The sequence below is a fragment of the Centroberyx affinis genome, unplaced genomic scaffold, assembly GCF_046629955.1.
Source record: "Centroberyx affinis isolate AG114_WGS23_722 - 3 ecotype Tasmania unplaced genomic scaffold, CSIRO-AGI_Caff_v1 ptg000156l_1, whole genome shotgun sequence".
Lineage (NCBI taxonomy): Eukaryota > Metazoa > Chordata > Actinopteri > Beryciformes > Berycidae > Centroberyx > Centroberyx affinis.
In genome coordinates this window covers 63,590-135,678 of record NW_027278853.1, presented here as the reverse complement: position 1 = coordinate 135,678, position 72,089 = coordinate 63,590, and the positions used below count along the sequence as shown (strand labels likewise).

At 40.6% G+C, this 72,089-nt stretch overlaps 2 protein-coding genes across 4 annotated transcripts in view; both read left to right on the top strand.

Moving 5' to 3' along the window:
- Nucleotides 1-14,042, top strand: part of LOC139655481 (ubiquitin carboxyl-terminal hydrolase 2-like) — a 17,934-nt gene extending 3,892 nt beyond the window's left edge. The window contains exons 2-12 of one of the 3 annotated variants that reach the window (XM_071532906.1): nt 5,903-5,950; nt 6,157-6,280; nt 7,306-7,417; nt 7,714-7,824; nt 8,591-8,655; nt 8,762-8,865; nt 9,024-9,104; nt 9,226-9,304; nt 10,799-10,906; nt 11,065-11,185; nt 12,423-14,042. In XM_071532906.1, the coding sequence (XP_071389007.1) occupies nt 5,903-5,950; nt 6,157-6,280; nt 7,306-7,417; nt 7,714-7,824; nt 8,591-8,655; nt 8,762-8,865; nt 9,024-9,104; nt 9,226-9,304; nt 10,799-10,906; nt 11,065-11,185; nt 12,423-12,528 (1,059 nt within the window). In that variant the 3' untranslated portion in view covers nt 12,529-14,042. Of the gene's footprint in view, nt 1-5,899; nt 5,951-6,156; nt 6,281-7,305; nt 7,418-7,713; nt 7,825-8,590; nt 8,656-8,761; nt 8,866-9,023; nt 9,105-9,225; nt 9,305-10,798; nt 10,907-11,064; nt 11,186-12,422 lie in introns of all 3 variants that reach the window. The other 2 variants (XM_071532925.1, XM_071532914.1) reach the window with 2 other exon arrangements.
- Nucleotides 14,043-32,450: 18,408 nt separating this feature from the next.
- tlcd3a (TLC domain containing 3A) lies at nt 32,451-67,499 on the top strand. Its single transcript, XM_071532882.1, has 7 exons — nt 32,451-32,572; nt 46,134-46,220; nt 52,925-53,144; nt 58,991-59,086; nt 63,333-63,607; nt 65,508-65,548; nt 67,312-67,499. The coding sequence occupies exons 1-7, from the start codon at nt 32,451-32,453 to the stop codon at nt 67,497-67,499; spliced, it is 1,029 nt and encodes a 342-aa protein (XP_071388983.1).
- Nucleotides 67,500-72,089: the final 4,590 nt, after the last annotated feature.

The following is a 72,089-nucleotide window of genomic DNA, read 5'->3' as shown; positions in this document are numbered from 1 at the left end:
AAAGCCCCCGAGCCGCACGCTGAGGGAGCCTGAGATTCAGACTCGCACCATATGGTCAGCTTCAAATACTACGCCCAAAAAGGGTAAAACACAAAGAGATCAGAACATAAAGAAATTAGGATTCAACCGGCATGGGTTTTTGAAGGCTCGAAACCAGTATCGATATTTTTTTGTACTGAAGCTGACAATAGCTGATAACTGTGTGCCAATATTTGACCGTTTTCATGCAAAAATAACTAAATAAATAAATAAAACATTGCAGGCGTTCATGTTTCCTCCAGAATTGTATTCTTGTCAGGGTGGAAAAGCCACTGAAACTGCATTTAGACCTGCATCACTCAACTTTTTTCATATCAAGGACCACTAATTTAGTCCACGGACCCCCATTTGATGAGATTTTGTCTCTTGGACCCAAATCTGAGAATATTTTTTATTGTCAGATATGATTTTGTCCAGAATTCCATGACTATCTGTACTGTAGGTAGAGAGATAACAGTGAAACTATGATCAAAACAGTCATTCTTCTACATTCTCTATTTGTGTTAATTTCTTGTAAATGAAATAATACTGAAGTTTAACAATTCATCAATTTGCTGGGAGCCCCCTGGAACCCTCTAAAGGACCCCTGGTGGTCCCCGGACCCCACATTGAGAACCACTGATTTAGACCATCATGGGACACTAAAACTCATTCACTCTCATTAAAATCAGTATAGGTTAAGGGCTTCCTATAGACAACCAGTGCACTGTTGATCATTTATACAATAAATATGTAATCAAACAAACTACATCATATCCATCATAACAGAGGTGGACGACACTGACTGGACCATATCCCATTTTTAATAAAAGAACAATATCGCAGCGATAAAGTATATCGATATATATCTTATAGAAACACTATTTTAACTATTGGAATACTGTTTATTGCTCTAAGGAGTAGGAATAGAGTATGTTTGCTCTTTTTTTTTTAGCTTTGAGTTCTTACAATACACAACAGGGTGTAACACCACTTGAAGTCCATTGCAAGATATTTCAAGTGCACTAAGCTTATAAACTTTCCTTATGTATATTATAACCACAACAGAATATTACATGCAGTACATGCAGCTGAATGCATCATGGCACACAGTATAATAGATAAGGAATCTGGTGTGACGAGGTCAGGATAATTTCATGAACTATGACTACCCATAAAGTATTCTCTCCCTGGAGCTGTTGCACACTTTATAATATACTGCTCTGATTATAATGATTATAATGCCTGCTGATAATGTGTTTGGAATGCCTTTTAATGCCTTCAAATAACGTGTTATCCAAAGACATAGTTTCTGGATAGCTCTGTACTGCCAGTCACACCTCGTCTCCAACAGATACGAGGCATTTAGGTGCTTGTTGGAACGTGAGAAGTGGCATGAGAGAAGTACACAGTGCACCACAAGGGAAAAGATGCCCGCTCTTCTCTCTATGTTCCTGGATATCTATTTACCCGCCACCTTTTTCAGCTTTTCAGCATCTTTTCATCAGGGTGTGAAAAGCAAATGTGAGCTATTTCTGAAAAAAACAAAAAAAAACATAACTTTTGGGGGATTTCCACCATTACAATAAGTGAAGAAACCTGGTGGTTGAATTCTGTAAAAAGCTTGATTTTCCCTTGTCCGTTAACAAGAGTGAGTCTTGTTACTGTAATTGAGCAGCTTTTCATGTACTTATATTTTTGAGTGTTTTTGAAGTCAATTTCTTATTGTTTCTTTTTACGTATGTATTTTACTTCACTACATTTTGACTCGCATCCATTACAGAGTACAAATTTAGCAGACTCTCCATTAGCATTGCTTAAGAAACTGGACAGTTGGAAATTGCATTTGCATCAAACCTGCACAAGTATGCACAGGAAACATTATGGTAACCAACATTAAATATGTTGGATAGCTAACAGCAAAAGAAACTTCAATAGAGTAACTTTTATTTTGAGTTAGAGCTAGGGCAATATGGTTGAAATCAATATCATGATAATCATAAGGATTTTTCTCAATATCAATATATATCACGATATGGTTCATGTATGCAAAATCACGTTAAATAATCAAATGAATGTTCATCTCATTGAACCAAATGGTAATGTTAGGTGTGGTGTCAAACAAAGCTGAAATTTTCAAATAATATTCCTACCATACCTCATTTTATGAGAGTTTTTAAGTAAAATTTGCTTGTCATCATCAATTTAGACAGCAGAAATGTGTCACGATATTAAAATATCTTCATATCATCACGATATGATTCCACTGAAAGACGATAAACGATAATATTGAATCATCGCCCAGCCCTATTCTGAGTAAATTTTTAAGGAGCTACTTTTTTTTACTTATGCTTAAGTAGACTTTTGCACCAGTAATTTTTATTCGTAAAACTTTAGCAAAATAACATACTTAAGTGTAATATTTTGGTACTGTTCTGGTACCCTGCCCATTAAGTCTGTACCATGCTGGATGTGTGCTGCGATTGCTCATAGTACAGTATGAAATTCTGTGGAACAGGAAACAGCCATGAATAATAAGTGACATTGTTGCTCAATTTTAAAGTGTGAGTTGACAGTTTCATGGTAATATGCGTGCGTATGTGTGTGTGTGTGCCTTCAATCCTGCTTACGTTCGTGTGATGCTACCCTGACGCTCTTATTTCCGCCTGCATCTCCTCACCCGTCAGCAGAGGCATTGATGAGTAACGACACCGACCTGGCCCGTGTCATCAGGTTACACTGTTACCGTGTTCCCTAATCTAATTTGTTCAGGCCGAGGCTGCAGGTCCTACAGCAATATGTAACCTGTAAATACTGGAAACCGTCTCTGGGATCCCTAGACATGCAGTTATTAGTGGTACGGAAAGACATCCATTCACCATGAGGCTAGTTTATTATTCAGCTCAGTGTTCAGGGAGAACCATGTTGAGCCCAGTAGACTCTAGGTGGCTCTGTTTAGACTTAGGTTTTTTCCTGCTTTTTCTGAAGCTTGTGGCATCAAAATTCCAGGGTTAGAACAATGTACTGGTTTTCCAGGCCAATAGTAGAAAATTAAATAGTGGAATAGTAGAGTTTCCCTACCATTGAATACTGTGGTGGACTGGGTTACCCTGCCTTAAAGAACTGCTAACCCTAAAATAATTTAATTAGTCTGCGTTTCAATGGAGAGTTTTAGCATCCCATGATGTTTCTAAATGTTGTTTCAGAGGCTTTTCCACCTTGACAAGAATACAATTCTGTGGGAAACAATGGATATTTGTCATTTTATGGAAAATCTTGGGAACAGAAATGGTAAAATGTAAAGTTATCGAGTATCAGCAGTTTCAGTCCAGTATTGGTCTAAGCTGACAGATGATTAACATTACCATTGGCACCAGCAAAATCTGCTCTAAACTGGTTGATTCTTCACTTCCTAAGCAGATCTTTCCCCTATTCTAACACCATGTTACATTCTGCAAATTCTCAGAAGAGCCGTTCTATTTGGTAAGCATCACATGCCTCGCTGCTGTCACCATGGTGTCAGTGGTGGCTGGAGTCAGAACAGACGGTGGTATTTTGCGGAAAGATGATATATATTGCATGTCGGGTACATGCTGCCGACAATGTGACGAATGGTATGCGTAGGTGTATTTTTTCCACACAGCCCTTCGAGGCTCACATACACACGAGGAATGTAGCAGATCCTACGTGAGGCTATCATAGTTTCACCATATATAGGCTGTGTGCAGGCTGTACTCAGCACTGGTCCTCTGTTGGGATGTACAGTAGGCCTATGGAGAAAAAACACAGAATATCTGCAGTCAAACACTTTGCTCTTCTCTCCCTGGTCTGGGGTTGATTTATACTGCATGGATTTCATGGCAAAAAGATTCTCTTATTTGACTAATCTACTTGCCTCACCACCTCCTTACTCTCTACATCAGTGATTCTCAACCTTTTTCATATCAAGGACCTCTAGTTTAGTCCACATTAGAGCCACGGACCCCCATTTGATGAGATTTTGTCTCCTGGACCCGAATCTGAGAATATTTGTATTGTTAGATATGATTTTGTCCAGATTTCCACCATGACCATCTGTAGAGACATAAGAGTGAAACTATGATGATGATCAAAACAGTCATTCTTCTACATTCTCAAATTGTGTTAACTTCTTGTAAATTAAATGCTTAAGTTTAACAATTCATACATTTGCTGGGGACCCCCTGGAACCCCCTCAAGGACCCCTGGTGGTCCCCGCACCCCAGGTTGAGAACCACTGCTCTACATCAACATCACCTCCAAAAGCTATATTTAAAGGTGCTACTTGTAGCATTTTAACATCAATACATCATTAGCACATTAAAGATGAGACATTAGTAAACAAACAAGACCATCACAGAGAAGACTGGCAGCTTCTACCGGCTTCTACACTGCATTTTACATTGTGTGCCACCAGGTCAGATTTGGTGGGATATCGGCGGGATTGTTTTACAGCATAAAAGGGAGGTTGCTTTATGGCACAAACCAGGAAGAGAGCACTGTTTTCCTGCACAAACAGAGCAAGTAGCAACATCCAGCAATGGTGGTTTATAGGAAATGTGGTCTTAATTTTGAGAAGCATTAGCATTGATGTGCAATTGAAGGCTGATTCCACTCTACTGTCAAAGCCAAAGGTGTTGCTCACGAATTCCATTTCACTTACTCTCATCAGGTAATCTTGTCATTTTTATTCCAGTTTTGATCTGAACTTCAGGTCGATAATTTTCTTTTTTTTATCTTTTGTTTGTTTGTTTCCTGTACCCTGACTGTCAAACATCCTTAAGTCATCCCCTGCTACCTGACTTAATGATATTAGTTTCTATTTTTGTCAGTGCCTTTCGTACTGTGCAAGATATACTACACATGTGTTCAAATGGGTTTTGGCACTCCATTTCAAGGACAGCATTGATACAAAATCCTTAAGTGATAGTGTTGTTCCCAAGTAATTAACACTGCGCCCAGTGGAGGTCACATGACTTTAATGGCTTTAGGGGGCAGTATATTGGAGCCCCAAATGAAACTAGAGACTCCAAGGACTCCATTGATGCCAAACCCGTCATGTTAGCACACCATGGGGTAAACACATCTGTAAATTCAAAGGAATTTTTGAGTTGTTCCAAAGTGAAGATCCCCTTGATATATCACTCATTATAAACGTGCAATACCTGACACATTATCATGACACATTATCTTCATTGCTGATTGATATCAGTGTCAAGTATCAGGCATTGACTTATATTGCACATAATTATGTTTTACCTTTGAACTTCACTAATACTTGCAATGCTGCAAGTATCTGTACAAAAGTATCTATGGCCTCGACTTCATTTCAGTTTTAGTTTAAGGTTGTAAACTCGAAACTCTTGTGGTTCCAATAATCCCATTTATATTCATAAGTAATGATGTGAGTGGTCTGAGCATTTTTTTTTTGTAATTAAAAACGCTAGTATGCAGTTTTATCTAACTGTCTACAGTGAGCTATTATGACCTCTTGGATAATTACAGCCTCATGAAAGTTTACACCCAGAAACTAGAGACATGGGCCATTCTGAGAATGTAAGACTGGGCTATTAGTGATAAATGAACCTAACCCAAGGTCTTGGGGGTATTCAGCTAGTCTTCCTGAGGGATTTTTGAGCATTTTTGTCAATCAACTGGTCAAAAATGGCATGAGATTTTAGTAAAACTATGTAACCCTTTGTATCAATCCAAAACTGTCCATATAATGTCCTAAATCCTTCTACACATAGTCAAGCTGCCTGTCACATGAATCTTCAGGGTCTTTGTTATGCTGTATAACACTTGTATGTCATTCCTTAACAAATGGATAAGTGAACTAGAATCTCCTTACTCTCTCTCTGAGCAGAACAAGAGTCCTCAAGGCCTGGTGGGACTGCGGAACCTGGGCAACACTGTAAGTATCCTTTACTTAATGATATACAATAGACTGAACTTTTGTAGTTCAACATTTCATGTTCATGTCTGGCCCACCAAAACCGCTGAGTCCCAAATACCTGTCATCACCAAAACACCATCCATCTCCATTAGAATTGTTTGTTCAAGCCTTCTCTCCTCCTCCTTTTTTAATGTTTTATGGTTCTTTCCTTCTGTGTTTACAAGTGTTTCATGAACTCCATCCTGCAATGTCTGAGTAACACCCCGGAGCTGAGGGATTACTGCCTGAGAAACACACATCGCACAGATCTCAACAACAACTGCAGGGCTAAGGCTGATCTCATGGAGGGTAAGACACTAACATTGAGACCCAAATGCAAAAACACACCGGCCTCTAAGCTGTTAAACATTTACAGTTGCTCATACTGTACCCATTGCCACCTGATTGAGGAATACTGTGGATCTGGGCATTGTCTTGTGAATCTTATGGGCCGCTAGTAATTAAATGTTGTCCCACCCTAACATTTTATAGATACTTCATACTTGATAGCCTTTGTACTTTATACTGTACATTATACAGTGCTCCACTAAAACAGCGATAAACATTTGAATTCATTTCCAAAACAATCACTAAGGTTTGTGCAGGGAAGAGTGTTCTATATCACCAACATGACCAAATCAGAAAGCCATGCTGTTCACTGTCCCTTCGCTATAAGTGGAACAGCTGCCTAATAGCGCTGGTCAAAAAATAAAACCTCTTTGTCCTTCTCATGGTCATGCATACAGTATGTAAATTATATGTAAATCTAATCTTATGTCCCACATATTTATTTGTAAGCGAGAATATGCAAAGCGATACTGCACCCAATTCCCAAACTCTTTGTATCCCCAACTCCCCCAAATTATTGTAGTGCATGTAAGAAGCTTGTCCATTCTGAATGGTTGCTATCATTGTTGCAAGACGCAGCATCATCACCAGGGAGTCAGACCAGCAAGGCAAGGGGTTTTCCATCCTAGAATCTCAGATCAGATCAGAAAACTCCAATTATAAAGAGACTCAGGGAGTCTTACAACTGAAGGTATTTGCGTGGCAATTGGTGATGAATGGGCTATTGCTAATGCTAATGCTATTGCTATTTAATAAAAAACTCTTCACCCTTAGCTCAAGCAACTGAGGCAAAAAATGTGTGAATTGCCCTCGCAACACACTCTTATTGGACCTAAATTTCCATTTGGGAAAAGAAACGTGTATTTCAAAAGATGCTTATACTAGTTTTGTTCTCATTTTGGAACAAAACTCATTACCGACCTTGTCCGTCCTATTCATGGTGTTATTTTCTTCCTTCCTTCTTTCACCCACTCTCTCTCTGTCAGAGTTCGCTAAGCTCACTCAGACCCTGTGGACGTCTGTGAACACTGAGGCCGTCAGTCCCTCAGATTTCAAGACCCAGATCCAGAGATATGCTCCAAAATTTGTAGGCTACAAGTAAGTCTTCCTTCCTTGTGTTTATGTGCCTCTACCCTTATCTCTACACCATCCATTCTTTTCTCTCGTGTGCTTATCCTTTTTTTTTGCCATCTTGGAAACGTAATTGCTTTTTCTGAGTGGCTGGCATGAGTGTTAGACCGATATATGGGGCTGGTATTGTTTTTTTTATTTAAAATCAGCCAGTCAGTGTCATCCAAAAACCCAAACTGGTTGAATTCTAGTTGAAATAATGAGTATATAAAAGTAACAATTTCTCTCTCTCACCCATCCCCTCTCTCTCTCCCTCTCTCCAGCCAGCAGGACGCCCAGGAGTTTCTGCGTTTCTTATTGGACGGTCTCCATAATGAAGTCAACAGAGTGACGGTGCCCCGTAAGGCGTCTGCTGAGGACTTTGAACACCTCTCGTAAGTCAGCAGACCCACCACCTCGCACCTCTGCTCCTAATAAGTCACTCATAACCTGCCACATAAGTAAGACCTTTCACTTAAAAAAAGACGCAAGATCAACGCAAGATTTATATATTAGTGCAGCTATAGGCCAAATTGTTCAGATTTGCACGAAAGCACCCAAATTGGTATGCATGCACAGTTTGATACCTTGGAAGGAAAACATCATAAACTGTTCAGATCATTGTGTAATGATGAATTCATTGATATTATGTAAAGCAGTACAATAAAATTGCAATTTAAATGAAGGGAACTGAGAACATTGCCATTTTTCCAAATTCCTGATTGTCAATTCAGGCAATTTCATTCTATCTCTTTACACAATATCAGTGAATTCATCATTACATCATGGTCTGAACAGTTTATGTTAATTTTAGCACCGTATTCGTTAGCCACCAATACATTTTCTTCTGTTCTATCATGGTCAGTTCAGCAGATATGGAGGATGGCAGAAGGAAGAATCGCACTGTATATGTATATCAATTTTGGTGCTTTTAAGCAAATCTAAACGATTCATGTGCATTTCTGGACTTTTCTCGTACGTACATTTCTTGACTACGTTTCTTGACTGTAAGTAATCCAGAGGAATTTCTATTTAAAATGATCTTAAAAGACACACATCTCAGTTTTCCCCTTGAACAATCTAACATTATAAAAAGGGTTTTAAAGACAGGGTTGGGGACTAAATTAAGCTGGTTTGACTACAGTATGGTTTCCTTCACAGGGATGATGAAAAAGGCAAACTGATGTGGAATAAGTACCTGGAGAAAGAGGACAGCAAAGTGGTCGGTGAGTGACTTGCCTTGATGGGATACGGCTGTTTAATTACCAGAGGCCTTCCTTGTGTGTCTATGTGTATTGCGTATTAACGTGCATGTTGGGTTTTTCCCTGTAGATCTGTTTGTTGGCCAGCTGAAGAGCTCTCTGACCTGCACTGAGTGTGGCTTCTGCTCCACTGTGTTCGATCCATTCTGGGACCTATCTCTACCTATTGCACAGGTCAGCACGTGCGCACACACCCCCACACCCCCACACACTGTTCTTGGTCACAATGCAAATGCTTGCAGCGTAGCCATTCGTCTTGCCTCGTACATTCTATACATGAACATCCATTCAGTTTGCTGATTTCTGACTGGATTTCTTCTTTGTCTCCATAGAAGAGCTCAGGAGAGGTGACTCTGAAAGACTGCATGAGACTCTTTACTAAGCAGGATGTATTAGATGGAGAAGAGAAACCGGTAAGACGCCTCTCTGTCAGCATACCACCTCCTTCTTGTAAACTGATATTTCTTTGGATTATGTAGCGGCAACCTCTCACTACCGTCTCTTTCTCTGTCTCTGTCTCTGTCTCTCTCTCAGACATGCAACAGATGTAAAGCCAGGAGAAAATGCACCAAAAGGTTCACCATCCAGAAGTTCCCTCAGATTCTTGTGCTTCGTATCCTTTCCTTGCATGTTACTCTTTGTTTCATGCTTTCACTTTATTGAATATGGTAAGTGCTAGCCGGGTTCAATTGAATAATAATCACAATAATAATCTTAATTTATACAGCACTTTTCAAAACAGTCACAAAGCGCTTTAAAAAACATTAAAAACAAGCAGATAAAATTAAACAAAAGCAATGAAAGCAAGGTCAAAAATATAAAAACAAAGCAAAAACATAAAAGTAAGCTATAAAATGGAGGTCAAAACAATTAATAAGGTTGTTACATAAGAGCAAGTCTATAAAAATTTAGTTGCCAACCTAAGCTCCTCAGGCAGGTCTATCCAAAGTCTAGCAGCCCTGATAACAAAAACCTGATCACCTTTTGTTTTAATCTGGACATTGGATGAACCAATATGAACCTTTTGTTTTTAATCTAGATCTTGGAACATCTAATAATACTTTAGCATATACCATGTTGAGTGATAATAGAACACTATCCAAACCAAAAAGATTGACCCTTTAGAAATAAAAAGCTGTCCGTTTTTCATTATATGACCTGTAGATTAATCAAAATTAACTCAATACAGCTGATGTATCTACATCAGCAACTATTTAAGGTGAGCAATTACGTATTCATCTGCTGAGCAGTGATTTTTAGCTGTACACAGTCTCCCATCGCCCAACACCTTCACTTCCTATGGAAACAAAAGTCACGCTCCAAGTAAGTCAACTGTAGTTTTTCTTTCATGCTTCCTGTAAATTTTAAGTTTCCTACACAAAACTGCCAGACTTAGCCACATATAATTTAAGATTACTTACCCTTTAGCTTCAGAACTGCTACAACTTATACATTTCTTACCTTTGAGGTAATGCTGGTGGCTTGCTATCAAGCAACACAGTGTAAGCCTATGCTAAAGTGTTAGCATGGAGACTACTATCACTCAACAATATGCTAAAGTGTTAGCATGAAGACTACTATCACTCAACATAGTGTATGCTAAAGTGTTACCATGGAGCCTATACTATCACTCAACATAGTGTATGCTAAAGTGTTACCATGGAGCCTACTATCACTCAACATAGTGTATGCTAAAGTATTAGCATGGAGCCTACTATCACTCAACATAGTGTATGCTGAAGTGTTAGCATGGAGTACCAGAGCCAATCTGTCAGAGACATTGGTGATTTTGGCGTCTACCCAGAAACTATCTTGACACTGTATTGATATGACGACTTGCATCAATGTTGGTTTGGGTTGACGTTGATTCCTGCACATTCCTGCACGACAATTCCTGCACATCGCTATCTGTCAAATGTTTGCTGGGTATGTTCTAATCATTTAAGTTGACCAACAGGCCAGTCTCCAGATCTAAATAGAAGCAGTGCGTACAGCATCATATGAGCCTTGGCAGGACATTATGACCCACAAACCAGTAACAACAAAAGAAATAGCAGCAGCCTATCAGTCGTAGATGTTCACTTCCTTGACTTGGCGTTCCTCCCAGACCTGAAGCGTTTCTCAGAGTCTCACATCCGAGCCAGCAAGCTTTCCACCTACGTCAACTTCCCTCTCAAAGAGCTGGACCTCCGGGAGTTCGCCTCGGAGAACAGCGGTAGGTACTCAGGTGAAGCTGAAGGACACTAATATTGTCACCAGAAGGGTTAATGAGCATTTTTGTTTGTCAGCTTTTGCTTTACTTTCCAAATACAATATGATTTTATGATTAAGGATTGCACTAGTTTTGACTGACTGTGTCTTGTCTACCTGTAGAGCATGCTGTGTATAACCTGTACGCAGTATCCAACCACTCTGGAAACACTTTGGGAGGCCATTACACAGCGTACTGCAGGAACGCGGCACTGGGGGAATGGTACAGCTACAACGACTCCAGGTATCAACTATCCACACCACACTGTACCTCAGATATCCACTTAGCAGTTTGGCATGAGACTAGACAGTATGATTGCTTGTGTGCTTGCTGTCAAATTGAGTTTATCTCATTCTAGGTGTGTCAGCTAGTTGCCATATTTCATAGACAGCGAATTAAATGGGCAGTGTAAGTAGGTCAAGTGTGTGTTTGTGTCTGTGTGTTCGGGTTCAACCGACCGATACATTGAAGGCCGATACCTGTAACAATACCAGTACCAGTTTTTGATCAAAGCTGCCAATAGCTGATACTCAATTTCTTTAACATTGCCCAGTATTTAATATACCCCCAAAATTCTATTCTTGTCAAGATGGAAAATCTTCTGAAACAGCATTAGGACCATCATGGGTCACTAAAACTCTCCATTGAAACCCAGGATGATACTAGTACTGCTACTGCTAATCAAATCAAGTCGGATGAAACTTTTGTTCATATAGCACATTTCATACAACAGTGTAACCCAAAGTGCTGCACAAACCTGCTTAAAAAGAGTTCTGGGTCATGAAAAAGACAGCAATAACAGGAACAAGATAGCCAACATCATAAAGAGACGTAAAAACAGGAGAGGTAACGTTTAAAAAGTATGGTTAAAAAAATCTATAATAATAATAACAACTAGAAGGGCACTTGGAGAGCGCAGACCTCCGCCAAGGTTCGTGCTATTATTGCTTGTTTGTGAGTCGGATCCAGATCCGCTCCAAAATTTAATGGATTCTTCCTTGGCCCGTGCTACACCCTTCCACGAAGTTTCATGAAAATCGGGCCAGTAGTTTTTCTGTAATCCTGCTAACAGACAAACAAACAGACAAACAAACAAACAAACGGCACCGAAAACATAACTTCCTTGGCGGAGGTAATAAACATTGATGTAGACTTGTGTGGAATCTGATCAAAAGGGTTAGGGTCTCATTAGAATCAGTTCAAGTTACACGCTTCCCATAGACAATCAGTGTAATATTGATCAATTCTACAATATGTAATCAAACAAACTGCATCATGGACATAGATGAAACTGACTGGAGCAGATCCCATTTTTAACAAAAGGCAAATATTGGACACACGAGTCTAACCCCAGTGCCGTGTGTCTGTCCGCCTGTTTGCATTTACGTTCATACAAGACAGAGATCTAGAACATGCAATCCCCTGTGTGGGTCCTGTAACATTCAGTGCTGTAACAGTATACTGTGTGTTGTCACTGCAGGGTGAGTCCGATGTCCTCCAGCCAGGTCCGCAGCAGTGATGCCTACGTCCTCTTCTACGAGCTGGCTGCCTTCCCTCACGTCAAACACCAGACATACCGACTTTAGACACTCCGGAAGAGTTCTTAGCTGGACTGAACTGGGCCCAACGGGGTCAGACTGGACCGTCCGCTCTGAGAGAGTGCGTTACCTGGTGGACATGTCATGGAGAAAGGCCCAGCATTATGGACTAGGGATGTGTTTCTGAGGAAACACTCTCAGACATTGGCCTTTGGTCCCATTTTGAGGGGAAAAGGGATGGAATGGGTGGACAGTGAAGTCTACGCAGGTGAAGAACTGGTGAAGAGCACATCAGGATTTGAAATAAGTGTAACAGGTGCTCATGGGTCGGGAGGAACGGAAGAGAAAACGTGTCAAAAATCTACTTCTAGTGTCAAGAAAGTATGTAAATCCAGGTCCAATCACATCTGTAGGGCTGGATGATAATTCAATGGAATCATATCGTGATGATATGGTGATTTAGGGCTATAGTTGCCATAGCCCTATTCTGCTGTCTAAATTGATGATAACAAGCAAATTTTATTTAAACACTTCTAAACACATTTTTAAAGGAATGTCTGTGTAGATTTATTTCAGTCATCCAGGTAGTAAGATGTCCAAAAAAAAAAAAAAGAAGCAAAATCACCGGACTTAAAATCATAAAAACGTAAAAAAAAAAAAACTGGTTTTAAACATTTTCCAGTGGATTTTAGTTCTATTTTTGGACATTTTAAGGAATATTATTTGAAAATGTCAATTTTGTTTGACATCACACCTAACATTCACTTCAATGGGATGAACATTCATTTCATTGTTTAACATGGGATTTTGCATACGTGAGCCACATCGTGGTATATACTGATATCGAGAAAACTTCAACCACATCACCCAGCCCTACACAACTGTGAGACAAATATAACATGCCTTTATTTAGAGGGCAAAGAGGTATTCATAAAACACCACCTATGCCTTCCTCAGGGTGCACAAGCAACAGTGGAGTCAGTGGATTCAAGCTTAAGATGAAAAGTGTTTTTTTAATATCTCTTTGCCCTCCAAATAAAATTATTTGGTTGTGCCTGGATCTGGATTTATATACTTTCTTTACCCTAAAAGTACATTTTTACATTGTTTTATTTTCTCTTCACACCATTGTATGCACTTTGAACATGGACTATTCACTTATGTTGTGAGGACTTGAAGGACAGAGACTTGAAAAACATTTCACACTGACCATGCGGGTTGTAAATTATTTTATTTAATATGATGCCTGTGACTGGGAGTATAGCGTCTGGTGCCACCTAGTGGCAAAAATGGATGTGTGCAGCTTGAAAAGGCTTTAAGGTTTCCTCTAGGAACCGTGGAAATACAGTTTCACGACATAACAAGATGGAGAGAGGATGTTTTGTATATGTTGGTACTTATGGGGCAACATGATGAATGTAACTGTACTATGGTACTGCCAGCCATATCTAAGCATCTCTGTGGAGATGCATCAACAATACTTGTTCAGGTAATAAGGCTGTCGCCTTTTCATGAAGTCAGTTCAATGTCTATACATGAATAAAATACATTGTCAACCTATGCATTAACTTGTGTTTATTTATGTAACCGTTATTTAATCAGGCAAGTAAATTAAGAACAAATTCTTATTTACAATGAAAGCCTGCAAGAGGCAAAATGCCTCTTGATGGGGAAGTGGGGGAAAGGGGGGGATACAATAAAGTAATAATGATAATAATAGCAAAAATAATAAGAGAAAGTGGTGTTTTGTACATGGTGTATTCACAATTTAGCTAATCCAGTGGCAATATGTTTAGACTCTCTTATTAAGTATAAGAACACAATATAAAGCAGACAAAAAGGAGATCATTGTGATGTACGAAGTGAGTTATGAGTTAGTTCATAAGGCATTATAGGGCATATCACAACAGTGTAATGAGTGTAATGACTTGTGACGTAATAAAATATCAGTTTAAATGGGTTGAATATGTAATAAAACCTGTTAATGCCATAAATTCCTGGATAATGTAATAAAATCACAGTATTACAGTAACCAGTAATTATTATTTCACAAGGAATGTAATATATTTTGAATGATGATGTAATAATAATATTGACTAATAATGACTAAGAATGTCATAACTTGGGTTACTAATTTGTTAGTCAATGTTGTTATTACATCATCAGTTAGAAATATGCTATACCCCTAATGAAGTCATAATTGCTGGTTGATGTAAACATGTGATGTCATTTCATTATTCAGGAACAAAGGTTTCTAGTCTATTTAGAGGAACATTTATTACATTTTGACAAGTGAGTTATTACTTTATTTGTTAGTCATTAGGCAATTATTACTTTAACAGTTGCTACATGGTATAATAAGCATATTAGAAGCACATTGTGAGTGGATGAAAAAAATATAGCATGGAATATGCACAAAATGTAGCGTGGGTGAATACTTAATGGGGTAACTTTGTAGTTTATGACAGGATATAAATTGAATGTAATTTTAGGATCTTTGTATGATGATTACATGGTGAGAAAAGTTGATCTATGCTTGTCCGCTTGTGCAATAGTCTTCAAGTAAACTATTACCAGTATTGCATAATTACTCTATGTTAAATAACAAATGCAAGTTAATAAGTTCACTAGTCAGCTGTGCACTTACAGGCTAATTGAGGTGATAACCTGTGTCAGACGGCACTTATGTCAGAAACACCTTTGACCCACATAAAACAAGGCCACTGGGATTAGCATATGACTGGACATTTCACACTACAGCCACTAGAGGGAGTCATGTGCACTGGCACAGTCTCATGAGAGCACTCTGTGTGTAGGTGTGTGTGTGTGTGAGTGTGTGTGTGTGTGTGTGTGTATCCTTGGAGGTTATCTGGTTCAATCCTGTGTGTGTGTGTGTGTGTGTGTGTGTATCACTTCAGCCCCAAACACACAGGACAGCTGCTGCTCAGTGTGGGGCTTACAGTGACATAACCAAACTAGGTTTAGACAGATATGGGGTTTTTGAAGGCCGATGGCGATATACGGATATTTTTGGATAGAAGCTGCCGATAGCTGATATGTTTTTTCCTGGTATTCAACATCTTGAAATGAATTATGAAAAATGACAAGTATGCAGTGTTTCCCTCCAGAATTGTGTTCTTGTCAGGGTGGAAAAGCCTCTGAAACTGCATTTAGACCCAAACTCTTGACACCTGTTTAATAAATATTTCATAAAAAGACAATATTGGCCCGATAAATCAGCAAACAAATATATGTATTACTTCCCCCATCTCTCTCTCTCTCTCTCTCTTAATGACTGCCCTCTGAATAAACTCGTTGAGTCACTGAGCTTGAGGAAAAAAACTGTGTGTGTGTGTGTGTGTGTATGTGTGGGAAGTGTGTGAGCTCAAAGCATTACCCTCAAGCATGCTCCTGTATGAATTCATGTACAGTATGTTTGTCTGCCTGAGTGTATACGTACGTCACTGTGCGTTTACGTATGCGGCAGTGTGTGTGTGTGTGTGTGTGTGTGTGTGTGTTCGCGGCAGTGCACGTCACTCTGTGTGTGTGTGTGTGTGTGTGTGTGAGATTAGGTTTCTGGGGCCGAGACAGATGATCTGTTTGTGACGAGGCCAATTTGTGAGGAGAAAAGAGATAGAGTTATCTGGTGTTCCAGCTGTAACACTAACTGGGCCTGCTGGTTGGAGGGAGGGCGCCGCCATGTTGGGACTCTTAGAGCAGTGGTTCTCAACGTGGGGTCCGGGGGACCACCAGGGGTCCTTGAGGGGGTTCCAGGGGGTCCCCAGCAAATTGATGAATTGTTAAACTTCAGCATTATTTCATTTACAAGAAGTGAACACAATTAGAGAATGTAGAAGAATGACTGTTTTGATCATAGTTTCTCTGTTATCTCTCTACCTACAATACAGATAGTCATGGAATTCTGGACAAAATCATATCTAACAAAAAAAAATATTCTCAGATTTAGGTCCAAGAGACAAAATCTCATCAAATAGGGGTCTGTGGCCCTAATGTGTACTAAATTAGGGGTCCTTGATATGGAAAAGGTTGAGAATCACTGGCTTAGAGAAAATCAGATCTGGTCCAGTCAGTGTCCTCCAACTCTGATAATAATGGATATGATGTAGTTTGATTCATTACATATTTATTGTAAAATTAAACAGTATAGTGGTTGTCTATGGGGCAACCACTGTCAAATTTGACTGAAAATTTCAGCTAGCAGTAATTTGTGTGCAGTGTCGGGCTTTAAAACCCCATATTGGTCCAACCTTAGTTATAACAGATGGAGCTATAGAGGCCATTATGCAAATTGTCATTGCACCACATTATGTTGAGGGCAAGTTAAAGTGCGAAACATAGAAAACATTAAGAGGAATTAGGCCTGTCGCTCTCTCTCCTCGGTGCTGGGATTGATTATTTGCATATTTTTTTTTATATTTTTGGAAATTTGGGATATTTTTTTAAATATTTCTGGACATTCGATGGGTTGCACTCTTAGGAGGGGAAGAAAAGGTAGAGACCATCCGGGACATGAAAGGGTTTTGTGTGCATACAATGCTGACGTGATTCATGCGTGACTCTGCTTGCACTCCAACGAGCTGTGTATGATGTGCATTCACAAGCAAGCACACACACACACACACACACACATTCATAAACCCCCCCACAAGCAAACATTGATTCAAACACTTTGGAGGCCTTCCTTATGAAATCAAACAACACATCTAATACCGTGTGTTAGGAGAAAACACATACTTTCATCTATTCAACCACACACACACACACACACACACACACAAGCACACACAACACTCTCCCCTCCCCCAACGCACACACACACACACACACACACACACACACACCCCTCCCTGGCTCTCATGCACGCCATATGGCCTGAACACACAGCCTGTGGGTATTAGCAGTAATTTACCTGCGTGGCAGCAATGTTGTTGTGAGTGTTGTCACCGAGCGCTCCCTCTGTTGACACTTCCATAGCTAATGACCGTGCCATAAAGCCCTCAGAGCCTCATGTGGGCTAAAGTCCACATTAAAGGATTACTAAAGACTTTTTGGGAGTTTGGCCCATTGGTCTCCTTACCCAATGTGTGACGGGGAGGATTGACACCAAAATCTTCCAACACGGTCTCACGGCAGTTTGTGAAATAGTCACGAAAATGTAATCTATAGATTGGTGTACATGGACACGATTTAGCCATTTTTTTTCGTGAAATGAACACGACCTAAAAAAACGTGTCTCTACCACGACCTGAATTACGTTCCTCCACCACGAATTTGAAAGCGTAAGTTTTGGCAAATAAAACTACTTGTTACGGTTATGGTTAGGCAACTAAAACAACTTGGTTAAAGTTAGAGAAATGGTTTGGTCATGGTCAAATAAGAAAAACGTTTGTTAAAAATTTAAATGTGGCTTACGGTTGAAATGTGCTTTGAACACACTGGGAATCGAACCCCAGTCGTCAGCACTACTTCCTGAGTCCCGATGGACAGAAAAAGAAACATGTAGTAGATAGATAGTAGATAGTAGATAGTAGTAGATAGCAGTAGATAGTTCTGACTGTATGCTAACGCGTTAGCATACCGTTGGCTATTAGCATTATGCTAAATGTAAGAAAAGGAGAACTTGTAGCAGCTGGCTGGATGATTAGTTCATTTTAATGACAGATGTCCAAACCTGCCAGGCTTGTTTAGGCTTGTTTGAATGGTTAAACAGACACAAACCTTGACAAAAAGAAAGCACTTTCAATGGCAGAAGATCTCTCCCTGCAAGACTTTGAGCATAACTTGTTTTGTTTACACAGGAAGTGAGCAAAGTTAGCCAGCTTTAGTTTTTTGTGCTGTTGATTCATAATGGACTTCAGTAATGATGGAGATGAGATTTTGATTTGAAGTTATGAATCTACATTCCCAGAGAATACAAAACAATACAAACTTTTTGATTGCTAAAAGGTCTGTCTTCATACTTTGGGTAATGCTAGTCACCTAAAGTTGCTTAACATACTGTATGCTACATACTGTGTGTTAGCATGCGCATGACAGATAATTTCAATTCAAATTCACTGACAATTATGTTCTTTCTGCCGATGGTGGCTTGTAGTATGACAACTTACAGTGATAACTATCGGTTAATGTAATAACTCATAAAAGTAGCCTAATAACATATCTCTTAGCCAAAAAAAAACTGTGAATGTAAAATGTCTTAGCCTACATTCCTTACAATGGATGTAATGCCAGTTGATGATAATGATAATAATAATAATAATAATAATAATGTAGCCTATTACATTATCAGGGAAAAAAGATAACAAAATTAGGATGTAGAGATGTTAGAGCGACATTTTACAACATCACTTTATGGCCATGAACTCCTTTTTTATTGACATAAGCACACATTCCTCATTAAGCTCATATGCTCATATGATGAACAAACATAACTTGTGATAGCGTCATTATCACTTGGACTTTCCCTTGCTCAAGTGAAATCCCAACCAGCTCCAGGTATTGGTATAATGTAGAGACGTAATCAACTCAATGAAAAACAAATGATGCAAATTTTATCAATTATTTATTAGAATTATACAGTGGCTTCAAAGCTGACACAGGATTTGGGTTCCTAAGCTCACACCCAATAATAATGATAATATTAATATCATTATTCAACCAAAAATTACTATGTAAAAGTCAAATAACAGACAGAAACAGAAAAAAATAGAAAATATTTGCCCTCTTTGTTTTATTTATGCTTAACTTCAATGCCTCATGGGCATTTTATTACACATTTCATTTCATCTTTTAGTTGTAGTTAAAGGTTTTGAATAATGTTTTCCTTTCAAAATTACTCTTGTATTATGTGTCACTTCAGCAACTTTACAAGGTTGTAAAACTCCATACATCTCTATGGGGTTTTAGTGCGTAGGGTGGATTCTGCCTCAAAATACTCAATCAGTGGTATATTTACAGTATGTGGTAATATGTGGTATATTTTTATTGCTTTTGTTTGAGTCCAATCCCTGGAGTATAAAAGAAAAAAGCACAATTCTTCTATAGCTTTATGTGAAAATACAGAGGCTGCATTTTTCAGAGTTACGCTTGTCCAATTTCTCCATTAACTTCCATGGAAAACTTCAAAAAGCGAAAGAGCAACCTCTGTATCTTCAGATGGTGTCAAAAGGGCGATGATATATTTTTTCTCTGAAACCTCATCAGCTGGACATGAATGCCATCCAAAGTGAACTATCTAAGAAGAATCCAGCCTACATATTAAAACCCAATTGCGATTAACAGAATGAACTCGATTATCAGATTTGCTATGAAGAAAAGCAGAATAAGAACAATATGGAAGGAAATGGTTTGTTCTGAAGATGCAGTTTGAGCAACATATTTCACTGTACAATTTTTTTGCCAAAGTGGCAATTTAGCTCCGCAGGGAAACAAGGGGCTTTACATTTCTGCTTAATTCAATTTAATACATTTACATAAAAAGAAATTCAGAATTTGTGTTCCACTTCAAACTTCAAAAGAGTACTTTGCAAATACATTTTTAGCACAAAAAATATACAAGTAGTCAAGACTTTAAGACTTCAAGACTCTTTAGGGATTAAGACTTTTGTGAGCGACTAAAGATCATTTCCTATAGCAACAACCTGGCAATCAATGTGACAGTGGAGTAAAGTCTCACAAATTTATTGTAAGGTCCTCTTTTAAGCCCATGACATCATCAGCCCATTGTAAATTAAAGCCAGAACAGCAGGTTCTATTGTTTTTGATATGTCCGGTTAACACGGATCAAATCTGTTTGGCCTTAGGGCGGTAAATGTTTCAGCCAACAACCTTTAACCACTCCCAGCCCTGTTTGGCAACAAATGATCTCAAAGCTTCCCGGTGAACTTCAGCGCACCAAAGATACTGCCACCTGAAAACAGACAGATCTGCGTTTTAGTTCATCTCAAAGTGGAGTGTGAAGCAGCCATTGCCATTTACACAACTTTTAGCCTATGACTTCAAACCTGCAGTAGAACAGGCAGTAGTAGCTTCTGACTGTGGCAAATACATCGGTGGGTTTAGACTTTTCATAGGTAATACTGGCGAAAGGAAAAAAACAAAAATGACACCGGTGTTATCCTTTAAGAGATGAAATCATGAGATCTTTCCCCTAGATTCACCTGGTCAGCTTACTTCATGGAAACAGCGGGTGATCCTAATATTTCCTACTTGCATCTTCCCCCTCCCTCCTGCAATTGTTCTTTCTTTAACCCCTGGTAACCGTAACATTACAACTCAAGTCTTCTCCATTTGCCTCTTTCCTTTCTCTGTTTGCCTGCGGACACGGCAGTTGCAGCGCCTGCCGACGCCCGATTTGAATAGCAATATTTGCATTATTTCAGATGCTAAGGAACAGAAAGGGACGAGGAGTGCCAGTAAACCTGTTTATTTCTTTCGCGTTGTATATTAGATTTAAATTCTTGTTAATTGGTAAAAGGACACCGGTAATTGAGGAAGTGGAATGCAGGTATGATGTGAAGAGGGTGTGTGTGGCACTCACCCACAGCGGCTGCCCCAGCGACGGTCCCGATGGTGATGGCAGCTATCTCGCCCGGTGAAAGCCCCCCTGCGTCCCCCAGTGGTTGGTTGGTGGTGACAGTGGCTTCTGTCTCGGTAAAAGCGGTGCTGGGGTCTGTGGTGGGCCCACCAGTTTGTGTAGAAGAAGGTTCGGAGGGGGTAGAATCTGTTGGACTCGATGCTTCGGCTGACAGAACTGCCGTCGGATCTGATGGTGGGTCTGATGGTGGGTCTGATGCTGGGTCTAGTGTCGAATGTGGATTTGGTGTTGGAGAAGTAGCAGCGCTGCATAGAATCGCTGGCAGTAAAAGCAAAAAAAACAAACAAACACGGCAGCAAAGGGTTGCAGGAGAGTGATTTACTGCGAGGAAGTGTCATAGCACATGACTTTCACATTTGAAATGTTTGATGGATGGTGAGTGCAAGGTCAACCCAAATGAAACAGCTTTGGAAACTGTTTTGAACTGATATCAGAAAGATATTTAGGTCAGTTCATCTCAACTTTAATTTTGGTTTTCAACACTGGTACCAACATCTCTGAAATGTTTGCTGGGATTCAAGATGAAGTCTAGATGGTAGACTTCTAGTTACTCATATTCAAGAGTACTGGTGGGGTAGTGATTGAGACTAGTGTTTGTGGGCTTGTAGTTCCTTTAAATGGGCAGTAAGTAATCTATGACTGCTATCGACCTCTATTGGCGACCAGTAGGAACTGCAGCAATGTCAACAGGTCTCTGGCACGGGCCCCGACCCTCGCCCCCCCTCATCCCACCCCTCTCATCCCCTTGAGTTACGGTGGCCTGTAATTGACGCGAACGATATTGACCACATTCATTTCATTTCAATTTCATGAGACTGTGTTGGATGTTTCTGTCGGACCTCTGCTCTAGTTCGCTAGCTTACGCCTCTCTGTTGTGAAAATGTGACTTTATTGTAGATTACGAGCTGTGGGCACGATTATGCGAATGTTATGTTCCTCCACCACAAATTGAATTTTGTGACAATAGCACAAATCGAACACGCCATTTTGTCCCGTTCATCACGTGAAAAGGTTAACGCTTAAGTTTAGGCAAATAAAACAACTTTGGTTAAGGTTAGAGTTGAGGCTTTAGTCATGGTTAACTAAGAACTATTTCTAACGAAGACACTATTTCAATGTCAAACTGTTTCTAGTTGTGTCTCCTTCCTTCTGATGAAACGCACCACTTCAAAGCACATTATTTGCATTTGAAGAGATCAGGCACATGTCACAAAATTTCGTAACACCAGACTATTAATATCTAGAGAAGAGGTAATATATCACCGTCAAGTTACTTATTACCTATCACTTCAAATTACTAGTTACTTATTGCCCCTTTAAAGGAAGATCTTCATCGAGCAACTAGGCTCCCCACGTTCGTTAAACTGCCCCTTTGTGTTTCATATCTGACATTAAGACTCAGTCGTTTCATACCTGTGCCAAGCAGGCAAAGAGTCAGTGTGGGGAGATTCACAGGCATAGTCCCAGTGTCAAGTGTCACTGCCAACGAAAAGGGCAAACAGCCTTTGGAGAGATGTTCGCTGTATTGATAAATGTGCTGGGAGAGACACAAGGGACAAAGCACAAGCAAACATGCGTCAAAAGACAGAAAATGTCCATATCGATGACATCAGAGGTTATGCAACTTTCCTGGAACGCAAACAAGAAATGTATTCTTGGCCTGTAGTGGAGGGTAAACCCACCTAAACTCATTTTATCTACCTTTTTTCGGAATATAGTTCATCACCTTTTAGGTTGATATAATTCTTGACCTAAATTACATAGTAGGCTAAAACATCAGCATCAAATTGATGTAAATTATATTAGGATAGGGTCTTTTAAGGGAAAAAAAACTAATGAATGCTTTTCTCAAAATGTAATATATTTTTGTTGATATTGGAACCAGGAACATTTTGATTGCTCACCAAATCAAAGTATTTTCACAGAATTGTGTGGGATTCACCCAAAACTGGCACAAAGATACTTCTGATGTTTAAATGTCTTTGTATGTGAGCCAAGTTTTACCACTGTCTGTGCTGCATACAACTTATTTCCATGTTGAAGTCTTTTCACAATTTCTGCCTATATAGATATAAGAAAACCTCATGAGGAAAGCTATGTTACTCACCTGAGAGGGCGCCGATGATGATCCGATATCCAAACACTGGATATTCCCTGACATCTGCTTTTATGGTCCACTTTATTACACCACCCCATTATATACACATCTCTAGCCCTCCCATCTGTGCGTGTGTGTGTGTGTGTGTGAGTGGGCTTGCCATTATACATCACCACAGTCGGTTAAACCTCGTAGCTCCAAAAAGTCAGCTTTTCGGAAAATCCGGGGGAAAAAAAGTGCCTTGTTTTCGGATTGGCCATCACGTATTTTTGATGAGGTTGTACGATGGATTTCAAATGGGTTTCTCCATCTTGGGATCATGAAAATGACTCTGCACTATAATAAAGGATAATAAAGATAATAATAAAGCCTGTCTATTCACATGACAAATTTATATAATGAAAGTGTTACAGTGATGGTTGTGTGCACATGAAGTCTGAAAACTTGCATCACGTAAAGTCTGAAAGTGTAACCATGTATGTAATGTGGTGTCATTCGATTTAATGTGTTTTTTCTGATTTTATTGTCTGTGATGGTATTTCCTTTATTTCTTTATTCTTTTGTTTCTTTCATATTGTTGTTGTTGATAAAGACTTGAAAGGTTAGGTGAGTTATTGCAATAACCACATTGTAACCACAACAATAACCACAACTATTTTATTTTAGTTTCCCATATTTTCATTTTTTCCAACATTAAGGTTAAGCGATTTTATAAGCCTACCCTATGGACCTTATTCACATGGCAGCCATTTTGAACAACATTAAAATATATATAAAAGTAGCATTACTTAAACGCATAAGTGAGATGTGTTTAAGTAAAATACAGATAAACCTAACAGTTACCAAATTAGCTAGCAAACCCTAACAACCATGACTTTTTGAATTTAGCGAGGACGTTAGTTAGCTTACTAGCTAGTTAGTAAGCTACTAGCTAGCTATCTAGACTAGACTCTGGTGGCTAGCGTAAAAATGTAAAACCATATCACTCTGGATTCTTGAGCTCCATTTGTTTCAGATGTTTTTCAGTGGGGAATCTGTGAAATGTTTGTATGATGTATGCAACAGTAGGACAGAGCGAGCTGGACTTGCTCTTCCAGGTAGAGTTTCCCACCCCAAGTATTCAAAATGGCCGCCAGGTGAATAAGGTCAATTAATCACGAGTCAAGCCCTCTTAGAATGTGCCAAAAGTTTTTACATTAGATGTTGCGTTTCTATTACCAATTGTTAGCAATGCTAGCACAGGTCAATGGTGTATGAAACCACACCTGTTAACATCACTTGCAAGCCATTCCATATATTTCCATAGCTGTAGTAATAGTAAGAAAACGTAATAGCTCAAAGTATTTTGGGATTTTGAAAGCATGCAGTTTCATACCCCACTGACTTGCACTAGCATTGCTAACAAATGCTAACAGGTGGCTGGTGCTGATTTCTCAGACACAAAAACTCTGATGTAAAAAATGTTTTGAATGATATAATAGTGGACATGGTTAGTGATAAATAGGACAGGCCTCTTAAATCACTTAACATTCCCTTTAAGGTTGTGGTTAAATTGATGAATTGAATTTGCTATTTATAAATCATATGTGACACACCAAAGGATTATAAAACAAATCACTAACAACGTAAATGATAAAGTCATAATAGCTGATAAATGGTTATGATAAATGTGCAGGCCATGTGCTGTGATGACACCTTCTGTCCACGAACAGGACACATAAAACAAATTGCTGAACAAATATATGGTTGTTGTTGCTTTTAATGCTTCACAATGTCACCCCAATCAAAACTATAAGAAATAGCTTGAATCTCCTTAGATAATATTATTCCTTAAATATGCATATACTTAGAAGGGGAAGAAAGAGGATTTTTTTTTTATTGTTTTTTCATTTATCAGCAAAAGCATGAAGTTCATAAATGTTACCTCAGACAACGAATAGATATCATTTTGACAAAAATGTGTGGTGGAAGAATCCAATAATGATGTTTTACTTTAAAACATAAAAAAAACATTTAAAAGAACAACTTAAACATAAAAAACATGAAAAAGAATAAACATAATTTTAGTTTCCTGTGTGATTGACATTGAGAACACAAAAAATGAGCCACATCACACGCCCACGAGTGTGTCTCTGCACAGTGTGTGGGCATGGACTGTATGCGATATTGGTGTGATGGGGCTGCCAGATTAAAGCTGCAAGTAGACTCTGCAGACAGAAAGCAAAACAAACCTTTTAATGTGCGCTTTCTTGTCCTTCTATCCTTTTGTGCGCACAAGGATAGAAAGATGGAAAAAAAATCCTCAAAAGTGGGGACATTTATACCGGTCCACTCTTTGATAATGGACTATACAGGGATAGGGGTCAGAATTTGGGAGATTCCACATGTATGTTGTAGCACAAGTTTATCTATCTATCTATCTATCTATCTATCTATCTATCTATCTAGCTATTTATCTAGCTAGCTAACTATTTTCATTTGTTTAATATTAGAATTCTAATTTACCTCTGCCAACATGGAGGCACTGGAGAGCTCATTTCCAGTTTAGACATATCCGCCCTGCCAATTTTTCCAAAACTTGGTCCAGTGGTAGAAGGGCAGCACTAATGTTCTGAACAGATATAGAGCCGATTGGTCATGTGGTGATGAGATAATCTGCCAAAATGCTTAAAAGTGGCAAGAATTGGAACAGGCAGATCTCATGTCCCATTTCAGCTCCAGTCATTAAAATGTGTGCATCTCCTGATATGAAAGTTGGTAATGTGGCATGAAAGAAATTATTAACTTTTGGTGAAAATCCGACATGTGGAACTGGCATATATTGACAATTGCGTAGCATTGGCAGAGGTATACGCTCTACTGAGTGCCATTTAGTTATTAATTTATTTATCTCATTTTTCACAGTTCTTTTTCCTGTTTTATTGTAACATGTTGCCCGGTTTCTTTGCTACACTTGCTTTTTTGTTTGTTTGTTTTGTTTTTAATTAAAATTAAAATCCCAATAAATACATCCTCTTTTACGTTATGAGTAATGAATGGAAGTTAATGAAAGGGTCCTCATAACTAATAGCACTAGTGTATCGTAATCGCCACCACACCCTCTCCAGCCAACAGATGGTTTATTCCTGATCTTCAATTCAATTCAATACTTTATTGCCATGTCAATACAGTTGATAGGAATTTGCCTCAGTGCAGCTTTTAAGAACAGACAAAAAACACACACATAAGTAAATAAAATATATAAAATAAGAACAGCAAAAACAGTTATCACATTTATACATTCAAACATACATAATATGATAAAGTCCTAAAGTGCTTTGTGCTGCTACCTACCTACTTTTAAAATGCATAGTGGCTAATGCTTGCTCTACTACTACAAGTGCTTGTGCGTCAGAGTTAGTAGAGTTAGAAAGTAACAAACCTCAAGGATATGTGCTGTTCCCGAGGCGAGATGTCCTGCACCTAAAACTCTGTAATCTCCTTCCGGAGGGGAGGGAGGGGATGGAAGAGGGAGAGCTAGCAGGGTGAGAGGGGTCGGCGATCACCTTCTGCGTCTTGCGTCTGATACGTGTGGCATATATGGAGTAGAGGTGTACAGAGACGACATTATCTGTATCTGTATCTGTATCTGTATCTGTATCTGTCTCTGTATCTGTATTCGGATAGAAGACCGGAAGTGGGCGTGGTTTATACCGGAAGTCACGTTAAATCGGGCAAATGTTGTATTTTCTAACCTAATATTCATTGGCAATGCAATTTTTGTGCCTTCAAAGCATCAAATTGATTTAATATTGGCATATAATTAATTATGAAATATATTTCCACATCCTCATACTGTACTTTTCATCTCTTTCTCTTTTTTTAAACTAAACTAAGTTTTATGAACTGTCTGAACCCCACCACCACCACCCCTCTTTAACTGGGGGACATTGAACAATCAGTAACTGAAAAAAAAAAAGTATAAATCGAAAGATTCTGTTTTGCATTGGAAATAGAAATTATTTACAGTAAAGATATATAGAAAAATATCCTTCAGTTGAAGGAGGGAAGGGAATCTTAAATTCCAATGATGCTGCGTTCATGTTTCTTGATGTGTTAACATTACTGCAGTGATCACTTTTCAATAATGTGTAGTAAATGAAACGACTAGTTAGTGAAACCAAAGTCCTGTGTTGCAAACAGAATGGGCATTTTTATCTTGTGGCCATCCACAATGATATGAATTGATTTGAAGAAACATAATGGCTGATGCACAGACATATCAATCATGGCTTTTTTTCCCCGAATAATAACGAGCAACTTCGGGTAGAAGAAATATCTGTTTCCATCGCATTATTTGTGCTTTCCCGAATAACATATTTGGATTCTGGTACATCCCTAATATGGAGGACACAGAGGGAAGGTCACAGCCAATGATCTTAGACGCTGTGCATACAACTCTTTCTACCTGTCCCCTCTCAAGGCCGGCTGTGTTGCCATACCACACTGTGACTGAGAAGGCGAGGACAGTCTCCAGCATCCCCTCCCCAGTCACGCCAAACCTTTTAAGCTGGCGCAGAAAGTGAAGCCTCTGGTGGGCCTTGTTCATTATGTGGCCGGTGTTGACTTCCCACTTCGGAGTGTGGCATATGGTGGTGCCGAGGAATTTAAAAGTGTCAACCCTCTCCACTATGTGGTCATTGATGACCAATGGAGGGAGGGCCGCCCCACCTCTCCGGAAGGCAATTATCATTTCTTTTGTCTTAGCGATGTTTAAAACCAGGTTGTTTGCCCTACACCAGTAATTCTCAACCGTTTTCATATCAAGGACCTCTAATTTAGTTCACATTAGGGCCACGGACCCCCATTTGATGAGATTTTGTCTCTCGGACCCAAATCTGAGAACATCTTCATTGTTAGATATGATTTTTCCAGAATTCCATGATTATCTGTATCATAGGTAGAGAGATAACAGTGAAACTATGACCAAAACAGTCATTCTTCTATATTCTCTAATTGTGTTCACTTCTTGTAAAAAGAAATAATGCTTAAAGTTTAACACTTCATCAGTTTGCTGGGGACCCCCAGGAACCCCCTCAAAGACCCCTGGTGGTCCCCGGACCCCACGTTGAGAACCACTGCCCTACACCACTCCACTAGGACCCCCACTTCTGCCCTGTAGGCTGATTCATCACCGTTCCTCATCATGCCTGCCTGCCACTGTTGTGTCATGAGCATATTTAAAAATATGCACAGATTCAGAATGGGACACACAATCATTGGTATATAGTGAGTACAGCAGAGGTGAGAGAACACAACCCTGAGGGGCCCCAGTGTTAAGGGTCATAGGCCTAGAGAACATGTTACCTATCTTAACCACCTGCTTCCTATCTGACAGAAAATCTCAAATCCAGTTGCATAGAGACTGATTAACTCCCAGCACCTGAAGTTTATCAAATAGTTTAGGGACTTTAGGGTGGAAAGGTCAATTAGTTATCTTCCTTTTTTGGTCTCAGCTTATTCCTGATCCAGTACATGCATTTGGGCTGCGAGATATAGATTGTTGAAATGTGCCATTTTTTTTTATGGAACATTCTTTATCAACACTTGAAAAACATACTGTTCACATTTTGCCAAGATATCCATTTTCTTGTATAGTTTCTACCACTTTTGAAAGACTATCATGCCTAATTCAAACATCTGTCATAGTGAAAATGTGTATAATGATAAACTTGAAGTGATTAAAATATGCTTCACAAACTTGTGCCAACATAGTGACTAATAGTCACTATGTTGGCATTTTGAATTGTATGTTGCAATTAAAACCCTAATCCTCTTTCATTACTTTCATTTCTCATTATTAGCCCATAAACTGCTGCGTAATTGACTTCAAACTAATCGTATATTGTGGAAAGTTTGTATAGAGGAAAGCACATCCTTATGCCAAGTTTTTTATTTTATGTGTATTTGTATGCATCTTTTATATGAGGCTAGTACTTATGTTTTCTGTAGCTGCCATTTAGAAAATAATAATTATTTGTCCCAACAAAAACTCACTGTAGGATTCCTTTACTTACAGTGTGCCTATAGTACTCAATAGTGACCTTGCAATACTTGAATAATTAATAATGCATTCGACATGAATATTTATTCCTTCCAATTTTTTTCCCAATATTATCGGGATGTTTTAATAGTATGCCTATAGTCGTGAAGAAAACATATTTAACTGAAAATAACTTGACTTGGCTTTTCTCACTGAACTCAGAAGAGAAGGGGGCAGGGTCTGTTTTTGTTCCCCGATCAGTCTGTCAGAGAGAGAGAGAGAGAGGAGAGAGAGAGAGAGAGAGAGAGAGAGAGAGAGGCCTGTTTGTACACGTTCTGTTTGTTCAGATCATATAATTATTTTGATTACTAATTTAACATCAGTGAGGCCAGTTTTTCGGGTCTGACTGGCTCTGCTGATAGACTCTGTGAGGTGTTTGACAGGGAGACGTCGCTCCAGACTATTTCTCCTTACAAAACATAACTTTCAGAAATTTGAGTGGGGGCACAGTAGCTGTTCCTCTCAGAGAAGCTTTTGATTTTTTAATTTTTATCTATACTAGAATATGCAAATTAAACAAAAAGTAGAGGTAACACTATGAACTGTGAACATGTGAAAACGTATGATATTTCATTTGCACTTTTTATTTCTAAGATGTGTGTGTGTGTGTATCATTTGCATTAGGTAGTTCATAATGACGATGCTTATAATTAGAATGAGGAAATATATTTTGATTCATAAAGTGACCCCCAGTGTTCATACAGTTCATACTAGCATACATTAAGTTCAGGGTGGAGATTTACAATTGTCTATGGCTATGGCTGTTTATGGTTGTGATTATAAAAACCTGTTTTTATGGTTACATAACATCTAGGTTATTGTTTGTTAAATACAGCTTTATAAAGTCTGTTTGCTTTATTATTATTGATAGGTAATATTTAGTATCTCAGTAATAGGAATGACAGTGATCACAAGGGGGGAACTAAGAATGTGGGGGATTTGTAACGTTTCAGTCTAAACCACACTCACTTCCGGGTTAAGCCCCGCCCACTTCCGGGTTTATGCAAACACTAATAATTTGGTTGGTTGAACAAATACTGATAGAAATACAAATACTAGCATCTCTGCACACGTATGGATTGTACCCACTATGATTCTATAGGGACTTAGCCTATAGTTTTGCTGTGACATGTCTATAGTATCCTTCTCAAATGTATCATAGGATTACTGTTGTTCTTTCATTAGGGTGGGAGCGAAGGGAAAACTTGCATTTTGTACATAACTGTATTTTGGCATGGACATAATGACTGGCCACTAAGCTGCCTCGTTGGCTTGCATGCGCTATCCAGCTTAGTTTGCGTCAAGACTAATCAGTCAGCCTTCACAGCTAGTTTCTTTTCGCAGTGCTGATGGGAAGTCCCATTCTTTTCACTGAGTTGGTTCTTTCACGCAGTCCAATGGTAGTGAATTCATTCATTGCATTAACATGCTGTACAAAAATCATAACATCAAAACCAGTGGTACTATAGGTTAAAGGAACACATCAAGTTTTTGGTAACACTTTGGCATGCACTATGTTGAGTGATAGTAGGCTCCATGCTAACATTAGCATAATTTAGAGTGATGGTAGGCTCCATGCTAACATTAGCATACATAGCCTAATGCTGAGTGATAGTAGTCTCTCTAGTAGACTTTTGTAACTTAAAATGTTAACTATCACCTTGTAAAATATACAGATGTACAGTAGGTACCATATACAAAAATGAATCTGAAGCATGGAAATGTACATTGTTAGCATTTATCATACAGATATGTACAATAGGGTCATGTGCATGGACGCAGATCTGAATTTTTCAGCAGGCCAGATGAAAACAGTAAGCATATAGCTTACAGAAATATGTTAATGTGTGTTCAGAAATATGTCCAGAGCATACAGATGTGCATTGTTAGCTGTCATTTTGCAAAATATACAGATGGTAGCATATGGCTATAGATATACAGTGTGTGTTCTCAACCCTGCTGGCTAAGTAATTAGTTTGATTCATTCAGTGTAAGCGACGGCCTGAATGAAATATCAAAAATATTAATCAGTTTCATCAATTCAAGTGCTAAATTATGTATTTAGTCCTACTGACTTATTTGTTCAGATAGATTCCTGTGGATGTCACCAGGCAGGTTTCAGTACTTTGAGCGTTCACACTTAATCTATATTGCATTTGTATTGCTGCAAAACTGTTCTGAAATATTAATCCACACATGTTTTCTGGGTGGGAATCAAATCCATCATTTTGAGGAGTCATTCAACAAAAACAGCTCGTTCATGAGTCGCCCATCACTAGCGGCGCTGTGCTGCTGCTACTTGCGTCAAGTTGCCACAGTTAACCAGAATGAGACCAGAAGTAAGGCAATTTGGCCTTCAGAATAAAAGCCTATAATTTGTCAGTGGGGGAGGGGAGGTATGTTTAATGTCCCCCATTTACTATATTTTTCTTAACTGTATTCTGTTATTATTCTGCTGCTGCAACAAATCCAGTTTTATCTATCTTATCTTATCTTATCTTATCATATCTTATTGTATCGTATCGTATCGTATCTTATCTCATCTCATCTTATCTTATAGGAGTTTGTTTTTGCAACCCAGGGTTCATGAAAGGTCGATGTATTTCCAATAATATTTGTGTGGTGTTAAGAGATTATTCTTATTTACTGATGAGGGAGTAATCACATTATTTCTGGTCTTCGACAAAGCCTTTGATATCATTTAACATGCTTTTATATGTATGAGGCACCACAGCGTTCTTTATTCGGGGAGAGTTTTGGGGGAATGGTTCATTGGCTACTTTCTTCAAGAAAATTAATAGCAATGTTTCTTTAGCTTTGTAGTAATCATAATACTTCCATGGTAGTAACCCACTGACGGCTCTTATGTTTTATTTTGAAACCTATGACCGGAAGGCCTATTTTTCATTCCGACTGGCCAGCGGGTTTATTCTGAAGGTTGTGACCGGAAGTCGTATGCGTTTTGCTGCGTCAAGCTTGACAGTGGTGCTGCTGCTGAGGCTTCAGCGGTGTCTGGATGGTGGACTGTCCCCAGCGAAGCACGCTGATACCAGGCCACCCGAAAATGATTCACCGCCGTGTGTGAACGGGCGAACAGAGCGGAGGGGAGCAGACAGCGTGTATTAAAGCAGATAGGTCGCCGGGCAGCTCGTTTGGAAAATATAAAGTGCAGGATGTTGCAAGTTTTGGCTTGCGGCGCCGTAGTTTTCCCCGGTCTGTTCTTCGCCTTCAGGAGAATCCTGCCGTCCGTTTTCAAACAGTGGAGCGATGCCGACGTGGTTCTGGTCAGCGAGAGGTAAACGGATATTATTCACTATATACGCTCTTAATTTGACAACATAACGGCATATCATCGGATGGGTGAACTAATTTTACCTCTAGTGGTTTGGATTTGCGTCAAGATTTGTCTGTCATTATATATTATTATTGTCATTATTATTATTATCGTTATTATTATTATTATTATTACAGCCATACTAGGCCTAATCCTGTAATAATAATAGCAATACTAATAATGAATGATAATGCTTTATGATTCGGTCGATTATTAATTCGATATCCTATTCTTATGCAAAAGAGCTATAGTAATCCTATGACAATTTTTACAAGGATAATTTATAAATATCACACCAAATCTATTAGTCCCTATCGTAGGACCGTTATAGAAATATTCTAGTGATACACTATGACGTAAAAAAAAAAATACCATAAAGTAACATAACATAGCATCACTATAAACTCACTACAGTGCTGCACACACGAGTCCCCATTGAGATGTTATAGGAACGTTATAGTGCTTGTTCATTAGGGCCGAATTGTGAGTGGTAGTATTAATATTTATTGTTGTTGTGTGCAGAGGTGAAAATGCAGATCACTTAATGCCATTAACAAAGCTTTTAGATGGGGCAGCTTACAATGTACAGTATGTAGGCCTACATTATGTTTTGATGACAAAAAAGATGAATGGGATCTTCAAAATCTGTATTGAGACAGGCATTAGGTAGCCTGGGACTTGTACTGTACTTACTGGGACCCGGACTGAGATCATTAAAACCCTGTATCCGCTAGGGGACTCTAACTGGCCCAAATTGGAACTGGCATTTTTTTGTTGGAGGCCAACTCAAATCAGTCATTTCCAAACTTGAGCTTGCTATTTGTAGCCATGTATTACTAGGAATTCACATTTTTTGAGGGAACAAACACAACAAAAACATGGCATCTACTGTACATTATCACCCATGAGCACTGGACTGCAACACAGCATCATGTAATATCCATGTTGTGTGCAGTGGTCAGTGTGACTCGCTCACATGTGCAGGGCTCAGTTCAATGCTCATTTGTACGCTGTCACTCTTGCTAATCCTCCTCTGAGCTCCGGTCAGGACTGACTGCTGAGTTAGCTATGCACTGGGAAAAGGCACTGAACTCCACTTTCTGATCACTCGGCCTTAACCGCGGTCCTACTGATTTCGCTAATGCTCATCTGATGGAAAATGTATTTCTTACAAGCGTCCCCCGCCTCGGGGGCCGTGTCACATTCCCCCATTCGCCGCCGTGAAAAAACCGGGCCTGGAATATCTTGTCAGCCCTTCGCTACACAGTTTCCCAGGCTTAGCTCATGTCATGGGACGTAATCAGCAGTTTCAGCGATCACAGTTTTCATGTGCACCGTAAACTGAACTGATGACATTTCATTGAGGCCTTCTCAGCTCCTTTTTTTTTTTTTTTGCATTCAAATCTTGTTGCCTCCCAGTGCTCCTCGTAAGCTCCTACGTCCCGAGATCGAAAGTCATAAATAGGACTTGTCACGCTCCGAAGTGCTTTTGGTTGGGGAAAAAAACAAAACAAAATGGGGCCCCCCGTAACAACAGTAAGGTTTTTTTTGCTGGCTGATGTTTTTTTACCTTACTTAGGAATCAAGCTGGCACGGTGCTGCTTTGTGCTGCAGTGTGCAGAATGATGAGGAGAGAATCCAAGTCAGGCATGTAATTGATGCCTTAATTCATTTATTAAACGCAAACGCGTGACAAGTAAAAGTTCAACAGAGCGGTAAAAGAGAAACGTACGACAATGCTAGATGCCAGACAATAACATGACATCATCAGTTAGCGACATGGCTTACATGCTCTCCGTCACATCTTGACAACTCGGGTCTTACAGAGAATTCTGACTTTTCCCCGGTCCTATTTCCCCACCTCGTTGGGTCGTTGACAACTCGTATTTCCATTTCTTCCGAGAGCACTTGAAGGCCCCTAAGACAATGCTGCGGTGGCTGGCCATGACCCCACTATGTGCTTTTTGCAACGGTGATGTTTGGGTAAAGTGATAGGCTAGGTGTTATCTCCACCGCAGCTGCTCTTCCTGTGATGATGCAACACAGCCATGACACTCGGATGCCTTATTACATCATACTCTACCTCAAGACCTCCCTCCCCCCCCAAAAAAAATATAAGTACACATGTAGAACGCATTTGTTTGTTCACGAACTGACCAAAGCCACTGAAGAGAGCGAAGGCCCACGTTCTCTTTGTCCGCCTCCAACTCGTGTGATAGAAATGCTGCGTTCAGGTCATATCGGATTTAGCGTAAATATGAGCTGCCGGCTGCGAGAAACTGTTCGCATCCGCCTCCTAGTGGTGATTCCAAGAAGGATGTGAGAATTTTTGTAGGCGATATCTCCCAATTGGCGTCATAGATTGCAAAAGTGTGTCAACGCAAGCGGCAAACATGGCGGCGAATCCACCGATGTTGGCGGTCCAATATAAGAAAAATAACAATTATCAGTTATGTTCACAGGAGTACAATCAACTCTACTTATGACAGTAGTAATGTCTTCTTTATGACTGATTTTGAATTCAGCAATAAAACATGATTTAAACACGTGAACACTTCCGAGTTGTAGCCACAGGATCATCACGCCGTTCTTTCGCGTCTTCCAACGTGACCTGAACGCAGCATAATGTTCAAAGTTCAGCACGTACCTTAAAGCAGTGGTTCTCAACGTGGGGTCCGGGGACCACCAGGGGTCCTTGAGGTAGTTCCAGAGGGTCCCCAGCAAATTTCTGAGTTGTTAAACTTCAGCATTATTTCATTGACAAGAAGTGAACACAATTAGAGAATGTAGAAGAATGACTGTTTTGATCATAGTTTCACTGTTATCTCTCTACCTGCAATGCAGATAGTCATGGAATTCTGGACAAAATCATATCTAACAATAAAGATATTCTCAGATTTGGGTTCAAGAGACAAAATCTCATCAAACGGGGGTCCGTGGCTCTAATGTGGACTAAATTAGGGTCCTTGATATGAAAAAGGTTGAGAATCAGTGCCTTAAAGTGATAATCTGTGACGTTTTCATATATAAATTTCCGTTTTGCTACTTTCTAATTGATCAAACACAATAGTGATTCGACCTATATTCAGTTTGTGAAAGCTTTATTTGCTGTTCTAAACACCCGGTGTCTGGTAGCTTCTTTGCTAGGAAAAAGTCTTCTGGCGCGCAGGAAGTGATGCGTTTTCCGGTTTGTTTGGAATAAATAGAGGAAGAACTGGGTAGTTAGCATGAGCGATACAAAACACCAAAGCAAATGAGCACTTAGCAGCAAAGATGGCTACAAAATAAATTAAAAAAAACAAGGATCTCACAGATTACCACGTAAAGGCGCGATCTTGACCTCGTTTAAAGAACACCGGTTGACTTTGCGAGGGATTATTATAGTCAGCTCCACAACCACAGCTTAAGAGTCTCATGGCCACAGTTATGCCTTTTTACTTTAATAGCTTTAGCCTAAGGACTTACATATGGCCTAACCTGCTTTTTGCGCTTTTGCGTGTGCTGCCGCATTTCCACCACATAGAAAAGTTAAAGGAATAGTTCACCCAAAAATGAAAATTCTGTCATCATCTACTCACCCTCATGCCAAATGAAACACAGATGAAATTTGTTAGTCCATATAACACACAGGGAGGCTGCCAGCACAACTTGGTAGCAGCCTTCTCCAAAACAACTGAAGTCAATGGGGACCTGTTCTTTAGAGCTCCAAAACAAAAACCAAACAATCACACTGTGAATAGAAAGACCTATACACCATTATTTGTTGCAAATCAATCAGCTGTAGTTAAGATTTGCACTAAATGATGGTGTAAATATACTGTAGGTCTTTTTGGAACTCTGAAGAACTGGTCCCCACTGACTTCAGTTGTGTTGGAGAAGGCTGCTATGGAGTTGTGCTGGCAACCTCCCTGTGTGTTATATGGACAAACTTCACCTGTGTTTCAACTGGCATGAGGGTGAGGAGATGATGACAGAATTTTCATTTTTGGGCGAACTACTCCTTTAATTTCGAAATCTGCTCACTATTTCATCAGACGCCAAAAGAAGTCAATAATAAGTAAATGCCTCCCTGAGTCTGTGCAGCAAAGAATGCATTTTCCCAGTCCGACTTGAGCCATCCGTCACGCAAAGTGCCAAACTGTGTTAGGTGATATCCATGACTGTGAACTTTGTGCTGACGCCAGTGAATGTGGCTTCTGTTTTTTTTCCTGCACACTGGGCAACTTCGAGGAGGAAATCACCACATCTATTTAGCGAACGTGTCCACCTGAACGACGCCGAGCCCTTCCCCTCCTCCTCCCGAGTAGTAAATTCACCGGGTGGGAACGCAGAAAGCACAAGGGCGCCAGCGGTAGCGCTCTGACGCTGAATGTCCACTGTAGGCAAAAAAAAAAGAGATGGGGTGTCAAAACTGATAGATAGATAAATAGATGCTTTACGACGCGTGGGCCATCGCGATCGTGGCTGACTGAGTGTAAAGTGATGATGATGATGATGACGATGAGTGGGTGAGCTCGGGCCATCTATCCACATTATGTGTGAGGCGCTATTCATTTGAAAATACTGCAGGCTTTGGCCTATTTACAGCCAATAGGCACATTGTTAAGCACACATATGAGTGATTACTTTTGAATACTTTGTCCTTTTAGTTGCAATAAATAGCTGGTTATCAAGTCAGCTGTGGTTATGGATAGGGATGCAGCGGAGGGTAAAGCTCGCCCTCCTTTTTTATTTTCAGAATAGAGTTTATCCGGCTTTTTAGGGTGACATAAATCTGTGTGACTTAAATACATACACTGAGTTTTTGGGAGCGTGGTCAACTTATGCAGTTAGTGATGAGAGCGCAGAACATGAAAATGGTCCATGTGTCCCGGTGCTACATGCTAACACTTAGCATACACTATGTTGAGTGATAGTAGGTCTAGCATTATCCAAAATAAGAAGACTGACCATTAAGTTGTTAGTGTTTTTCTGGCCTGTAGATTCATAATTTTTTAAATATTAGGCTAAGTCAATGTTTATAGCTGATGCAGCCAGGTTTATTTTTTAAATTAACTGAAACTAACTGCACAGTGATTTTTAGCTGCATACAGTCTCCCATCTCCCTCCACCTTCATTTCCTATGGAAACAGGGAAAGTAGTCCCTGATAGTTCAAAACAGTACGTTGTTTTTGTATCATATTTTGTGTAAATTTGACCAATCTCCTATAAAAAAAAAACAGTTCATTTAAAATGACTCACATTTTTTGCAGAGGCCAGTTCTCATTTCCCTTTTATCTCTTATTTTTCTCTCTATACTGCTAATGGCTTTGGCGTATGACTCAACATACTTTTTAGAGTTAGCATGGAGTCTACTACTGTATGCTAAAGTGTTAGCATGGAGTCTACTACCGTATGCTAAAGTGTTAGCATGGAGCCTACTATCACTCACATAGTGTATGCCAAAGTGTTAGCATGGAGCCATACTATCACTTATGCTAAAGTGTTAGCATGGAGCCTACTATCACTCAACACAGTGTATGCTAAAGTGTTAGCATGGAGCCTACTATCACTCAACACAGTGTATGCTAAAGTGTTAGCATGGAGCCTACTATCACTCAACATAATGTATGCTAAAGTGTTAGCATGGAGCCACTATCACTCAACACAGTGTATGCTAAAGTGTTAGCATGGAGCCTACTATCACTCAACACAGTGTATGCTAAAGTGTTAGCATGGAGCCACTGGATCCAATCTATCATCCAAATAATTGATCAAAAACTTGGTGTATTCCTTTAAATTCATAGAATACATCAGTAGTACCAAACTGATGTAAGGTATATGCAGACAATGTTTTTAATTGATTCTTCTTTATATTAGTGCTTGTTTGCCTTATGATGATCACTGACTGAAGGTCATAGTTTACCCACCTTTATATTTATCACTACATCACCGGTTATGGAATGCAGTTAGTAGTATAGCTGCATCCATTTGAGTTTGAGAGTGAGAGTGACAGAAAGAGGGAGGGAGAGAGAGAGAGAGGGAGAGAGTGAGCCTGCTTGCCTCGAATGCACTTTACCCTGTTAGCTTTTTGTCTCTGCTGTCACTTTTCCCTTTGCGCTGCCGCAGCACCAATGGGCTGTGTGCAACTCTATATTACATAGCCCATTAACTGGAGGAGCAGAAAACGCCACTCCAGAGTGTCACAGCTCGCGTGTGTGTGTGTGTGTGCCTGTGTAGGAGTCTGCGTGTGTGTGAGGGAGAGTGTGACAGAACATGAGAGAGTGAGTGGTCGTAGAAATGCAGAAAGAAAGAAAGAAAGAAAGAAACAGCCAGTCGGGAAGACATCGCTCTGGTGAAAGAGAGGCCGAGGTTATTCACTGGTTTCCGACACAGCGGGAAAGAAAAGACAACATTGGCGAACAAGGCGGCGGGCCGTTCTTCCCTTCTCCCCTCCGCTCACACCTCACCCCTTCAACCTTTAGCGGGACGGGGGGGGGGGGAGTGCGGGGGGGGGGTTACTGGCGGACACACAATGAATGGATTGTACAAAATCTGGGTCTTGTGACCGAGTATGCAACCCTACAGCCCCAGGAGGCAGCGAGGCGTGGGGGTAAAAATGAGGGGGGGGGAGGTGTGTGTGTGTGTGATCGGTTAGGGGGGAAGGAGAGAGAGGCCAGTTAGTCTTTTCCAGCTCAGGCCTTTGGTTTTTTTTTTTTTTTATTTGTTGCTGATCACGTGGCCTCCGTTGCCTTGCCGATGCCGGTGTCATGGCTGCATTCCCATGGAGATCGGTGCGCGGTGACAACAGGTTCAAGCAGGAAACCACACACACACACACACACACATACACACATACAGTATGTACGTGCACGCTTGCACACAAACACACAAACATACAAACACACACTCTCTCCTTTGTTTCTCAGTCTTTCCCGTTTGCTGCACAATATAACCGTTCTAAAAGTGAAAGAAATGCCACAAGCGTGTCCTCGGCCTTTGTAAAGTGAGCATCATTTACAAAAATCCCAGAAAAGATGAATAAGTGATTTGATTTCTGACACACTCTGTTTTCTCGGTGTGTAACCTGCCTCAATCCAGACCTTCAAATCCCATGATTCAGTTATCCCTGCTGTCTCTGGAAATGTGGTTACAAGTGAAGCGAGAGCAATCCTATAGAGGGAAGGTATTTATGCAAATGTGATTCATACAGAGCATCTGGAGGTAAAATAAAGAATAGCCCTCCGCTCAAAGGTGTTAATTAAACCCGATATCAGACCTTATAACCAATGCTGAAACTACTGTGAGCCATGTGGAGATTTCATTGAGACATAATGATATAAAGTGAGTAAACTTAGTAAACTTGCTACCTGCCTTCTCACTTGTCATTGTGGGACATGTGACCTTCAGCAAAGCGAGACTGCTAACCGGTGAGACTTCTCCGTAGGTACGGTTAGCTTAGCTATTAGCATTTATGTGCGGTGCTTTTCAATGTTTGTCCTTTGTAGGCCTCTGTAGTGCAGTGGCTTTGCTGTGTGTTATTTACAAATGTGTTGAGGGTTATCACCATCTAGTGGTCAGAAAAATCCCCTTGTTGCAGCTTTAAATACAGGTGTACATTTATTCTTTTTTTAATCGACATGAGCTAGTCATCCATGATGAGCAAGGGCCAGTTGCACAACAGACGCAATTTCACGTGGCAAACAGTTCACCTCCATTCATTGTCTATGAGAAGCGAGTACCCATGTGCGCACAGCATGATGGGATAGGTGGCGACACAAACCAGGCCTGCAATGTGATGAGTATAGTTGAAAAAGTTTAATGCTATGCAAATGAGCATAGGTTGTGGCATGATAACCAATCACATTCGGGCAAAAAAGTGGTTCTCAAACAATTCCCTCACAGCTGCACTTGATGTTTGAAAGGAAGATGATATGATATATATCTCTGTCCTGACCTACAGTCCTGACAGTCTATAGACTGCTGTGTAGCCTCAGATGTTTTAGCTGCTAACTCCTGTAGCTCTGGTAGGCTAAACAAGTAATGTTAGCTTGCTAGCCTAGCTGTCCCATCACATCCAAATGGCTGTAATCACTTAGCTAGCTAGCTTGCAAGAGTAAAGCATAATTTCAAGGTGATTTTCAAGGTGATTTTCCAGACATATAATTATAGATTATATCTGGGCAAAATGAAATGAAGAAAATGATAACATATAAAATAGATCTACATAAATACATAATGTTAAACAAACCAAGAATTTACTCAGAGCACACCTGACCACAAGCGACAACTTTGGATAGAGCGAAGTGGTCATGCTTGGTCTGAGCGTACTATAAAACTGGATAATTGGAATGGATGTGGCTGCAGTACACTTTTTATGCTTTGGTCAATAATGAAAAAGGCACATTCATACAGTGTATGCATTTTTATGTCCCACCACCGTGGTACATGGTGCAGGACAGTATGTCATCATGGTGATGTCTGTCTGTCTGTCTGTGTGTACATTCTCATGAAGTCAACTTTATTGTCAGTTCTGCCATATGTACAGGACATACAGAGGATCGAAATGCCGTTTCTCTCAGATCACGGTGCACGCAAATACAAGTACAAAACAAAACAACAAGAGTATAAAAAATACTAGGATAAAAAGATACTAAAAAAAGACTAAGAATTTAAATAATTATATGTTAAGCTGGGGTCTGGGAGGACAATAACAAGGCACGGATCAAGAACAAAAAACTGCAATAATAACAGTAGTGCAAGTAGTCATAAAAGGACACAATTACCCAAGAATAATACATGATAGAAACTTCATAAACTTCAGAAATATTTGCTAGTTAATGCACGAATTAGCTTAATTAATGACCTCATTAGCATAACTGGTTATGTTTAATATACTATGGTGATTATGGCGGGACATTAGGCAGCTCAAGTGCCTGTTACATTGAGCTGAGTCCCATCCAGAGCGATTCACAGTGAGTGAGCAGGTAAGGCCAAGGACATTTCAACAAGACAATAGCCACTGACAGACACCTACTGTCTGTTGAAGTGATCAGAACTGTGACCTTCCAATTACAGGACTGGCTCTCTAACCGCTATACAACACTGACTTTTAATTTTTCAGAGAACAAAAAAGCTGAGTGAGCGAGTCCCTGTGCAGCATGTGCAGGAAACCGGTTACTGATATGCAGCAACACTGATAGTGTCGAAGGAAATTATGTTATCTTCATAGTCGATGCGTAATCTATACTTAATCAATATACTCAAAGAGACATATACAGTATATTTGCACATTCCTTTGATCAGGCAGCACACATGCATGTACTATGCACAGTAAGAAGAGAGTAGAGAGAAAGAGGCCTTTGATACCAGCTCATGCCAGGAAGTTTCTCACAGACGAGCGAGAATAATGGGATTGTTATTGCCAGAAAGAGAGGTTGTATCCAATATTGCACGCATAAGAGCATTCATATCAAGGACAGAACGATCCAGGAATTAGGGAGGAAGACCCCTAGTTTCTAGCCTGGTCTGACCATCCTGATCAGGTGAGCTCACATTCTGTTTCGCTCCACGGATCTTTCTGGACTTCTAGCCGCCCACAGCGATTTCCTGAAATTACAGTGTAACCTGGTGGGCTGGAGTGCTTGCCTTGACAGACAAACTCCTTCAGCCAATCAGCGTGACAAAACATGTCGGAAGAGCGGCGAAAACGTCTTTTCCGCCGAGAAACTCCGCTAGTGCGCACTCTTGTTTTTGTTTAATTGTTGTTATTGAGTCTATTTCTGCAATAACTGCACTTATGGCTGTGTTTACTCTACGAACGTTAACGTTACCCCTCGTTGCTTCGGGAGACGCCATTACTGTTTTGCCAGCAGCAGCCTGTATTTCACGTTATCAGCTATGACTTGAGTCCCTGATTGGCCCGGGTTACGTCATCAACTACCCTGATTGGCCCGGTTACGTCATCAACTACGACACAGTCCCTGATTGGCCCGGTTACATCAACTACGACGCAGTCCCTGATTGGCCCGGATTACGTCATCAACTACGACGCAGTTCCTGATTGGCCCAGGTTACGTCATCAACTACCCCGATTGGCCCGGTTACATCATCAACTACGACGCAGTCCCTGATTGGCCCAGTTCTGTCATCAACTACGACGCAGCCCCTGATTGGCCTGGTTACATCGCAATTTCAGGAAACCAATGTGGGCGGCTAGAAGTCCAGACTGATCCGTGGAGCGAAACAGAATGTGAGGTCACGTGATCAGGATGGTCTTACCAGGCTACCTAGTTTCGGCTTTGAGGTACAAAACAGCAGGTGCTTTCTGTCCGCAGTAGCTGGATTGACGCACTGACCATGTTCCGACAGTTAGACCAATTAGAGAGACCACATTAGGTAAAGCATTGTGTGAAAAGGGGTTAGAAGATGAAGATGAGAATTCTTTGTCGGACCCTTCACATATCAGTTGCGTCATGTACTCTGTTATCTGAAGAATAAAGCCAAAGGGAAAAAGAGTGAGTTTGTCTCCTTCGTTCTGCGTTCAGCTCCTTGAACCCGAAGTGGAAGAGAGAAGAAAATCCACTACGACAACAGCATCGTTATATTGTTCGAATATCTTTCCTTTCTTTTACCATTTTAGAGGCACCCATTTTAATAGCTTCATGGTCCAATGCAGATCTGCAAAAAAACAAGCAAGCAACATTCTCAACCGCAGAATAATTTATTGAATTTATCGAGTTTCTCTTATTTTTAATCTGGCATAAACTCAGTGGTGCATAAAAGGGGTGACTGACCGTTACGGCTGCAGCGAGCGAAGGGGAATGAATGACATGTTTTCTGATTTCAAAGCTGCTTACTGACAGCGCTGCCAACTTGGATCAGAGCCAGGGAGAGAGCTCGCCTGGCCAAAACCAGTCATTCATAGTTTGAACAAGATGGAGATATAATCCAAGCTTCTGGTTAAAATGGGCCACTATGCATATTTTAAGCATTTGACCTTGTGTTAAGATGGGTCAGGACTCAGGAGTGACCCAAATTGTTGAGCCATTAGAAGAAAAAAAAAATCTGCTTCCCTTTGAACATCAATACAGTCAGTCTTGGAACATCACAGGGCCGTGAAGGACTGGCTACATTCAAACTCTGATACTTAATGTGTTACTCAGTGCTGCCTACATTCTTGACTTTGTTGTCGACACATTCTGAAGGTAGGCGCAAGGTCTATGAATAAGTTTTTTATGTTATGTCGTGCCGTATGCCACCTCATATAGTGACGCTTCAAATAGAGACCTACCAAGTTCTCCTATGTCACAGGTCTGTTTATAGACAAGCGAAGTGGAGGCCAGGCAGTCTGCTAATCCCAGGATCCTGCACTGAACTTGAAGGTCTATGATTACTTAGCTGAAGGAACTTGAAGCAGCTTCTATAGCTGTCAATCACATACAATAACCAGTGGTGGAAGAAGTACTCTGATCCTTTACTTAAGTAAAAGTACCAATACAGCAATGTAAAAATACTCCATTACAAGTAAAAGTCCTGCATGAAAAATCCTACTTAAGTAAAAGTCCATAAGTATTAGCAGCAAAATGTAGTTAAAGTATTAAAGTAAAAGTAATGGTTTGGTACCTCTGACTGATATTTTATTATATATGACATCATTAGATTATTAATACTGAAGCATCAGTGTGTAAGCAGCATGTTACTGTTATAGCTGCTGGAGGTGGAGCTAGTTTGAACTACTTTATATACAGTTAGCTAGTCCAGTGGTTCCCAACCTAGGGGTCAGGCCCAGGGTCACCAGATAAATCTGAGGGGTCGTGAGATGATTAATGGGAGAGGAAAGAAGAAAAAACAAAGTTCTGATACACAAATCTGTTTTCAGTTTTTGGACTTTTTCTCTAATCTTTGATTTTTGCTGAAATATTGGATCATTTGAACATTTATTGAAATGAAACCATGTGAGGTTTAGAGGGAAAAATCACTATTTGGTGGAGCTGTTAACAACTCATAGACATCTGAAATGTGACCCGACTACACACTGCTTTTTGTAAGACGTCAAAAGCCAAAAAGGTTGGAAACCACTGGTTTCATCTTTAACAATGTGTCGTATTTTAAAAGCTTGTTATATTATCCATTGTGTCAGATCTCCATCTGAAAAGTAACTAAAGCTGTCAAATAAATGTAGTGGAGTAGAAAGTACAATATTTCCCTCTGAAATGTAGTGGAGTGGAAGTATAAAGTAGCATCAAATGGAAATACTCAAGTAAAGTACAAGTATCTCAAAATTGTACTTAAGTACAGTACTTGAGTAAATGTACTTAGTTACTTTCCACCACTGACAATAGGCCTACAAATCAAATAACAATATGTTGGTTTGCCAATATACTGTATATCAGGCCGCTTTTGGCCTTTATTAAATATCAGATACCATACAGTAGGGATAGGACGATATGCTTATCTCATGATACGATACGATACACAATACATGATACACGATATGGGGTTCACAATTCGATACAATCACGATACGATGTAATAAAATAAAAGTTCAAAGTATGACAGAATTCTGTTTATTTCTGAGACACAAATCCTAGCAATGGCATTGGCTTGCTAGAATGTAAACAACAATTTAACAAAATCATTACAAAGTGACAATAATATAATTTGGATGGAAAGCTTGTGAAATTGTGATGGTCAGGCCGTCTCATTTGTGATTACTACAGCAGAATAAGATGGAGCTAATATCACGATTCATTTTTCTACCAGGACTCTGGTTCCTGATGTTATTTCTCAGTTGTGTCGAAGTCACCACCAAGACCAAATGTGGTTTGAGTCAAGACAATGGCGGGAACAAGTGTCTTATTTAACACCAGTCATGAAAGAGGCAGCTAGACAAGTATAAGAGGTTCCAACTGCCTTTGTGGAGAATATAAGCTTGTTGTTGAGGTTTAAATGTCTTTACATTGTTTTCATAGATAATTATTCCTGCATGTACCAGTATCGACCGGGCACTTGAGTTTGCAACTTGCACTCAAGACGCACTTAAGTCACCATGCATATATAGAGATATACTATATGCGTATACAACGTAACTGTGCTGACTCAGACTTGTCCCTGAAAGACTTGAGACTTGACTTCGACTTGCATCAAGTGACTTGTGAGCATCTCTGGTATCAGCCCAATATGAGACTCAAGAATTCTTATGAGGTATTGCTGCAACCCACAGATGCCAAGAATCATACAAGGAATCTGATACATAATGCTAGTACAACCCCAACTTGATGATGATGAAATGATGTTGATCTCTTAATTACATTGAAACTATGTAGGACATAGCGATTTGATCAGGTTAACACTCGCAAAGTCTGACACAGCTTATGTTTTTTTTCCCCCTCAATTTTGTGGGATGCAGTAGCTGGCAAAATGAGTGAAGAATCAGAACTGGGTGTGATCAACGAATGCTTATAATTCAGCACTCATAAATGTATTGGCTGATGTATTTACATGACCTTACTTTGAGTCTATGTCTCTGTCTCTTTCTCAGGCTGGTGTCCTCCATCCATGCGATCATGGCCACCACGGCGGGGGTCATCGTCGTGTCATCGTGCCGGGGTAACGTCATTAATGACAGGTTAGGCTGCCATTCACATGTTATTAACCCCCTTCCTGAGCCAGCGGTTAGTGCTAGTGACTCATACGCCCCCCCCCATTCACCTGAACCCCCTCAGATGTTCTGGGTTTTCCCACACGGTTGTGACACTTTCTAAGCCGTACCTCATTACCACACCAAAAGCATGACATGGTATTGCATACGCACAAGATAGACCTTGTCCCTCGTTTTGATAAATTCCCTCATTTTGGTTAATTTGTACCCTCATTTTCATTATTCCTTACAGAGTTAATAGTTAACGTGCCCACAGTTTAATAAAATGTGCTCCATTTTGTTCTTGATTTCGCTTATTCAGCAAGTTTCAAGCTGATTTGACCCACTTGCCATAATTACTGGCATTTAGATTTAGTTTAGTTTTAGTTTTGTTTATTTTCTGTTCCCTGTACAGCAGCAAAGACAGGATACAATACAATAATACAAGATCAAAAATAAAACAAACAGTGCAACACAAATTTAAAACAGGAATATTCCTTACACAATTAAGTAGTATGGGCTATTAAAATCTCCAAGGGAAATAAGAGACTGCAGTTTAAGAGTGCGTTGAATAAAGGTCCATTTGTAAGGTACAAAATGGCTAAAAGCTGACTTGCCTAGATTAGTAGAGACATGGAATTTGCAAGACTAAGCAATCCTGAGAAAGTGTGTTGTAACTTTGAGATTTATCATGAATGAGCGAACAAAGAGAAGATGGTATTTTCTGGACAAGAGCGTTATAGATATGAGAGATACAAATGAGAGAACGTTTATCTCTTCTAACTGAGAGGGAATCCCAGCCTACTAGGGGTGGGACGATCTGCTTATCTCAAGATACGATTCAATACGCGATATGGGCTTCACGGTTTGATACAACCACCATGTTATAAATAAAAGTTAAATGACAACCAAGTATGACTGTGCAGAATTATGTTTATTTGTGAGACACAAATCTTTCTAGCAGTGGCACTGGCTTGCTAGAATGTAAACAACAATTTAAAGATGTCATTATAAAGTGACAATAATATAATTTGGATGGACAGCTTGTGAAATTGTGATGGTCAAGCCGTCTCATTTATGATTACTACAGAAAAATAAAATGGAGCTAATATCACGATTTGTTTTTCTGCCCCACGAAGAGATGAAACGAAGAGCAGAGTGATAGACTGTATCTAATGATTTGAGATTGAAGCAGGAGCATGCATATAGATTGGGTCACCATAGTCCAGGACAGGCAGGAGTAGTCTTTCTACTTTCAAATGTAAAACAAGACTTAGACCAGGTGATCAACATGAATATTAAAAGATAAACTATCATCAATCTAGATATTTGTAATATGAGACGGTTCAATTTGTGTAGCTTTTAAAGTGCTAATTTGCAAGTCAGTATTAAGATTATGAGAAAAACATTACAAACCCTAAAATCAGTAAAAGATTTCCGAATAGACTTAAAAACAGACTGTAAATCAGCAATAGCTTGATGAACGTTGGACACATTTGTATAAGTTATTGTGTCATCCTCATTAAGATGAATTTTACAGTTACCCAGATTCATACCAAGATTATTTATGTATAAAGTAAAGAGTATCGGGCCAAGAATTGAACCTTGGGGTACTCCTTTATATCTACTGAGTGAGTTAGAATGAACTCCATCAACAGCGATGCATTGGCTCCTGTCAGTTAAGTAACTCTGGATACAACTGAAAGCAGAGTGAACAAAACCAACCTCTAACAATCTTAAAAGCAATGCACAGTATGATCCACAGTATCAAAAGCTTTAGAGAGGTCAATAAAGAGAGCAGCACAATGATGTTTCCTGTCTAATGAATTTATAATGTCATGTATTACTAGGGAAGCTGCAGTTAAAGTGCTATATATGGCCACGCCTGGAGCCAGATTGGGACTTAGTATGGACTGATCAGTTAGAAAAATTTGTAACTGTGAATTAATCCGTGATTCTCAGACTTTGGCTAAGCGGGGTGGTTTGGAAATTTGGCGCTAATTATTTAAATAATGTGTTCGCCTATGTTCACCTCCTTTATGCAGTGGAAGTATGTTAGCAGCTTTCCACACTTAGGTACTTAGGTACTTAAGTACATAGGTACTATGCCAGTACAAATTGATAAATTAAAAGTATGTGTCCAGGGCTCAGCTATTACATAAGTAGAGTGCAGCAGTAGGTGAGGGTCAAGCATATCTGCCCCAGTACATTTCTTTACATTAATTTTACAGAGCATTGAGAACCTCATGCACAGTAACACAACGGAGATCAAATAACAGATTAGATGTTGCAGGCACATCAGATGATGTCATTTGGTTTTCGTACTGGGCCCCAGATTCGCATCTTGATCAAAAGGTGCTTCTTTCAAACAGATAACCTGCTGAAAGAAAATGCTGATTAAATGCATCGCAAACGTCTTTTTTGTTTGTAATACAGCAAAAGTTTACCGACACTTACTGAGGTAAAGTAGGAGAGGCAGTTGACAACTTAAGTGAATTGATCGTCTTCCAGAACAGTATGGGGTCCCCTAAGCATGTTTGAGGCCATTTATTTGAACTCTAGAGAATTTACTCCTTTAGTTGGGTTCATTTGGCCAGGTGAGAACAATGCCATTAGAACTCAGGTGGCACCAAATAACCGCACCAAGACGCCTGAAAATGTAAGTCTCAGTCCTCATTGTAGAGAGCAACTATGGTAATTTACAAGCCCTGGTTCGCTTGTTACTGGGCAGTCTGAAGCTAAATAAACCAAATACAAAAATGCAACAAAGTAAACCTTTCCGCTATGGTTTGGACCAAAGAAAACAAACTTTAGGTGTGATCACCATCAGAAAAGGGGTTGGTTTGGTCACATTGGCATATAGCAATGCACACGTTTTATATCCATTTGCACGCTTTTAATGCAAGTTGTGCATGTTTTATATATTCTGCTCATATGAAAGCATATTGTGCACACAAAGTAACACTTTCTATATGGACTCTGTACCTATCAGTATTCCCATGCCACATCTGTTGACGCCCATGTCCCTTCCCTCAAGGACGGTCCACCCATCTGTCCTCTAGCTCTGGCCTTAGTCCACCAGCTGCTTTGATCCAATCCCTGCCTCCAGATCAGCCACCTGTCAGCAAGTTAGCTTGCTAGCATTAGCATAGCATTAGCATCCCCATGCAATCTGGGCAAGTGTGACGCTAAGCTAATGCTAGCGTATTAATCCTACTGAGCCAGTGGCCAGACCTGGGTGAACCCAGTCTCTGCCTCGCCTGTTGCCTATCATCATCAAGCTGCTAATCTCCACCACCCCACCCCTCCACCCCCAGGGCTTAATTCCCCCACAGCGCTGCTCAGTTCTGCTCTCCTTTGACCTGCATAGGGCCAGCGGCTTATGAGACACATGCTTGGGAGTCAAACACATGCATACTCTAATACTCCACCGCAATCCATCAGTTCATTTAGCACTCACCGCCGCCTCGGCTGCAATGATTTTCGCATCGTTTTTCAACGAAAAAGCAGAAAACCTCAAAGCCCCAATGCTGTATCCTCTGCTGGTGAAGACACAACATTGCCAGATCAGATGACCAGATCAGATTATATCGTCTCTCACATTTTGCTCCAATGCCACTGTAACAATCCTCCAAGCAGGTCAAGGCATCTAAATCGTTCACTTGCCCTTCAAGGGAATAGACCAGGTTTTTGGGGGATTGTCCCATTGGTCAACCTAGTAGTTAAATGATGAGAACATAGACACAAAAATCATCCATGTGTCCCTGATAGAGCAATGGCTCCAGAGCTCCATGATAATACTTTAACATACACTATATGAGTCATAGGAGGCCACTAGCATTTTCCAAAGTAAGAAGACTAATGTTTTAGTAATAAAAGTTATTAGTGGTTTTTACTATATAGCCTGTAGATTTCTCATTTTTTTTAAATTATATATCATTAAGTGATGTATTCAGTTTTATTTGTGGAACTATTTTAGATGATCAACCATGTATTCATCCACTGTGTAGTGATTTTTAGCTGTACACAGCCTCCCATCCTACCATGTTCACTTGGAAACAGAGAAAGTAGTCCCTGCTAGTTAACAGTATGTTATTATATTCTGTGTAAATTTTATCACCTACACAAAAGTGCCAGACTTAACCGCACATCATTTATGATTACTTACCATTTAGTTTCTCACTTTTGAGATAACACTAGTGGCCTACTACTACTTTAGTGTACGCTAAAGTGTTAGCATGTCGCCTACTATCGCTCAACACAGTGTACGCTAAAGTGTTAGCATGTCGCCTACTATCACTCAACACAATGTACGCTAAAGTGTTAGCATGAAGCCTACTATCGCTCAACACAGTGTACGCTAAAGTGTTAGCATGTCGCCTACTATCGCTCAACACAATGTACGCTAAAGTGTTAGCATGTCACCTACTATCGCTCAACACAGTGTACGCTAAAGTGTTAGCATGTCACCTACTATCACTCAACACAGTGTACGCTAAAGTGTTAACATGCAGATTACTATCACTCAACACAGTGTACGCTAAAGTGTTAACATGAAGCCTACTATCACTCAACACAGTGTACGCTAAATGTTAGCATGTCACCTACTATCACTCAACACAGTGTACGCTAAAGTGTTAGCATGAAGCCTACTATCACTCAACACAATGTACGCTAAAGTGTTAGCATGAAGCCTACTATCACTCAACACAATGTACGCTAAAGTGTTAGCATGAAGCCTACTATCACTCAACACAGTGTACGCTAAAGTGTTAGCATGAAACCTTCTATCACTCAACACAGTGTATGCTAAATGTTAGCATGTCACCTACTATCACTCAACACAGTGTACGCTAAAGTGTTAGCACAGAGCCTACTATCACTCAACACAGTGTACGCTAAAGTGTTAGCATGTAGCCTACTATCACTCAACACAGTGTACGCTGAAGTGTTAGCACAGAGCCTACTATCACTCAACACAGTGTATGCTAAAGTGTTAGCATGTCGCCTACTATCACTCAACACAGTGTACGCTAAAGTGTTAGCACAGAGCCTACTATCACTCAACACAGTGTACGCTAAAGTGTTAGCATGTCACCTACTATCACTCAACACAGTGTACGCTAAAGGTGGAGATTACTATCACTCAACACAGTGTACGCTAAAGTGTTAGCACGTAGCCTACTATCACTCAACACAGTGTATGCTAAATTGTTAGCATGGAGCACTGGAGCCAACGATCCACCAGGGACACATGGATGATTTTGGTGTCTACATTCTCATCACTTAATAGGCAAGTTGACGAAAAACTTAAACTTGGTGTATTCCTTTAAAGATATATTATAACACACACTCACAAATCCTGCAAAAAATACAACCTCTCTACACGTTCTAAAATACACTGTAGCACAAAATGTAGTCAGATATGACAATACGATACATGCTGTATACTCGCTTTATATCCAAAGGAGCAAGAAGAAAGTTTGTATGTCATTCCTGCCTTGCTTATAGGCTCCTCTAGGTTTAAAGGTATCATGAACTGAACCCAAAGCAGTACTCTGATCAATTTAGTAGAAAAGTACTGCCCAGAGGTTGATGTATGGGAGGGAATACTTGATGGTGTGTGTTGGTATGTATATTTGGATGGCAAAGACTGGGCCAGCAAGCTTGTAGTGTGTGTTTGTGTGTGTGTGCAACTCCTATTCAAGGAACTTTTATTCAGCGATATTCCAATCTTTATTAATCCAATTCTGTGTTGTTTTCCATTGCCCTCAATACAAAAAAAATATACTGTATGGAAGAGACTGGCTTAGCATCCATTCTACCCTGAGCTGTTTGCTGTGCCTCATTGCTTTAATCTCCATCTACTGACCTTAAGAGCTAAAGAACCCAGTGAGAGGTCAGAGGTCAGTAGCTCAGCTCTGCCCTGCAGCTTTACTCCATTCTGTCCACATAATTAACCATCACCGTAATCGGCGCTCATTAGAGTGCCGCAGCCGTCCAAGCTCTTTATTATACTTACATAAGCCAGCCTTTGCTTGTTTATATGAAGGAGAGGCAAGACATACCATTTACATATGTGTGTGTGTGTATGTGTGTCTGTCTGTTTGTGTGTATGGGTGGACGCAAAAAGGCATTATCTGACTTGTAATCCTATTTCCCAATGATTAAGGTATGCATTTAATAGATATTTAGTTGGTAACCTTTAAGTCTTATGCTGCGTTCACACTATTCCATAAAAGAAGCTAAACTGGCATCATTGGATGTCAGTCAACCACAACAGCAAACTTGCTTCTTGTTGCCATAGTGATTTTGATAAACAATATGTTTGACCATTCAATGCGCATTGATACAATAAAAAAACAATCTGTTAAATGGCATTGTGGGACTGTTCATTTTTGGTATTTCATTACATTTCAAAATAGGTTATATTTTGCATAAATTATTAAATATGATTCCCACTGTAAATGAATAGGAAGCCAAGCAGGGGATTGGAGTAACCTCCCACCACAATGTGAATACAGCATCACACGCTTAATACATGTAAATCAAACCAGCGCCTTTACTCATTTCTGGCTGTGAGGTGGACCGTTTGGCCCCCATATCTTATGTAACTTAGATAAACATCTGAGCAAAAAAATGTACAGCATTAAGGCAATGCGTTTTGTATTTTCTCTCCTTTTCTTCCTCAGGCACTGGCTGGCCACCTACTTTGTCATCTGGTACGGCGTGCCCTACATGACATACGACATTTACGCCATGTACCTCAGCCACTACCACCGCTTCCGGGTCAAAGGGCACGAGGAGTACAAGCAGCACTCGCTGAGGACCGTGAACTCCTTCGTCCGCAGAGAGTTTCTGCTGGTGCTGCATCACATCGCCCTGCTCACCATCCTGCTGCCCGTCACACTGGTGAGGGAGGGGAGGGGAGGGGAGGGGAGGAGGGGTGGATGGATGAGTAATGGAGAGAGGGAGGGTTGGGTGATGAGAACAGCGAGGTAGAGATTGAGGCAGAAGAACTGATGTCATGTTGTCTCTATTTTAGACCAATAATAGAGATCAAAACTGCAGGCTGGTAGTCTTAAGGAACCAGTATGATTAGGGTTAGACTGATATGAGTTTTCAAGGCTTATTACGATAACAATATTTTTGGATTGAAGCTGCTGACGGCTGATATTTTGCACCAGTATTAAATATCTTTAAATTTGACCCTTTTCATGCACAAAAAATATCAAAAAATATACAAGTATTGAGGGTTTCCACCAGAATTTCATTCTCATCCGGGTGGAAAAGCTTCTGAAACAGCATTTAGACCAGTGATTCTCAACCTTTTTCATATCAAGGACCATTAATTTAGTACACATTAGGGCCTCATTTGATGAGAATATGTCTCTCGGATTGTTAGATATGATTTTGTCCAGAATCTCATGACTATCTATATTGTAGGTAGAGTGAAAACAGAGAAACTATGATCAAAACAGTCATTCTTGTACATTCTCTAATTGTGTTCACTTCTAGCAAATTAAATAATGGTGAGTAATGGTGGTCATCAATTTGCTGGGGACCCCCTGGAACCTCCTCAAGGACCCCTGGTGGTCCCCGGACCCCACGTTGAGAACCCCTGATTTAGACCATCATGGGACACTGAAACTCTCCACTGAAAGCCATAGTGATGGAAGTCTTTTAGGAGGGTTAGAAGCTCCTACAGTGAGGCAGGATTCATTGCAGGTGTTACAGACTGTTGAGTCAAATCCTCCCACGCCGCACTGGAATGATTTCTCTGCTCATACATATGATATAACGATAATAATAAAAAACATATTGATTAGCTGTGGTCAGAGAGGAACCTCCATCATATCAGAGGTGGACCACACTGACTAGCCAGTATGCTATTTGATAAAATCCCACAGCGAACCACTTTACTGATTTACTGAGAGGAAATGGTACGGTCCAATCACTTCAAAGGAATAACAAGTGTACAAGCATCAAGGGAGTGAAATGGCAAGTACATAAAAAGATCAGTAAGCTAGTAAGCAATCTATCACTCATATTTATTATGGAAATGTCATTCTGCTGATTCATTTCTTTGAGAAATTAGCAGCAAACGACCCTGCATTGTTTTCCTGTGCGTCCACGAATTGTAAGCGTCTGCGCCGGGACAGAGCCAATAAGAATGGATAGGAAGGAAGAATGGAAGGTGCAGGTTGCTTGGTGGTGAGATACCAGTGGAAGTGGAAGGGTCAAGAGTTAAAACGCAAACTAGGGACAGATCTGAATCTACTGGAAAGCATCAAAACTCGGAAAAGATTTGAATACAGCTCTATACAATTCCATTTGGGAAGCGAAGGGCGAACGAGGAAGAGCGCAACAAAAGATTCCGCTCTTTGATTCTGAGGGACCGGCACCAAAACCTGATGTTCACCCCTGATATTTTAGATAGCTGAAACATTTTCTGCTATTAAACTTGTTATCCATGCACAGGAACAGGAAAAATACACAAAATAATGGACCCAGGAATGCAAGGTACATCGCCAATAGCTGTTCTTTCACCCTAGGGTAGTGATTCTCAAACTTTTCATATCAAGGACCCTAATTTAGTCCACATTTGGGCCACGGACTCCCATTTGATGAGGTTTTGTCTCTCTGGCCCAAATCTGAGAATATTTTTATTGTCAGATATGATTGTGTCCAGGATTCCATGACTATCTGTATTGTAGGTAGAGAGATAACAGAGAACCTATGATCAAAACAGTCATTCTTCTACATTCTCTAATTCTCTAAGTTTAGCAATTCTTCAGTTTGCTGGGGACCCCCTGGAACCCTCTCAAGGACCCCTGGTGGTCCCCGGACCCCACGTCGAGAACCGCTGTCCTAGGGTGAATCTTTCCTTCCAAGAGTTCATCCTTTGAACCAAAGTTACCCTTAGAATGATTTTGTAGCGACATTAACTTGACCTATAAAAATTTGGTGTGATATATTTTCATTAAAACTACAAAGAATGACCAGGAATAGGCTTTCAAACACCCCAGACTCTCCCTAGCTATAAAGCGTCTTTGGATTGGATTTTTGTCACCTTTTTGACCCCTTTGAGTGTGAGAGAACTTGTTTATGCTCAATCCATCCTGTACATCGTGAAAACCGGTAGGGACTGTCTCCTTTCCACACGCAACCATGCGTTCACAGAGGCACGTACCATACCGTCCTTTTCATATAGCATCCCGGGTTAGCGGGCCAGGTGCAATGGAAACCCGGCCCTTTGTTTGCCCTGGCAGTCAATGGCGATATGAGATCACCTTACCCTGCATTATTCAGCTCCAGCTGCAGTCATCCTCCTCTCCTTCCCCAAACTTCTCCCCACCCCTCCCTCTCTTTCTCCTCTCATTCCCCCGCTCGTCAGCTTTGTGTCACCCTGGCTTGCGTAGGTAACACACGATCTGGTATAGTTAGCCAGCAAGTATTTGGCGGACAGCGGCGTGCAGGGGGTGGCAAAGTCCAACCCTTACCTGACGTGCTGCCAGTGAAGTGTGTGCAAGTGCAACATTTTCACTATATGACTTTATGGCACGGTAAAATTCATATTAAAACAGCTTTGGAAAAAGTTTTGAACTGATATCAGAAAGATATGAAAGATGAGAAGAGCTGATTGCACTTCTATATGTAGCTACTACTTGGCCGTCTCAACAGAATTCAGCAGACATGGTTCATTTCTGTGCTGATGTTAACTATGAACTGATAATTTCATCACTGATACATCTGATTGATTTTGTGTCAGTTGTTAGCTTGCTAACCATAGTATCTGGTCATCTAACCGTCTTGTGAACACATCTGATTAGCACTCTGGCTAACATATCTAATAGAAGCTAGGGTTAGTAATGGCTAGTAGTCACATGTTAACATTAACACCAGTTGCTTTGCTAAATTAGCCTGCTAGCTAGTTAGCTAGCTATTAGCTAATTGTCAAAGCCAAAGCCAAGTTTTCGATTGGGAGCGTGTCTATGTTCCCAGGGTCCTATGTTCCCCAGATGTATATGGCACATAATGGAAACATGACAAAGGGTCCTATGTTCCCAGGGTCCTATGTTCCACATATTTATATGGCACATAATGGAAACATGACAAAGGGTCCTATGTTCCTAGGGTCCTATGTTCTCCAGTCTACATATGTGCTCTCCCAGGGTCCTATGTTTAACCCTAACCCTAAACCCTACCCCTAACCCTAACTAACCATATTAAGTGAATACAGAGCTGGGGAACATCTTTTTCAGGTTCCCATTATGTGCTATATAGAGCTGGGGAACATAGGACCCTGGTAACATAGGACCTTGGGAACATAGGACCCTGGGAACATAGGACCATGGGAACATAGGACCCTGGAAACATAGGACCTTGGGAACATAGGACCCTGGGAGAGCACATATGTAGAACTGGGGAACATAGGACCCTGGGAACATAGGAATGACTCCTTTTCGATCAGGTTAACTGAGCTGACTCTTCTCAAGCTACAAGTCAGAGTGTTTTTAAGTAGAGAGCTAAAGACAAGACAGTTTGCTGTGTCACAGTAACCTACATTTGGAAACATATCTACCTTATCCGACTATTTAGTTTTACTTATATTAGTACTGAATGGATCTATACCCACTTCACAACAATCTTTCTCAAGTAGCCTATCTCTTTCTCTAGCCTGTTTGTTATATATTTATCCATTATTTGCACACAGCCAATTCTCCATTGGACCTCCACGATGGCGCCATACATGGTTGGTAGGACATTGGTGACACAATTGCAAAGCGTCTATAGTGTATGCGTTTTTCAGTAGTGTTTGTGAGAGTATTTCATTACATTTTAATCTGTAAGCATTTCATATATGTATTTGACAGGTCAATTCTGTGAATGTGCAAGGTAAAGTTTGAATTACGTCCCATACGGCACTTCATAATTAGACATGGGAAACTCACATAGAGATAGTATAAAGGTAACACACACACATGGCAGCTGGGGGTGGGATGAGGTAGCCAGGTAGTTAGTTAGGCGTGGTGTAAAGTTCCCCTCTGTGGTCTCAATCATTCTTCCATGGGCAGATGGCAAGGCCATGTCTGGAGCCGCTCATGGTTTATTCACCATCAGCACACAACAAAGCAGCCTGCCAGACAGTGCTTGTCTTTTGTCTGGAGTACTCTTTATCCATCTAGACCGACTCACCTAATCTAGGATGGCCTCTTTCACCACACAGCATTGTGCTGCTGGTCAATATTTGAAGGGTTTGTTCATTACTTAGGTACAGGACATCACTTCTCTCTGCTGCCCCTCCCCGCCCCACCCTCCCTTTGTACCATCTTACAGTTGTATTGGTGTCAGGCCCTTGCCTCCATTGTTGTATCATTGTATAAAAACGGTGGGATCATCTTGTCTAGGGTTAGACAGATATATCGGTTTGCTGATTTGATGGGCCGATATTAGCCTTTTAGTAAGGATTGACGTATCAATGGTGTCCACTTCCAATATGATGCAGTGTAGTGTGGGAGGATTTTACTCAGCAACTTCAGGTCACTCTGGAGAATCTGCAATGAAACCTGCCACACTCTGGATCGGCTAATCCACAGTTAGTCTGGGTTTCAATGGAGAGTTTCAATAGCCCCCTTTCCACTGAGGGCCAAACCTGGCACTTGAACTTAGTTCCAGAGTTCCTGACCCCTTTCCACTGGGTTGGCCTAGGCCAAAACAGGGCTAGTCCAGGAACTCAAGCCCCACTACTTGGGCCTTCCAAATCCTCAGGGCCAAAGCTGTTAGCCCTAATGCTTATACATCATCACATTCTATATTTTTTCAAGTAGGGGGTGTTGCTTAGTAACGTCTGTAACTGAGTACATTAATGAGCATCTGCCTGTTAGAAATTAGGTATGTTAATTCTTAATCTGCATTACTTTCAGCTGCTATCTTAGAAAAAAAAATACATCTTGCTACACATAGAAAAACACATAGAAAACAACATTTTAGCCTGATACCGTATATTAAAACCAACATTGGCCTTATTTAGCTGTCTAGAAAATACTGCAATTACTGTCACTCACTTTCCAAGTTTGACACACACAGCAGTAAAGGACTAATGTTAAAGGAAAAAAAATGCCTTTGCTTATGCAGGCAAGTCATTTTTTTTTTGTACTGTACTGTACTTTTTTGTACTTGTACATTAAAACTAATGTTAACGATTATACAGTACATTTAATTAACAGCAGCGTTGTCTGCCATGTTTGATGACAAGCAGTTGTGTAAGTTAGTCGTCATGGTTACGCAGGGACGCAGGTTGCACAGTGGAAACATTTTAACAAGTTTAGCCCAGCGCTTAAATTCCAGGCTAGAGTTCCTGGGCCAAAGTTCTTGGGCTTTTGGCCTTCAGTAGAAAGGGGGCTAATGTCCCATGATGATCTAAATTCTGTTTCAGAGGCTTTTCCGCCCTCACCCTGAGGGACACAAGGAATACTTTTTTTTGCATGGTCAAATTTCAATATAATAACTATCTACACAAAATATTGGCTTATCAGCAGCTTCAATCCAGAAATATCAGTATCAGTACTGGCCTTCAAAAAGGCACAACGGTCAAACCCGAATCTAGTCCCAGGCCTTTGGAAGCCTCTCTTTGCATATTTCCCTTGAGGCCTTTCCAGAACTGCTGGTGTTTGTCCTTGAATGTCAGCTGTATTTTTTTCCATGCTTATGTTTATTTGCTCACTCCATGTGTGTTCTTGCTATCTGTGTCTCAGTTCTTCAGAAAGGACCAGGGGGATTTCTTCATTGGCTGCTTGTTTCTAACAGAGCTCAGCACGCCCTTCGTCTCCCTAGGGAAGATACTTATTCAGGTGAGAAAGCACACGGACACGTGCATGCACATAGACAAAAAGGCATCAAAATAACTAATATTAGTGACAAGAAATGTGTTAACTTGAAATCTTATGTATTACTAATGCCAAATTAAAACTAAGTGAAAAAAAATCTATGTATATTGTATGTATTTTCATGGTTCAAAATTCTTTTACAGGTTTGGTTTCCCTCAAAGCCTGATAAGAGGTTTTGAGGATGTATAAAGTAATGAAAGTATAATAAAGTATCGTCGCACCAATCGTATGACTACTACCAAATTCACCAAGTTTTTGGTAGATTAGCCAGTTGGTCGATTTAGCCGTTAAAGGATAATTCTGGTTATTTTCAACCTGGGCCTTATGTTCCTAGTTTTTGCCATCATGACGATTGACTGTGTTGAAAATTTCTTCATTAATTTCTTCTCACTTCACTGTAGAGCTTGACATAGTTTCAGGTAGCCGGGAGCTGCTCTTCAGTACACATATACAGGGCCAATGGTTGAACCTAAAAAGCGATAAAAAAAAAATTCCATTCCACACAATAACACTCACACTGCAATGAGAGATGCCTACATTCGATTTTTGATTATTGATCACAGCTAAAAAATGTTGTGATAATTGCTCAATCGCAGCTATTTAAAGACGTGTAACTGCAGTGTGAGTGTTATTGTGTTGAAAGGTGTTTTACTTGCTTTTTGTGTTCAACCGTTGGCCTTGTATGTGTGTATTGGACAGCAGCGCTCCTGGTGAACTGAAGCTACATCAAGTTCTACAACTGATGAAATTTTGAACAAAGTCAATCGTCATGATGTCAAAAACTAGCAAAATATGGCCCAAGTTCAGAATAACCAGAAATATCCTTTAAGTGGTGAGAACGTACAGTACACCAAAATCATCCACGAGCCACAAGTGTTAGCATACACTATGTTGAGTGATAGTAGGCTCCATGCTAACACTTTAGCACACACTATGTTGAGTGATAGTAGGCTCCATGCTAACACTTTAGCAGTTGAGTGATAGTAGGCTCCATGCTAACACTTTAACATACACTATGAGTGATAGTAGACTCCATGCTAACACTTTAACATACACTATGTTGAGTGATAGTAGGCTCCATGCTAACACTTTAGCATACGCTATTATCCTTTTAACACTGCACTAGTGTGCCGTACTGTACCCCATGCTGTCACGGTACAGTAGGTTTTTCCATTATATTGTGTTCACAGTTCAGTACAGTTGAGGCACAGTAAAAGCGTATGCTACAGCACCCTTATGTATCTGGTATCAGCCCACTCTCAGAGGGTGCTGGCAGGATTGTTGTCATCACGCAAGTGACATACGAGCAACACACTGAGTCAACAGCCGCCATTTTTACATACTCAGCTGCTAAACAAACACAACAAACGTGTAAAGCCTGTGGGCATTAGTTAATTGATAAATCTGAAAATTATCTATGTATAGGAGTTCAGCAATGGTAAATTAACGCTGGTATTATGCATGAATGGAAACGCAATAGGCCTACAGTGGATTACCATGTTGTGCAAGTACACTTTTCCAATAGGCAAGCTTATTATTGCTTCAGAAATAACGATGGCTAATTACTGTCTGCTTTATTTTCCTCACTACTGTTGTTTCTAATGAAGCTGGCATAAAACATATAGCTAACATTAAACAGAAACAACACAGTTAACCTAGATTAACATAAATAGTGACATGCCTGTTTCCTTCTCAGCTCCCATAGTTGTTATTTATCTGAAAAGACCTATCAGTGTTGCCTTCGCTAGCTGTTGCTGCTGTAACGTGTGCGGCAGGTGTGTTGTGATGCAATATTGTTTCAAGAGAAAGATAGAATCACAGGCAAAATAGAGAAAAACCTGTTCTGCTGTTGATATAGTTACACATGTATGCTCTGGACAGAATCTCATATGTTCAAAATTGCAATGGAAATATGGAAGTGAAATATCATTAACTCAGTATAGCCGATGTAGCTATACTGATATGTTGTGTGGTGATGTGTTCAGGTGAACAACCACATATTCATCTGCTGGATAGTGGTTTTTAGCTGTACACAGACTCCCATCACTCACCACCGTCAATTCCTATGAAAACAGGGCAAGTAGTCCCTGCTAGTTCAAAACAGTGTGTTATATCTGTCATATTTCCTGTAAATTTGATCAGTCTCCTACACAAGAATTAGTTAATGCCAGAATTAACTTCATATCATTTAAGATTGCTTACCAATTAAATTTAGAGCTGCTACAGGTTCTCATTTTCTCACTTTTGAGGTAATGTTAGTGTCTTAGTATCAGTCAACACAGTGTATGCTAAAGTGTTAGCATGGAGCAATGGAACCAGAACAATCTACTGCGGGCACATGGAAGATTTTGGTATCTATGTTGTCATCACATAACTAAGATGACCAATGGGACAAAAACCTTTATATAGGCTCCATGGTGTCAAATTTACAAACATCCCAACATTATGCCAGGCTTTCTCCGTTTTATCCGTGTTTTTGTAATCCTTTGATAAGTCGTACAACATCGGAATGGTGTACACTCACCGTTTGCCGCCATTTTCCCCAAAACACACCTAGGAACGCCTCTAATAGGAACACCTCCAGTTCTAATTGGCTATACAGATGGTGAGAAATTCGCCAGTCCAAAAAGAAGTCAGTTGAACTTTCTGTCCGGACACCGGATCAGCGTGCCCGCCCCTTTACAGAAACTGTGACCGTCCTGTGCTGGTGTTAGTTGATGCCTCATCATGTATAGGTGTTATTACTTAGTGCCCTTTTCCTCTAAATAGTCCCGCCAACCTAATATGACTAGGTGATTTAAGGCTCGAAATGATAGTTTTTCCTGGTAAAAAGCCTCATCTTTGTCAAGTGCATTTTTAAGATACAAAAAAAGGCCTCATTCATTTCCTTTTGCAATTCCTGCTCAGGTAGTATGCAATGCCTTGCATCCTCAGAAACCTCAGTATCTCCCTTTTCATTTGGGATGCAGCTTGTCACTGTAGCATTAATAATTAAGATGCGAGACTCAAAAATACGTCGGTAGAATGTGGCTAAGAAGCTATGGCCCTGTTCTCTCTCCCTATCTCTCAACCCTCCCACTGCAGTTAATCCCTTCACGGCCCGCACCCATAGGCGTCCCACCCTACACTAACGTGCTGTGTAGTCAGAGAATGCATGTCTTATTAACGCTACAATCTAAGTGCAGAAGAAACATACTGTATGTCTGCCAGTAAAAGCAGTGGCCTGCCCGTGGGCTTCAAGCTCTTTGCTGACATCTGGCTTCAGCAGGGGAAAAAGAGCAAAGCAAAGCTCCAGTGCGCTTCCCTGTCTTCAATCACACTGCCCTCCTTTGGACTAGATCAGCACTAACACAGTTCACTAGAATGGCGTAGCTGAGAAATGTTACTGCTCTTAACACCAGTGTTGATTTGGAATGATTGCTTGTTATGTAGACCAGGGGCTCAAACCCTTTTTCACATCAGGGACCCGCAAAAAGATATGTATTAAACCACAGACACCCATTCCATACGATTTTTGTTGCAGGATATGACTTTGTACAGAATTATGTAACTATCTTTACTCTGGGTGGAGAGGTTAACAACAACTGAGAGAGTGGAACCTACTTTCAAAGCCATCACCTATAGACATTCTCTCATTGTGTTCTAGTGAGCGAAATAATAGTGAAATTAAACTGGAATTCCCTCAAGGACCCCTGGTGGTCCCTGGACTTCAGATGGGGAACCATTGCAATAATAAGCAATATGATGCAGTTTTACCAACAATGCACAGTTTCCAGTTGGGTTTCTGTATATCAACACCAGATAATCCCCACCTTTCAATAAAAAACTCTTGTAAGATGTTCCTCGTTGGCGTCAATCAGGCACGGCAAGGTATGGCATACCCAAAGAGTTCTGATTTGATTTTATAAATGGCTTCTGACTTGAGTCCATCCCTAACCCTAACCATTGACGTACAGTTCTTAGCATTATAATTGAGAACAAGATTAAACGAAAACTGACAGAAATCTATATTTATATTATATTTTTCCTGGGGAGCCTTTGAAGGACCTCTGGTGGTCTTCGGACCCTTCTTTGGAAGCCACTGGGGTAGACAGTTTGACGGTCAATAAAGCAGTTCTTAGAGCTTATAAAGCGGCCCTTTAAAATGCCCTGATTTGTCCCTCTCTTCATCCACATCCCCTCCTCTCTTTCTTTTCTCCTCCTCCACCAGCTCAGCCTCCAGGACTCGTGGCTGCACAAGGCCAACGGCGGCATGGTGCTGCTGACCTTTTTCATGTGCCGCATCGCCCTCTTCCCCTACATGTACTGGGTGTACGGTCGCCACTACGGCATCCCGCTGTACAGCGTGCCCTTCCACCTGCCGCTGTCCACCAACCTGGGCAACTCGTGCATCCTGGCTCCACAGGTCTACTGGTTCGTCCTGCTGTGCCGCAAGGGCTTCCGCCTATACCAACGCAGCCGATGTAGGGAGGACACGTCTCCTACGTCTCCTACCGTCATGGACAATGCCAAGGGCGAGTGATTTCCAGTCAGTGGATTACAATTGCTGGCTCGAGTCACGCACTCGACTACTAATGCTACTACTTCTGCAAAGGCACTACTTTTACTTACCACGTTTCCAACCCCGTATTGCTACTGTTACTATTGTTACTACTGTAGTACACCAGGACTGCCTGCTCCTGTCCCACGACTCCCCAGCATTTCCAGCACATTATCGTTTCCTTTGCTGCAAATCTGCTGCCCGAGTGGACCCTCTATACCAATCCAATGCTAGTGATGAAGCTTGATGATTTGGGTGTTTTTTTTGGATTTAGTGGATCTGGACTGGATCTTGTTGGAGTGCTACACTTTATCCGTCTGCCGTACTGAACAGGGGTCACCTTCGCTCCGCTGAGAATAAAAACGTGGAGTAAAAGCTCAAACTGAAGAGCAGCTCCCCATGGAAGGACGTTTTCTTCTCTCTTCCACCTACCCTCTGTTTACAGCCTCTGCTGATTTGGAAGATCTGTTACAATGCGCATGAGTGGCTGTTTTTACAGGTTTTATTTATTTTTTTCCTTTTTTGTGGTTTAGTTTTACAAGTGTGAAGTCTGGAATAATTCTGTTTTGAAGTGATGCACCCCCTATCCATTCACTTATCTTGGAGACGAGAAGGGGTAGAGAAGTCAGTGGGTGGGATGTGAAAATCCAGAGCGGCTAGATGTGGCAGTATTAGCATTGAGAGGGGTGTTTACAACTATTAGGAGTCACCTCATCCACATTTGAGAGCTAAAAACAATCTTTTTTGCTCCAGCTAGATGCATAAAATCCAATTAATGTGATAGATTGTGACTCTCCGCCCCTGTTCACTTTATTTATATGGCATGTCACCATGGCATCAGTTTGCAAATGTGCAGCAGCAATCCCGGGCTCCTTGTTGTACCACCCAGCAGAGCTCTTTAAGGCCCTGCTGCATTTTTTTTTTTTCCTGTAGCTACTTAAAGTCCCACTGCTCAGCACTGAAGAGAGATCAGCGTCCCCCCACGAAGGGGAGGGGAGGTAGCGCTGTATGTGTAAGTAGTAGTGTAGTGTATCTCCTTGACCTAACGCTGCATTCATGTCCCATGGGAAAGATGGTAGATATGACTTTCATTTTCATCACATTAGTCATTTTGTGATCACAACTCTTAAAATACCACGGCAGGACACAATTACTTGCTGGATTTTTTGGTTTGTGGTTGACATTACATTGTTTGGTTTGCTGTAAAACATGAATTCAAATGTATCACCCACTGAGTACATGTGTATTAAGTGAGAGAAATCTGAGCAGGCGTAACCGAAGTCTACCGAAAACTTAAATCATGGCATGCAAAAGAATTTGAACACGTGAACGCTTTCAAGTCGATGCTTTTAAGTATCAGGTCGCTCCTACAGTTATTCCCATAGGACATGAAAGCTCATTCAGACCAGAGAGAAGGATAAAGTAGAGAGCTCTCACTCTGACTCACTTTCCAGGTACCACAAAGTTAATTGCAATCCACAGCGGGGAAAAAACATTACAGACTACAGACCCGAATCTGCTCTCAATGTATGGGTGTTAATGGAAACGTTTACAAGATATGGCCCCCCCTGTTGCAAGATATCTTCTATAAAAAACAACAAAAGTTTATTTGAATATACATTTTCATGATGAGCACTTTTTGAGAAACAACTCTATTTAGGTCCATTTCATGCAAGTGCGTGAGGGTTCATACCTACTTTTACAGACCGGAAGGTAGGCCTGTTTTTTTTTTTTTTTTTTTTTTTAATGATTCACCTTGTAAATACCCAATCTTTGTTCGAACTACACTCGAGCACTGCAGCACCCGTGAAGACGTTGCCATGGTGACAGACAGAGCTGTTGAAGGGCAGCAGGGAGCAACACAAAGTCTTTTAGGGTCATTTGTGGTCAAATTTAATGGATGTCGGGAGGGGGGGGGGTTGTGTTCTCCTGTAATAAGTCAAATCTGCCCATCAAACCAGAGAGGGCTGATGGGGGTTTCCCTTTAAGGTCACATGGTGCCTGGTTCAACTCAGGGCAAAGGTCAGAGCAATAAGGTGAGCATTGGCCCACCAGTGCAAACTTATGCAAACATACAGAGGATCTAAATCTCCGAGCAACGAGCTACAAAAGTAGGAGGTAGAAGGAGGTATTATTCCTAATAAAATTACATATAACATGCATAAGAGAATTAATACTATCCAGTTACTGTTTGGTCTTCCCCTGAGGCCCCATAGTGTTTGCTTTTAAGGCCAAAAGGACTGGCGTATCTGGTGTTAGTGCACTAGCATGGAGCACTACACACTCGGCTGTACATAATCATTTTTTAGAGAATCACACCATATAAATTCTAGTTTTATGACAAAAAAAAAAAAGTAGATTCTGTTAGCACTCAAAACTCTGCCCAAGCCATGTAAACTAGACTTGAGTATTTTTTCTTTATTTTTTTTTTTATCATGTAAAGCAAATTTTTGCTCGGATTCACAATTGGATTAAGAACTATATCTTAGAGGCACGTTCGTGAGAGTATCTATGTCACATTATGCTAAACATTTGATCTTGAGTATATTCATGCTTGAAATCAAAGGATCGATCTTAGATTTTATTTTTTAAAAAAAGAACGCAGGTTTAGTGCTAGAGTGGTATACGAGAGTCCTGGAGTCGATATGTTCATCTATTTAACTACATTTAACTAAGATGTTCTTGGTAATACAAGCTTTATAGTAAACGGATCAGTATGCGTTACTGGGCTGTACTCTATGCCCTGCAAATGTGAACTATGCAAAGAGGTCCTGTTGTACCTTTACCGCACTGATGTCAAACGACGTCAAATTGGTCCACGCCTTTGGTATTTTATGTTGCATGTAGAGCGGCTTTGTAGGAACCTTTTCAATTCCACGGGGACCCCTTCATTCACTTTCTACTGTATTTTTGCGGAGGATACTATTCCATAGGGACGCTGCATTTCGAGGACGTATGCTGCGTTCCAGTCGATGTAGAAAAGTCGGAAATTCCCAGCTGGTAGGATCGGAATTACGCCCTCGGTGCGTTCCGGTGGTCCCGCTCGTAAAAACCAGGAGATAAAAATTCGCGAGATTTCCTTTGTCCAACGTAAAATCCTGTTCCCCATGCGACAGCTAATGTTGCGTCAATGATATTTGGCAGCGTTAGCTAGCTAGTTAGCGTAAAACGTTAGCAACTATAAGTGTAAGTTGTCGTTTCAAATTTCTCTGTTTAACCATTCACCCTAATTTAGGACCCCTAATTTAGTCCACATTTGGGCCACGGACCCCCATTTGATGAGATTTTGTCTATTGGACTCAAATCTAAGAATATTTTTATTGTTAGATATGCTTATGTCCGGAATGTATTGTAGGTAGAGAGATAACAGAGAAACTATGATCAAAACAGTCATTCTTCTACATTCTCTAATTGTGTTAACTTCTTGTAAATGAAATAATGCTGAAGTTTAACAATTCATCAATTTGCCACGTTGAGAACCGCTGATTTAAGGTCATGCGATCCCGGAAACGAAACTTAAGTGTATTTCGAGGATTATCAACATTTTAAAAGTAATTCTGTGTAGCGTTTACAGTGTCAGATTTACAGATATCTGCATCTCGGTTGAGAATTTTTGCCCCAGTTGCCGACCTGGAATTTTGACCTGAAGGGCCGCAAGGACGTCAGAACTTCCGACTTTTCCCGCATCTCCGGAACGCAGCATCAGGACTTCTTTTGGAGACGAGTGTGCTGATGTTGTACAATGGGTTCCGCAGTGTGGGCACCTCGCCGTTCGGTTTCCGCACCCCCTCTTGTTCCACGGTGGGAACAACGGCCTTCTGTGGTCGTGGTCCGTGAAGAGAGAGCGATGAGTGTTTTTGTCGGTCGGCGGTGGTGACAGAGTGAGGATGAGGACGAGCGTAAGGAGAGCCGAGCCCGCTGAACGATGGGGGGGGGGGGGGGGCTTGTTTGTCTGGTTTTGGCCCGGCTCCCAGAACAGAGCCAGGAACGGGGCAGGCCCGGCGCAGGCCAGCGCAGGCCGGTCAGCTTTGTGGAAGCGGTCTCAGCCTCTTTTGTCCCCCCCCCCGGCTGACCACGCCACCGTTACTGGAAACGTCCCAGGCTCTTTGTTGTCGCTTTCTCTTTTCAGCCCGAGCGCTCCCACTCTTTTTCCACTGTCTTTTTTTTTTTTTTTCCACAACCCCCGTGCTCTTCCACTCGCTCGTCTCCAGGGATGTAGTGGTAAATAAAACGCTGGGTAAACTGTGACCGGCAGTCGTCACGAGGCAAGACACCCAGCAGGAGAAAGAAAAATCAATTTTTATGTCCCTCGAGTCATGATAGAAACTTCATACTTACACCACAGGTTCCCCCGATAGAGTAGATCAGTGATTCTCAACCTTTTTCCTATCAAGGACCCCTAATTTAGTCCACATTAGGGCCACGGACCCCCATTTGATGAGATTTTGTCTCTCGGACCCAAATCTGAGAATATTTTTATTGTTAGATATGCTTATGTCCGGAATCCCATGACTATCTGTATTGTAGGTAGAGAGATAACAGAGAAACTATGATCAAAACAGTCATTCTTCTACATTCTCTAATCATGTTAACTTCTTGTAAATGAAATAATGGTGAAGTTTAACAATGCATCAATTTGCTGGGGACCCCCTGGAACCCCCCCAAGGACCCCTGGTGGTCCCCGGACCCCACGTTGAGAACCACTGGAGTAGATGACCTTCGTAGATTTTAGAGCACCTTGCTGCATAAATTTGCATATTAATGAGGAAAAACAGATTTTCTCGAAACTAAATGCTTTAAGATACAGAGTTCATATTCATACCGCCCATGTGTTATGTAAAGACAAGTATCTTGACATATATAGAAATATTGCTCATTATGCATTAATTAGCTCAATTAATGACCTCATTAGCATATCTGGTTATGTTTAATATATCATGGTGATTATTGCCTCTTGTGTTTTGGGTCTGAGCTGATTTTTTATCCCTTAAAAGAGACTAACTTCATAACTTACATCAGTTTGATACTACTTACAATGATGTAAGTGAGTTTACCTCATACCTCAAGATTTATTTCCGCCTAAAAAGGTGATAAATTAAAAATTTTCATCACGAATAAAAAAGGTGGGTAGACTGAGTTTAGGTGAGTTTTACCCTCCACTACATCCCTGCCTGTCTTTCCTGCTGCTTTGTTCTTCTTTATCTCTGAATGAATCTCCATCCATCCATCCTTCTATCATAAATTTCTTGATTTTTTTTTTTAATTCAGCCCATAGCTTGTCAGGCACTTTAGTCAGCCATTTTTTTTTGGTATTTTCAGACTCACACCGCGGATCACTCCTCTCATTTCTAAGTGACCCACTTCTCATCTCAAAACGTTTCGTCCCCTCCAGCTTCATCCTCTTTCCTCGCATCCCTCTCTCTCTCTCTCCCTCTCCGTCGTCCCATCACCTCTGCCCCGTCTTTCAACTTAACTCAATCTCTCCCCCTTCCTCCACACTCCCCTCCTCTCGTCTCCTTTAGCGGAAAAGCTTTCCTCGCCAATTGTGCCGCTTGGCTGATGTGGACTGCAGTGATAGGAAGAGGTTGCACAGGCAGGTTTTTTTTTTTTGCTGGGCAGAGCGATCCCTCCCCTCCTCTCTGCTGCCATCTGTCGTCGGGGATAATCTGCTCGTCCACTCAGCAGTTAAAAGGCTGGGGCCGGCGGGGATTAGCAGGGGCGAGCTGGCCTTTTCCTAATGAGGTTGTGCATGTTGCTTATGAGTCTGCTGCCTTGAGGCTCCGCATATTATCTAAGTCCTCAGCCAACATGACCTCATCTCCCCCCCCCTCTCCCCACTAAACACAATGCTTCTGTCTGCATTGTACCGCAAGAATAGACATATGGCTTTGTTTTCATGCTTAGGGTTAGGGTTAGACCGATATGGGTTTTTGAAGGCTGATACAGATAGATGGATGCTGATTGATTAATATAAAGCCAGTATTTAGTGCTGATATTCAATATCTTGAAATTTGACCATTTTCCATGGCAAAAAGTATTCAGTGTTTCCCCTATAATTTCGTTCTTGTTCTATCTTGCGTGGGAAAACAGCATTTAGACCAGTGGTTCTCAACCTTTTTCATATCAAGGACCCCTAATTTAGTCCACATTAGGGCCACGGACCCCCATTTGATGAGATTTTGTCTCTCAGACCCAAAGCTGAGAATATTTTTATTGTCAGATATGATTTTGTCCAGAATTCCATGACTATCCGTACTGTAGGTAGAGAGATAGCAGTGAAACTATGATTAAAATAGTCATTCTAAAATGACAAAATAATGAAGTTTTACAATTCATCAATTTGCTGGGGACCCCCTGGAATGCCCTCCAGGACCCCTGGTGGTCCCCGGACCCCACGTTGGGAACCACTGATTTAGACCATAATGGGACACTAAAACTCTCCATTGAAACCCATAATAATGAAATTCAAAATAACTCGACATGTGCAGAAATGTCCCTTCACTTCCCTAGAATCACTGTCTTTAGAGACGAGTGTTTTTGGATTTTCAAAATCATACAAAAAAAAGTAGTGTATGATCAATTCATCCCCCTGTAGCCGAGCCTCCTCTATTTGACGGGCCGTTTTGACAGACAGTTACCATGGAGACGCTCCACACGCTCCAGGCTGATTCTCGTGATTCTCATAGCTTCTGGATTATGACGTTGAAATTCTGAAAATGGTATTATAAAAACGCTAATGAACTATTTCGCACTTTAATTTCTACACCTTTTTTTTCTCCCTAGATTTAGTTATCAAACGCTTCTGCTCAGTTTTTAATTTCGATTGCAACAGCTTACGTTAAGCAGTTCATCCTTTTAAATGCATTTGATTTTTATCCTCCTGGTAATTATGAAAACAAAAATGATAGATTTGTAAGGGTGTGTTTTATTTATTGAAGCCTATTTGTCTATTTCTAATCATGTTGCTCGAGTCTGTGCATCTTGTTTTGCCCACAATGAAAGTCAGGCTTACCGCCCGCAATTAGGGTTAGGGTTAGGATTTCTGAGCAAAGTGGTGACATTGTAAGAACAGCCTTATTATAATTTCTGTACTCCAAACATTCCCTCCCCCAGCCATCCAATCGCTTGCGGCAAAGCAGGACGAACCTCCTTCATATCGGTGGTGGATATTGACCGGCTTTTTAATTAAAGTCATATATCGGCAAACCGATGTATCGGTCTGACCCTAAGCTAGCCTAGAGTTTGCTGCACTGACCTGGGTGGTATTAATAAATATTTTGGTGGTGACACTGGCAATAGCATTTTCCATTATTTGTACTGATTTCCAGATGCGTTTGGTTCTTGTGAGGTTGGGCTAAGGAAGTACGAGCTTCTCTACCTCCATTGCTAGTCGTCTGGATCACTGTCAAGTACAATCATCCTACACATAAACACCATCCAATCCTGAGCCTTAGAACCCCACAGTAAGCATTATGAAAGGTTAAAATCATGCACAGAGCACACATATCCTAACAATTATTCGTTCTCGCTGAAGAGATATTTTTTTGAAGGAACCATTCATCTAGAAAGTCTTAAGTTCAGCCTCGCAGGAGGCGTCCTCTCTTCGCTCAGGGTTTGATGAAGATGTTCACATATGTCTGTATAACTTAGAGGTTTATTCTAAGATGATGAAACTGTGAGATATAATGAAAAAACCCGATCTGTTCTGAACACGATCACACCTGGAATGACGCTGTTTTCTCCTGCATATGGTGTTTTTGAAAAGCAGTTTTTGTTCCTATTCGTTTTTTTCCTTCCGTTCTGCTTTCTGACATGGCTTGCGATATTGCAACTTCTAAGGGTTGGTAGACCAAAGATTGTCAGGCACTTTAGTTAATCATGGTAACTGTAGTAACATGAAAAGAAATCTAGGTGATTTTCTGTATCTTAGACTTACACTGGTATAGCATGCTGTAGATCATCGGTCTTCGTAGCGAAGTGACCCACTTTTCATCTCGAACATATCTTCCCTCCGACCTTATCCTCTTCCCTTGGATCCCAGGGAGCGATCGACTTGTTGGGTTTGTGATGGACGTTTCTTCCGAGGCGATGGACGACGTAATGCATGCCTTACCAACCAGCCTGCATGGTGTTGTCAGTTGATTCCCCACCAACACGCGCTCTTATCTCCATACATTTCAGTCTACTGTATGTGTAAAGGCAGTGACACTTTGGTTCATGTTCTGACTCCGCTTGGGTTGTGAAATGACATAATGACTATGTTAAGTTAAACACTGGCATCTTTAATCTGATAGGAGCAGTTAAAAAAAAATAGAGTGTGTATTGTAATACACATGGTAGGCCTAGTAAAGGAATACACCACGTTTTTGGGCGATTGTCCCATTGGTCAACTTAAATGTTAAGTGATGAGAACATGACATCACTGTG

Excerpts from the sequence above, each read along its gene's own strand:
- tlcd3a (XM_071532882.1), top strand. The coding sequence starts at position 32,451 with ATGTTGCAAGTTTTGGCTTGCGGCGCCGTAGTTTTCCCCGGTCTGTTC. Across the intron at positions 63,608-65,507 it reads AGGGAGGACACGTCTCCTAC|GGCAGCAGGGAGCAACACAA; the intron begins GTCTCCTACCGT and ends GAGCTGTTGAAG. Across the intron at positions 65,549-67,311 it reads GTCTTTTAGGGTCATTTGTG|GGCCGCAAGGACGTCAGAAC; the intron begins GTCAAATTTAAT and ends TTTGACCTGAAG.